General features: G+C 40.7%; 2 protein-coding genes across 6 annotated transcripts; both read left to right on the top strand.

Annotated features, from left to right (window-relative positions):
• The first annotated feature begins 7,948 nt into the window (after window positions 1-7,948).
• On the top strand, window positions 7,949-22,137 carry zfand2a (zinc finger, AN1-type domain 2A). Of its 4 annotated transcripts, none has more exons than XR_009770734.1 (11): window positions 7,949-8,121; window positions 8,617-8,708; window positions 10,348-10,442; window positions 12,264-12,395; window positions 12,476-12,639; window positions 12,735-12,860; window positions 12,953-13,028; window positions 13,118-13,194; window positions 13,913-13,997; window positions 14,240-14,406; window positions 21,753-22,137. XR_009770734.1 is itself a non-coding variant. In XM_061712326.1 (10 exons), exons 2-10 carry the CDS (start codon window positions 8,654-8,656, stop codon window positions 14,270-14,272), a joined length of 843 nt encoding a protein of 280 aa, XP_061568310.1. In that variant the 5' UTR covers window positions 7,949-8,121; window positions 8,617-8,653; the 3' UTR covers window positions 14,273-14,541. The 4 variants fall into 4 exon arrangements, 2 of the variants coding, with proteins under 2 accessions (XP_061568310.1, XP_061568311.1); XR_009770735.1 differs by lacking the exon at window positions 21,753-22,137 and adding an exon at window positions 21,545-21,725; XM_061712326.1 differs by lacking the exon at window positions 21,753-22,137 and having other exon boundaries at window positions 14,240-14,541.
• Window positions 22,138-36,775: 14,638 nt separating this feature from the next.
• Window positions 36,776-55,021, top strand: galr2b (galanin receptor 2b). 2 transcript variants are annotated; one of them, XM_061711603.1, is made up of 4 exons: window positions 36,776-36,904; window positions 41,624-41,747; window positions 41,844-42,226; window positions 52,312-55,021. In XM_061711603.1, the coding sequence occupies exons 2-4, from the start codon at window positions 41,715-41,717 to the stop codon at window positions 53,075-53,077; spliced, it is 1,182 nt and encodes a 393-aa protein (XP_061567587.1). In that variant the 5' UTR covers window positions 36,776-36,904; window positions 41,624-41,714; the 3' UTR covers window positions 53,078-55,021. The 2 variants fall into 2 exon arrangements, with proteins under 2 accessions (XP_061567587.1, XP_061567589.1); XM_061711605.1 differs by lacking the exon at window positions 41,624-41,747 and having other exon boundaries at window positions 36,778-36,904.
• Window positions 55,022-55,501: the final 480 nt, after the last annotated feature.

Genomic DNA, 55,501 nt, shown 5'->3' with positions numbered 1-55,501 from the left:
CAGTTCATTTCTGATAGAAGAGAAAGTAATTCCCTTCAAATTACCTCATTCAATCCTGACACCCTAATGCCCTTCAAAATCTTTTTTTTTTACTCCCCAGCATTTATATATTAAAAATGAAGCTAGAATGACTAGTGCCTCCTAATAATAATAACCAAACTTCCATTAGAATAATAATTTCATTTCAATTAAAACTGACTTATCACCTTTACTAAAACGTGCTTAATATGCCGAAAATTATCAATGCTTGAAGGAGCCCAAACTGGGGAGTCTAATTGTAATCAGCAAATCAGAGGTGCTTGTCGCTGCTGCGCCTTTGCAGAGAGGCAGTCTCGGAAATAGAACTAATTTACTCAACTCCCCCGGGAAATCCGCTCAACAGATTAACATTTTCAAAATATAGTAATGATATAATTTGAGAAATGGTGACGCCAATTTGTGAGGAGCCTTTGTGCAGAATAATTTGCATTTTTTTTTCTTTCCTCCCTTTGCCACCGCCTGCGTTTTGCCCCCGTTAATTACAGCTCCGCAGATGAAGGGTGTGCTGTTTGACTCGGTGCTTATTATTCAACTTCAATCTAATAATTCGACTCTACAGGAATATGAAAAAAAAAGTAGCCTATCCAAATTTTAAACCACTCTGCGCATAATCCCAAATGGCTGTGGATTGGTGGGAATGTGAATAGGTGCATTTGAACATGCAGCTTTTCTGTCACTATTTCAGCTTCTGTGCATTAATCTGTCTGTGAGACTTGTGGTGCAGCATGAGACATCTGCAAACTTCCCCTCTATGATGCACGTGCAAGAAGTGCACTCACCTGCCCTTCAGGTCACCATCTACCTGTTTATTTCTGTGAAACAGCCCCATTTTTACACAGTACTTAATACCTGCAATCTGCTTGTGCATCCTGTGACACAAATAAATATTTTGAACCTTAATGTAAAGTCTGCAGATATTGGTATCTGGCAAAGTATGCAATATGCTTCTCCTCATCTTACTGTTACTTTATGAAAGAATATAACTCCTCCATTAAAAGCCGTCATCCCCTTTTTGGTTACAGGCCACCAAACACGACCTTTATATGCAACACTTAACCTTGACCCCACCGGGGCTTCGCCAAACCCTTTGTCAAGACACGTGTGCATAAAAAGACCCGCTGCGCCCTCTAGTGGCTGTTTGCTTTGGATTGCAAGCAAGAAAGTTCCCAGATACATTATAATAAGCGTCCAGGGTCTTCATGTTATGTGGCAGGAGGAAATATCCAGTTTAGCTTGAGCAAGAGCTAAACTCTCTCCTCTGACCTCTTGATATACCTCAAAATAATTGCCTAAATAAATGCATTTCAAGATGTAAAGGGATGTAAAGGGCAACACATATAGGATGAATGCAAAAGACCGGTTTTATTATAAACGAAGGGAGGTTTTTACATTGTATTGAGACGAATGGAGGCACATGAAGACGACACGAGTCAAAGATGCCAGATTGATGAGTTAAACATGTTAGAAAAGAAAAGTTGGAGGAGGGGAATGAAGTTTTTGAACTTAAAAGTATGGATACAAATACAGGAGTGGTAAACTAATTTTCATTTTTTGTTTAAACAAAATGTGCTGCGTGACAGTACATATGAAATAAAACATCAAATAAAGAGTAAGCATTTCCTGCATTCTGCATAAATCTATGTATTTTCTTTATTAATCTGTCTGCTAAGATACATCAACTCCTTCGTTTTATTGAACGCACCTTGTCTGCGTCTGTTTGGATATCTGCAGAGTGATGTGAATGACACAGGAAACAACAAGTCCCCTATGTTCTGTCACTGTCCAATATACTTATAAAATACATTACAAAATAAATATTTGGAAGAAAGAAAGACAACATATAGGAAACCTGAACACAGCAGCACAAGTGGGGGGTATCAGGAGGAAAGAGGAAAAACAGACAATATTTAGAGACTGATTAGACACAGGTTGGAACCATCAGAGAAGGGAATGTGATGTGGAGGCAAACAGAGAAGTACAGAAGAAAAACTGAACAGAAATCTAAATGGAACAAAGCATAACCTCTGAAATCACAAGACAATCAACAACACACATACCAGAAGTAACACAGGAAAATTAAACTAAACAAAAACAGATGAGAAATATATTTGGTTTGTAGAGGGGAGCTAGGGGTTATCATGTTTATAAAATGTCTTGTCTTTATCATCCGTGCATGTAACTCCTGAACTCAAAAGAACTCAAAATACATTTTATTTTCTATCTGAATTCTACATTTCTCCAGTAAAACTCAAAAGTCCTGTCAAAGTAAAGCCAAATTACTGCATCCCAGCAGCTTATACGGCATGTGCTGCAGAACAGAAGCAACATTCACACTCACCTGCTTGTAGAGCATCTCTTCCTGGTGATGCATCTCGTTATCACCTTGAAGTCACTCAAGTTGTGTCATTTCAAATCAACCAAATGGATCCATTCTTGGTCATTCTGATGCTTCTCTGAGCAAAACTCTCCTGGAGCGTAAATAAAACCCTGAGCATTAGCTGTTAGTCTGCAGATGTCGGGACTGCTATTCTGGGAGTGGCATAGTCAGATCAGGCATCAGGCTGGACATTTGCAGGAACCATGAGAGACTGCTGGGACAGACAGACTCTGAGAGGAAGGTTGGCCTCCTGACTCCAGGGCAGGACCAGACGAGATGCCCTGCAGACTCTTGTGCAGACTCCAAGGCAGCTAAGTCTGCTGACTTTAGAACAAGGCCCAGAGCCACAGCGATGTGCAGGAACGAAGAATGTGTATCAAGAACCTCCAAACTGGAGCTCCTTTCAGCATGGAGACAAAAGAGCAAAGCAGAAGCATTTACAGGAGCCATGGACTTCTCCTATGGTAGGATGGAAAACTGCCTCCAGGGCAGAAATTTACTAGGCACTTTACCGGCTAAAGGGGGGCAATCTGAGGGCAAGCACGCTTCATATCATCTCTAATTTTTCCGTCACAGCAAGCAGCAGGAGAACAAGAAGAACCTTGCAAAAGCCTATCCGGAATAACACATTTCATTAATGATAATGTCATTAAAGTGTCCCCAGAGAGTCCGAGGAGTTCTTGAAAAAAAAAGCATACCTCTCCAGCTTTGGTGTGGTTGTACCAGATGTAATTCCTTGTGTGGGATCTGCAAGGGTCAGACTTGCTGTTATGAGGGAGTCCAGGCAGAGGAACTAAATCAAGAGCACCGGAGGAGCTTCGTGCAAATAACACTGAAACACACTGAAATAACTGTGGAAGTTGTTGGAGCAACAACTTTCGAATTCTTGACGGCATAAATGGAACACTAATAATAATGATGTAAATGTACGTCTGCCTGGGACACCAAGTAGAGCCCAGACAAAAGATCCAAGTCAAGAATGGAGCGGTCCGGCGTTTTTTAGATGAAGGAGATGAATCACAACAGGGATGCAGTTGCTAGCGAGGAACTGCAGACAAACTCAACCGTTACACAAGGAAACGCAAAAGGTAAAAACCAGAACAAACCAGACTATGGCCTCAATTTTTAATTTAATCCTGATCAGTTGTAGCTGATTTGAGATCATTCCCGTATTATTATGAAGTTAAACATCTTTAGATAGAGTAAATATTGAGTTTTGTCAAGCACTAGTTATTTTATAACTGGTTGTCATGAGCCTTGTGTCTAAAATGAAGACAAAAGGCCATGTTAGGCCGGAGTTTTGTTTCCTGTTGTACATTATACAGACAAATCTGTTGCATCCTGTGTTAAATACTGTAGGGATTTTCTTTGGGGATCCTCTTCCTCGATGTTCCCGCTCTTCTGTGTGAGTTTTAAGGAAGACTCTTACTGCCATCTACTGGTGAAACCTCCACCTCCAAGCCCCCCATTAAACCAATTTGTTCTCTTCTTTGATAATCTTTTTAAAACCATCGATTTGCGTAAGATTTAACTTGTACTTCATCTAAAACAATGTAGAAGTCAATTTCGCTCCATTACCATCTCTCATCTGGAGAACAGCCCAAACTGAAAGTGAAGAATATTCCATTTTAATAAAATGGTGACTGTGTTATTGGAGCTGGGTTTGAATAATTAATGTCATATGGTAATATTGGAATGATAGGGCTCCATTGCACTTTTTAATAAAATTGACTAATGTGGATTTTCATGATTTTTAGTTGTTTCGAAAATTCTTTGGGGGTGGAATAATTAGGAGGCTGATGAATATGTCTCTGGCTGACATGTCAGTGATGAGCTGTTTGTCAGAGTCTTCCACAAATTGTAATTTCAGAACCACAAAATTCCATGTATTTTTAATGTTTTACAGTCTGAATCCATTCTCAGCGTATCTAAGTTCAGACAAAAGTGAAACTGCGACTGGTGTGGTGTAATCTGAATATAGCAAACAAAGAAAATATCCCAGGACGTAGGATACTTACTGTAATGCACTTGCAGTTGGCTATAATGGTTCGGTAAAAACAAATCTGCATCATTATGTCTCTGGAAAGCAGATCCATGCTTTCCACTTAAAACAAAAAATTGGCGTAAGATTGTGAGATTTAATGTGAGCCAAAATTAAATAATTGTTATTGTGGATAACGATTGAATTAGCATTGCTGAAATATTATATCCTTGTGTGGTTCAAGGTTCAGTTAGGATCCCACTTTTCAACTTCATGTTGTGTGCAAACAATGATTCATGTAGCGCACGGGTCCTGACTGTCGTTTGCACTTATGCAACAGCAGTTCAGAGTACCAACCTGTTTGGAGTCCTCGGATGGACGGCTGGAGAGTGCCTGGTTCTGCTGGGGGACTTGTGGACAATGAGACCTGGAAGAGTGTGATTGGGAGGAGCACCCTCGCCCAATCTGAACCCAAGAGCTGTTATTGGACTTTTGTACTTGTCATGGATAATGAACACCATGTTCAAGCATAAGCAGTATTCGAGTTGAGGGGAGATGAGGGGGGATGGCATCCCCTCTGAATTAAAAACAGTCCAAATCATCCCCCCCTGTAGAACTGCCATCCCCCCTTTCCATCCCTTATGTCATTTCATCAATGAATGTGGTTTTACTGCTATTTCAACATTTAGAGTCATCACCAGAAAAATAACACCAGAAAAATAACTTATTTGACAATTTTCACCTGTTTCAAGTAAATTTTCACTTGAAATAAGTAGGAAAATCTGCCAGTGGGACAAGATTTATTTTCTCATTACAAGCAAAAAAATCTTGTTTCACTGGCAGATTTTTCTACTTATTTCAAGTGAAAATCTACTTGAAACAGCTGAAAATTGTTGTTTTTTCCAGTGATGAGTCCTGTTTTAAGTGTAATGAGATTTTTTTTACTAAAATGAGACATTTTAACTAGAAATAAGACAAATATTCTTGTTAAGATTTTGAGTTTTTGCAGTGATCCATTTTACTTATCCTGTGAAGGACAGAGGCATATTGATAAGTTCAGAAAACTGTTTTTTATTTTTGTGTTTTGATGTATTTGATGTAAGCCCAGTGGATATTTAAATCTTACAGAAGGCTGCATTTAACTGCTGCTATGTCATTCCTGCAGTATTTCTGCAGGTGTTTTGGTCAGTGCTATTATTTGTAATATATTATATTATTTGTAATCAGCACAAATTATCTGTCCCCATATGATAAAACCCACCATCCCCCCTGATTTTTTTTTACAACTCGAGTACTGAGCATAAGGGAGTCCAAATGTGTAGTTAGCACCAGGAAACGCCCGCGGTTGACATTGGGTTTGAGTGGAGGATGTTCCATGACTCCATGATTGAGGCAGCTGACCCGAGCTGTGGCTGTAAGGTGGTCAGTGCCTGACGAACACACTGATGGACACCAGTGATGAGGAACGGCATCAAGCTGAAGGAGGGAGTTCTCCAGAGGCAGCTGGTGGTTCCGGCAGTCCGAGCAGAATGGGTCTTTGGGGGTAGCTGAATCTCTGAATGATTCAGGGGCTAAAATACATCTCTGATCTCCCGGTCCATTATGAACAAGCCAGAACCCTCAGGTCGCCAGGGTCACGCCTACTTTCTGCACCTAGAGTTAGAACCAAACACGGTGGGGCAGCGTTCAGCTTTTTTGCTCCTGACCTGCGGAACAAGCACCCTACTGAAACTCTCCGTTGCTTTAAGTCAAGGTTGAAAACCATTTTATTCACTGCTGCATTTCAACGATTCTCCATAATGGACTGCAACCTTTATTTCTTGCATCTCATTTGTTAATTATTTTGAAGTGATGTCTGTTTGTCTTTAATTATTGCTTTTTAAATCTTTTCCACATTGGTACTTTTACACTTAATCAAACTTATTTTTTGACTTATTCACACTTAATTAAAACTTAATCATTTTTTAAATCCTGTAAATTCTGTGTGGGTTAGAATCCTCAGGTTTGAATCCTGTATACCTATTATGTTTTATTTTATTAATTAATTGATTAATTGATAAATTAATTAATTACTTTATTTATTTATGTTGTTGCTGTTGTTGTTATTATTATTGTTTTGTTTTGCTTAAACTTTAAATCATGATTTTTATGCCACGTTTTCTTTGTAAAGCATTCGGAATCACCCTGCTGTTGAATGGGCTATATAAATAATCTTGCCTTGCCTTGCCTTGGGGTCTTGTTCACCAGTGATAGAAGAATGGAGCAGGAGATTTATAAATATATTATAGGTGGATTGGTGCATCAATATTCCGTGGTGAAGAGGGAGCCGAGCCATCTCAGTCAACTATTTTACACAGTTTGTTTTGTTGTTTTACCATTTCTCCAAGTTTCAAAATAAAACGCGCATTAACACATCTGTTTACTCCTAGGTATGATGACAAACCATATACAATTTATATCAGTTAAACCAGAGTTTTTTTAGGAGGGTGTTTATTGTTTTGATTTGCCTTTTTTTTGTTTGTTTGTTTACATAGTTCTGAGTAGGCCTCACACCTCATGTCTTATCAAATATTGTCATTGTGTAAGCCTGAGAAAAAAAACTATGGAGGTAGATTTGTGTCTTAATTATTCAATTAAAAAAAAGATTGCTTCAATCAAAAAATATATTTTCAATTAAAAATAATTCACTTTAATAAAAAAAATGCTTTCAATAAAGAAAAAAAGTGTTTGAATGCAAAGAAATATTTGAGACTCAAAAAAATGCATTTGAACACTTTTTGGGGATTTAAAATATTTTTTTTGTTTGAAGCAACTTTTTTGATTGAAGTAGTATTTTGTGTGTTTGGGCCATATTATGGGTAGGACATTTGTGTCTTCATCATTTAATCAAAAAAGAAGTTGCTTCAAAAATAAAAAAATATTTTCAATAAAAGAAAATCACTTCAATAAAAATGTTTTTTCTCAATCAAAGAAAAAAAGTGTTTGAATACAAAAAAATATTTGAGACCCCAAAAATTGCATTTGAACACTTTTTGGGGATTTAAAATATTTTTTTTTCGATGTGAAGTGATTTTTTTTTTGATTGAAGTGAAAAAAGTTTTGAAGTCTTTTTTTTTTTGTTGATTGAATCATTTTGACACAACTTCACTTCTATCAAAGAAAACATTTCCAATCAAAGAAAAACAGTGTTCAATTGGATTTTTTTGAGTCTCAAATATTTGTTTGCATTCAAACCCTTTTTTCTTTGATTGATTTTTTTTTTGATTGAAGTTTTTTTTTAATTAAAATATATTTTTTGATTGAAGCAATCTTTTTTTTGATTAAATGATTTAGACACAAATCTACCTCCATAAAAATTAGCAAGTTAAGTCACATTCTATCCTAAAAATGTTCACACTGTCAATTAAATGGCCATTATACGGTTGTTTACATCCAAAAATCTCGGGTTTTCTAGAGTTTGACAGAAAGTTCCAGTGAAAACTTTTCCAACCACAGTAACCGTGACGACGGTTCCCTCGTGACGTCATAGCGCGTCACGCTGTGGGCGGGGCTACACATCTAAATAGACAGCAGTCCTGCGGCTAACAGGCGGTAGCAGCGCTCAGGGATTTACAACACTACACCTTTAGGGAACGGAAAACAAGATCACTTCCACAAAGTTTATTTTAAGAATACTTGTTTCATAGTTTTAGAACGCCACGGACGAACAGGGAGATCAGCTTTGGTGAGTAGAAACGTGAGAATAGAAGAGGTTAGCTGATTCATCTCGTTAGCTTAGCTAAGAAAACAACTTGAGTAACTCGAGCAGCAAAACTATCTTTAATTACAAACGTGTTCTGGGTTTATTCTGTAGCTTTTAAGAGGGGTGGTGTTGAGTGTGTAATGTCTGTTCCTCGAGTAAAAATAGAATTAGTCCTTTCGCCCACCAGATAAGCAGTTTCAGTCTCGTTAGTTTATTATGTCAAGAATGAACACCTTTAAATGAATTTACCAAAGGCTTTTTCTGTCTTCCTGATATACGATCGTGTTCAACTTGAGCTGTTTATGTTTATGGTTACATAAGCTGTAACTAATCGTGTTAGCTTAGCTTAGCTGGCAATTAAGCAAACTCATTGTAGGTGTTGGTTGTCATGACTCAGCTCATTCTAGTGTCAACAATGACACAGCTATCTAGTCTCAGTCATCTGGGCTCAAAGCTTTTCCTCTCATTCTGTTTCAGGTTACGTAAAACGCATCGTCAGCTGTAGGTGATAAACATGGAGTTTCCAGGACTGGGAGAGCACTGCTCTGAGAAGACCTGCAAACGTTTAGGTGAGAGTTTCACACACCTGTTTGTTTTTTTCTTTTTTTTTATTGTATTTTTATATTTTCGATCACAACAAGAGGGGTATACTGTACATACGAGTATGTGAAAATAAATTCTTGGGCGTGATAATTGATGATAAACTTGATTGGAAAACACATATAAACAATATTAAATCTAAATTGTCCAAAACCATTGCAATCCTATACAAGACAAAATAACTTTTAAATCAGAAATCCACTTACATACTGTACTGTTCACTCATTGTTCCATACATTACTTACTGTGTGGAGGTATGGGGAAATACTTGCATAACAAACATTGATCCAATAATTAAATTACAAAAGAGAGCCATAAGAATTGTAAATAATTCAAAATACTGCGACCCAACGAACCAACTCTTCATTAAACTAAATACCTTAAAATTTGTAGATCTAGTTGAGTTAAGGACTTCTCTTATAATGTATAAGGCACGCAACAACCTACTTCCTTACTGCATTCAGGAAATGTTTTCACCCAGAGAAAGTCGGTATGAACTCAAGGGAACTTGTATGTTTAAAAAAATAAAGGTAAGGACAAACTTTAGAAGTAGATGTGTTTCTGTTAAAGGGGTAAACTTGTGGAATAGTCTCTGTGATGAGCTAAAAATGTGTAGTTCTATTTGAAAATTCAAAAAAATGTTTAAACTTAGGGCAATTGATAAATATAAACTATGACCAAGAGCAGCTTCTCCTGTAAATCATCTATATCACATGCTTTTGTTGTAATTGATCTCTGTAATACTTTTTATTTTGATTTGTTGTGATGTATTGTAAAAAAGGGTAGGCATTATATAAGCTACGGCTTCAGTCTACACCTTTTTTGGTTCATTTATTTTTATATTTAGCTTTACTGTGGTGCATGTTTTGATTGACTAATGGACCAAAATAAAACTAACTAAAAAAAACAAAAAAAAAAACATACATAGAACACAAAACGCCCACATCTCAACTTCCAATAAAAAATTAAGTCAAAGTCCACACACACCAAGACATATTTCATAGTGCTATAATCATGCCAAATATTCTAACCAAAAATTCTACTCATTGCACTTATTGAAAATAGCAGATAGTACTACCATATCAATGACTCTGAAATAATAATTAAATGGTTAAATAGTCTTCCTACCATACTTCATGATGAAGGGGACTTATCAAAAAAAAAGTAGGAAACACTTTGTGTCATAATTTTCCTATCCTAAGTTGGGGCTGGTCCATTAAAGAACCAAAATGATATCCAAACATATGCCCTCAAAACAAAACGGAAACAAAACCTAACAAAACAAACAGACATAAATGGTGGGAAAACCCCACTTAAAACAAACAAGACAACAAAACAACACAAACCATTGCACTCAGATCGTATCATTGTCACTGTGCCTTACATTGACCTACGAAATTCTTAAAGTCAAATTCTATATGGGATAGCCATATTTTTAAAAAGTCTGAGGATCTGCCTTTACTCTTGTAATAAATATCGTCAAGTGTAAGGTAGCTTGAGAGTTCATTCATGACCTACATGACAGTGTTTGTTCTTTTCTTTTTTAATTTAGAAATAAATAAGTTTGACTTTATTTTTTTTATTTTTTTTAAATCTCTTACGATGTAGATTTTCTTCCAATGAGATGTGACGCCTGTCAAGACATTTTCTGCAAGGATCATATAACCTATGTTACTCACAAGTGCACATCTGCCTACAAAAAGGTAAGTGATTATTTATGCCAGTTAATCTATAGCTTACAAAATTGTTATGCCTTATCTTCAGTGCTTATGTCGCAATCGTCCAGAGCAGATGTTAAACTCGAGGCCCCTGAGCCACATCTGGCCTTCCACCTCATTTATCTTTCCCGCGAGAACACAAGGTCATAATGTACTTACAATAAATGTCAATATTGTACGTCATGTTCCAAAACAGATCTTGATTTCATTATCTGTGCCAGGATGGGATTATATCAAATTAAGATATTACCTGCAGCAGTTTTGTGGTTAAGTCATGGATTTGCAACAAAAATATCACCAAATAGAAACATCTTACCAAGAAGGAAGACAGTTTTAAAGATGAATGGAAACCAAAAACATGCTCCTTTTCTTTTAAGTGGCCTGATTTTTCAGATTTGTGTGTCAAATGTTTACTGCAACTTTTACAATAACAGTAAGATCGATACTTTATTGATCCTGAGGGAAATTCAAGGTATTCAGCAGCTACATAGATGCCCAAAAAGTAGGTTAGTATCAACGATAAACAGAAAAACTTGGTTAGTGACATATAATAACATAATAGTGCAGCGCATCAATGAAAGTGTCAAGTGTAGATTTAAAAGAAACAATAATAGTTAAATGTAGAGGTAGTTATGTAATATAAGTGTATATGCATTTAAGTGGTCTTACACCTTTTGGTCTGGAGCAAAGTTGAATAAGACCAATTAATTGGTAATAATATGCCTTCTTAAAAAAAAAAGTGCACTGGTCAGTCTCTGAGAAGGAGACAATTAACGAGCGACAAATCAGTGGTCAGCTGTCTTTTGTTTAACATGTACAACTGTTGCTTGCTTCATTTAATACAGTTAATCCTAAGACACAGTTCACAAATGGTTATTTTAGTTCAGCAATATAAGCTTCCTTTGTTCAGTTTTAATGGATATATCTAAAAATCACCATTGGTCGCTGAAAACTCGTACTGGACTGTCTCTAGATGTGCATCTATTCAAGGTTCTTAGATTTACCATGACCTGGATGACAATCTAAAGCTGTTTTCTATTCCAAAATATCCATATTCCCCTATCTTTTTTGTTTCCTTCATTGCAAGTATTTTTCAGGTCAGTGTTATTCCTATTCCTCTCACTGCACTGTTGTTAAGAGAGACGAGTCGTGTTACCCCCGCCCCCCCCAGGTTTAAGCAAAACCCAAATATTGAAAAAGAACCTGTTATGGAAACTAGTAATTTGGAAAAACTCCCAAATGTAATTTTTCTTTTTTTCTTCCCGTTTTCACATGGAGGTTTTTCAGGCGATTCGATAATCCAGTTTATCGCAAAAGTGTAATGGAAATGCTATTTTGTGCATTTCCACATCTCTAGCAGCGCTGGATGTGACGTAGCTGGTGAGACTAAAGTCGTCAAAATCTAGTTGCCAGCTGTTTTTGGTCCCATTAATACCATGGAGTCGTACTGTGACACTGCTTGGACCTTGCCTCGGAATAATCATTTCAATGATTATCCGCTGCCTTCATCAACAGACTGTTTCCTCAACAGTGGTAACAATAATTTGTCAGAGTAAAGCATTTTTTTGTCCATCTTCTTTAAAGTAGAGACTTTCTTTTTCATTGTTTTGAAGAGAAGTCTCACTGGACAAGATACCGAAAGAGTTATGCAGATACCCTTCAATGGTACTTTCTTATTACAGTTCTGCTTTTCTTTTGGTGAAAAAGTGTAAAGGAAAAGTCATAATTGTAAAAAAAAATAAGATAAAAAAAATCTTTTTCCAGCTCAAGCAAAATTGTGATCTGATGATTTTTATTTTTTTCTAGGATGTCCAGGTCCCAGTATGCCCATTATGTAACATCCCGATTCCCATCAAGAGAGGGGAGATGCCCGACATTAAAGTCGGTGAACACATTGACCGGGACTGCAAATCGGACCCTGCGCAAAGAAAGAGAAAGGTTCATGTCACACCTTGTTTTTACCAGATCCTACCTGAATCTAAATAAAACAGACACTAAAACGCTTTTCTTTCGTTCAGATTTTCACAAATAAATGTTCTAAAGGAGGGTGTAAACAGAAGGAAATGATGCGAGTGACCTGCGACCAGTGTCATCTAAATTACTGTCTAAAGCATCGGCACCCACTAGACCACGATTGTAAGACTGATGGAAAACCTGATGGAAAACCTATTTCCAAATCTGGGTGAGTAGAGCCGCGATACCTTTTCTGATGCTGCTTTTCATCCACCTGAGTGATAACAGTAAGTGTGTGACTTATTTCACCTCTGTTTACTGTAGACATGCTGCAGCGATGAGGGCTCAGACTGCTTCCTCCACTTCTGCCTCTGGGTCCAGCTTCTCTGCTTCAGGAAACTCCAGACCTGTTTCTAACGGCGTGACTGATCATAGACCTCAGAGAACCGCGTGAGTATTGTGTTTAAAATGTGTCAGAGAGACAGTAAACACTTCTCACTATAATTTATTTATTTATACCTTGTGTCCCCGTTTTCTTTCAGCTCTACCCAGCGGATTCCTACTTCTGTTTCAGCACAGAATGTAATACCACCATCAGCATCTTTTCAGGCCGGCCTGGTAAACTGACAACACACCTTCATAAGAATTCACCCATTTGTGGAAAAGAAAATGAATATAAACATGCTGCTCTGATGGTTTGGTTACAGACGGAGGAGCAGGCTTTGCAAAGAGCTCTGGAGATGTCTTTGGCTGATTCGAGGCCGGCGGTTCAGCCAGCCCTTACGTGAGTTAACGTCGTTATAATCAGGGATATATTCAGTTATCAGCCTTGTTTAAACCAATCACTTCAGTTAGACGCTGTTGGCAGCAGAGGAGGGTTTTTCTCACTGTGGCTCTTTCAACCCGATTAGGTCACCATGGAGATGTTAACCTCTAACCTGCTCTGTAGGAGGTTTTGTCTGGTTCTACTGGTGATATTTTCGTGTGCGATATATGTTCCTGGCTGAGGGAGTTTGTATTGGCGAAGGAGTTAAGCCATAATCTGGAAGGGTTGACGCCTATCCCTGTTGTCCTTGGATACGAGACTTAGACCTAGCACCAGTTTTTTGCTTTTCCACTGCGAGCAAACCACCGACTGGGTGCCAAGAAGACTGTGCAAGAAGCGTTACAAATCGTGGCGGAGGCTGTGATTATTCTAACCAACCAAAACTAGGAACCAACATATTTAAACAACCCCTGCAAGTTTAAAATGTTTATCATACCGAACAATTCTGGATCCATTCTTACTGATTTAATCATGCAATCAAAAAACATAAAAGCCGTCGCTGTAGATGGTGGAAACTTTCATGCACTCCAAGTCAATTGCGAACAAGATTTTTAGGTCCAGGATCAGCATCTGCATTCTTCTGCCTCCAAAGACTTGATTTCTTTCCATCAAAGATGGCCCTTATTTCCCCTGGTCCTTGAGGATTTATTTATATTTGTATGTTTTTGTGTCTCAGCCCTCAGGAGCAGGAGGATCTGGCTCTCGCTCAGGCTCTCGCTGCCAGCGAAGAAGAGTACAGACGCCAGCAGCAGAGACAACAGGTACCCGGAACGCTTAGGCGTCAGTAGCATGCTAACAGGAACACATGTAGGTGGACACACAGTTGTCATGGCAACCCATCCTTTTTATTATTATTATTATTATTATTATTTATTATTATTATTATCTGTTTATGGCAGAAGATGAAGGGCTTATTGCATACATTATTTTTCTATATTAAAAAAAAAAAAAACACACGGTTGAAGGTACTTATTGTTTCTGATTGTGGTTTCTCTCTGTTCAGGCGTCCAAACAGTCCACCTGCAGCCTTTCCTAATCTCGGAGGACCATTTATGCTTCAAGCTATGTACTAGAAACTGCACATCCGAGATGTCGATACCCAGGATCAGTGATTGTTCCATGAAGAAATGCTCAGCTGCAAGTTGCTGAGATCTTATCGCCTTTCTACCTGTAAGCACATACACTTTCCAGCAGGATCTGTCATTTTTACTTATGATGTTATCTGTAAATATTTTATATATAAACATGATGAATGCATTATATTGCCGCCTATAAATAGTAAATAAATGAAAAGATTCACTCAAATTTTGAGTTTGTCTTTTGGTTGGGATTCGATGACGCACTTCCTCCGACATGAGTGGTGAGGGCGACGAGACCTTTTAGGATAAACTGGGATGTTCATCAGAGAATTCAAGTGGAATAATCTTCAGTTTACTCAGCCTTTTGTCAGCAAATGTCGGAGTTTGATCAAAGTTTGATGCATGGAAGAGTTGGAATAATCCCCTATTTGTACACACTGATTTTTAAAGCTTACCCTTCAGACCGCAGTCAAGGTTTGACTGAAGAGCAGAAACTGTGAAATGATCAAACCTCTGATTTGTCCCATGCATACGTTTTACACATTTGTCTTAAAGAAAATGTTTTAAAAAAGAGCAGTTTTGACACCTAATGATACCCAAGAAGAAGGCATTATTTAATTAATCTGGAGAAAGGTAGGGGTATGTGTGTGTTTACACTGAGTAAGCTGCAAAGAATGTGACTAAAACCATGTTGACAGTCACTGAACAGTCACTTTTGTTACATGTGCAAATATGTTTCCACTCATGCATTTTCTTGGCGCTGGCGACACTGACCTTCAAAAGGGAAGCAGAGCCGGAGGTAGCGGATTAGAGCTGTTTTTAAGATTTTCTTTGGTAGTAAAGAAGGTGGATGAGAAGAACGAGCGCACCAGAAGAAGAGCCAGGGCTGACCTCTCAGACTAGGAGGGGCTAGATTGAGATGGTTTGGACACATTAAGAGGAGGGATGTGGCGGGAAAACAGTGAAGACTGACGCGGTGAAAGAGGATGTTTGCGTGGACAGTGTGACGGAGGATGCAGTGATGTAGAGAAGAAGAAGAAAAAAAAACTCTTCAAGCAGTTGAGCCAGTGGAAAAAAAACCAGACACAGGAAAACAGCAACATTTGACCTTCAGACGGTTTACTTTGTGGTATTACAGCCAAGTGTTAACCATCTACTGATCTTGCATGTGATCACCTGCTCTTTTAAGCACAGAGAAGAAAATACAATGAAACATCTGGTTAGACATTAGACTTCAATCAGACCAAGTCCAACTAACCTCGCTGACACGAGAGGACGAGACCCACTCAAGTGAAATAAGCAAAATTAAAAGAAAACGAAGAGTTTAGTCTCACTTTGTAAACATTAGCATTTTCATCAGAGTCAGAACTACTTGAAAGGTTCATCTCTCAACCAGGCTTATGGAAAATAATAGGCGGTGGGTGTGGAGATGAAAGGATCAGCCAGAAGGAGGATGAAAACGGGTCATTAATGTCATTCATCAGTGTTTTCTTTTTTATTTATTTTATTTTTTTAAGAGTAAATAAATGGCTCTGATTCCAGTTTCTCAGGTAAGATTTTTAATTTTTTTTTTAAAAGGATAACTATAAGAATGATGATTTATACATGAAGAAAATGCTCTAAGCGTTAAGCTGTGTTGCTGCCTAGCAGACGGTGTACAGCAGAGGGCAGTGGGCAACCACCGTTTCCACATCAGCCTGGATGTGTGTCTGTTTTATTCCCACAGATAGTGAAGATTATTATTGTGTATATGTTGACTAAACCTCTGCAGAGCTGTCTACAGTGGTGTGTCGGAAAGGACGCTGTGGTGACGTTAACCCACCAAAACCATTTGCATTATGGTATTTACAGTTGCTTTTCGAGACCCATCCAACCTGCAGCAGCTTCACATGTCCCCACGAAAAGTTTAATTACCCCTATTAGATGCTCATCTGTGATGCCCCACCGTATCTGGTGGACTGTGAATGCAACATGGATCACTGGTACTGAATAAGGACTTAAGTCTCATGGAAGTTAATAAATGCAGTGATGTACAACATGATGTGATAAATTGCACATCTTGCTGAATAATGTTACATATTCCTAACGTAATTATTTTTTCATTGCTCCAAGTAAGCTTTGGCTTGGCTTAGGGCTCATGTCTAACTCGGCTTTTACTTTTACACAGTGTAGAGATATAATACTGTAACTGAAATTACATACGGTGCTAATCTAAATAGGCGATTTTAGAAGATTTTACCCGACATTAATCACCTTTTTCCTGTGTTGTTGCAGCAACTTTGAAGTTTTCCGTTATTGCCAGTAGATGTTTCCCTTATTAGAGTCCTAAATAGACCAGAAATCAATTTGTGGCTCTAATTATTTGACACCGCTGGCGACTACAGAGACATCTAAAGATTGCCGTAGTCGAGTTCAGAAGAGCACCCATTCCTTGAAGTTCAGAGCGGCTAAATTGGACGGTTGCGTAACACTGTTGCACATAATTGCGCTTCCCTGATAAGATGCATCATTCTTTTGTCGACTTTGTGGGAGAAGGGAGAAATCTGCAATTTTTAGCAAGCAGAGATGCAGTTTCAACTGAAAATGGACAAGTTATGAAAGTAATTAATGTGATATCTAAAGGATCACTCAGAAGTTCCACAACGGTGTCAGCAGTTGATCGTTACAAACAATCACCAAACACAAAATTACACAGAGCTATTCTGCAGTTATTCTTTCATTTTAGATGAGAACAGAAATCAGACTTACTTTCTGAGATAGAAGGCTTCCTTGTGATTGTTTCAAAGGTCACTCTGCAGGTGAAGAGAAACATTCAGACTCCGACACGTTGAAGTCGGATGCTTTTCCGCCTCCGGTGCCTCTTGTCTCTGCAGATCTCAGTCTTGTGATGAGGTGTGATGGGGACGTGCACGTCTGATGCACCTGCTCCCTCGTGACACAGCAGCTCCCACTCAGAGAGCCAAACAAGTACGATGTTGAGAGGGGACACGATCTCCTTGGTGCCCTTTGAATTCACACCCTTCCACCAATTCAACAGCTGCCTGTTGTTTTGTCAAGGTCTTGACCAGCTTTTCTTTATAACATAATCAAATAACACAAATGTTAACTTAAGGCAGGTTTATTCACAACATACACTTCATAAATGGGGATTAGTGCTTAACATCAGGGTTAAGAATATTGGCATGATAAAAAAGGTAACAGTGAGGATGAAAATCCATCCATACCCACATCTGCCAGTCCCAGCTGTATCCTGGGAAAAAAGTGGGGATGCACCCTGGACAGGTCGCCTGATTACAATTTCAAAAAGATTGCAATGAACCCATAAAACAAAAACTTTTGCCGGAAGCAGAAGATGGTTCCAATGGTGTGGTGGACATCAGGTCTTGTTCCAGTGTCTAATAATCTCATTCATCTGACCTCCATGACGACACACTAATTGCATCCCACGTTAGGAAAGTCTTGCAGACACTGTTACTGGTGCTCCTAAATATGCAAACAAGTCTCTTTCAGGGCCATCATGGGGTTGGGGGTTGGATCATGGGGGTGAAGCTGCCATCATTTTCATGCTTCAGACATCTCTCTGCTCTATGAGGAAAAATAAGGAAAACGCGGGTCATTTCAACCACCGCTTGGATGGATTTTTGACTTCCTGACAAACTGGAGGGTTGTATGTCTGAGCAAGAGGTCGGCAGTTCTGGAGCACCACAGGGGGCCGTACTCTCACCACTCATCTTCACTCTGTTCACCTCAGACTTCCAGTAAATCTCAATCATTTTCAGAAAAATAGTCTGAGTCTGGTGTGTCAGCGTGTGTCACTTTGTGATCACCTCATCTCGAACATGAACAAATCAAAGGTAGAAGAAGGAAACAAAACAACAGTTTCTGTCCTGGAAGACAAGGTAGCAGTGGAGGAGGAATATTGACCTGGACAACAGACTGGACCGGAGATGTAACACGGAGACTGTCTAAAGGTTCTAGCTCCTGAAGAAGCTCAGACGATGGACTTTGCAGCAAGACGCTGCAGATCTTTATTAGTCTGTGATGCATTTTTCATCTGTTGGAACAGCAGCATCAGATCTAATGACTCAAAGACCCTTTCAAAATGAATGCATCTCTTTATTTGTACAAATCACACACTGCAACAACTGAATAATTTATGAAGTCATTAAAATTTAGTAAATTCAGTGAGATCTAATCAGTCTTCAACCCGTTAATGACTCAACTCTAATCCAAAGAAATCTCTATTTTGCTCTGAAAAAAGGGCGAAAAGAGGCACCCAAATGTGACATCCATCATGAGTTGGTGTCACAGGTGGAGTCCTGTTTCCCACAGCTGGAGATTCATAGCCTGAAAGTTGACTGGGAAAACACAGTGAGCTAACACGGCTGCGATTTTCTGGAATCACAAATTCAATTTGACGGCACAGCTGGAACACCAGAACAGTGGACCGGAGCCTGTGTCAGAATACGCCCTTGTTGTGTCAAGTGTTAATGGAGAAAGTGGGCTGACGGCGGCACAAACGCTCCTGCTAGAAAACATCGAGCGATCAGAAGTGTGTCCATGTTTTCTGGAGAGGTTTCGTGAAGCTGCTGCACTATTACATGTTATTGCAGCTCTGTGGCATTTGTCGCCTCCGTTGGTGAGTGTACGGGAGTGCTCTTGAGGATTTTGCATCAGCGAACTAGATGGATGGTGCTCTCTGAATATTGACTAAATCAGCTGCTCAAACATGAATCCTCCACAACTGGGATGTCCAAATGGTTTACCTGCAGAACCCACACAAGCATCACCACCATGTCTGCTCAGAACAAGCTCCGTGCTTTGTGCCACAAGTTCATCCCTTTCTTTTTCTTTTTTTTTTTTTACTTTTCAGAAAGAAGCCAAAAAATAACTTATTAATCATCATAATTCTCTTATGTTTCTAAATAACGTCATGGATTCAAGCCTGAGCAGACAACTACGTCAATTGCATCGTAAACTGGAGGCTCAGTGGAAGCTCTCTGAAGCTCAGTAGGTACGATGAGTGTACTTGACGAATGGGAGAAGTTCTGGAGTGTTTTCATTTTTGCTCAATAACAAATGAAGAGGTTATCGATGTTGAAGCGTTGAGAGGTTCTGGCAGATGGCAGAGTATTGTAAATGAGTCTTGACCCTAATGACACTGAAGTAGCCGACTGAATGGCTCACCTTTATTAAAAATGCACTATGGACCAGGAGCCAATGAGCGGAAACAAATAACCAACTTGAGAATTTACATATGAAAAAAGATTCAGCTGCTTTTTTTTTCTGGATGATTGAAAACCAACATCCTGTCTTTAATATATTCATGATGGCTACATATGATAGAAGAGTCTGCTGCATACTACTAGATTAGTATAAACTAAAAAGTGTTTTTTTCCCTCCCACTTGGAAGATGTCCTGGCACTGACGGTACAAAGTGACGAGCGGTCTCAGTCGCGGTATCCCATTCTTGTGCAAACGTCTCGAGGTATGGACAATGGCAATGTCATATCTTCAGTCTGAAAATTCTCCATACGTTCTGTCTTGGGGACAAGTATTGTGTCCAGAAATATCGAGCACGTTGACTCAGTAAAGCGAGAGGGCAGCTCCATCTAATCTCCACCGACGGTCGTGTTAAAATATCCGACTACATCGTTCAATAAAAATGGATTTTGGTCTCCATAGCTAGATTACACATTCACGACAAGTATACACTCAATTTAAACTTTTATACCACATCAGGTAAAACTATATAATGCAACTAATTTCTGTTAACTATGAGTGTGCATCTTTGATTGGCGGGCAGCAGAGCTGTCATCACGTCTGTTAATTAGCAGTTAGCATGGTCTCGACTTCTGAGCGGTGAATAAAGACCTATAAGAGTACCGTATTTTCCGCACTATAAGGCGCCCCTAAAAGCCTTCAATTTTTTCAAAAGCTGACCATGCGCCTTATAATCCGGAGCGCCTTATATATGGATCAATATTGAGCCGCAACAGGTCTCGCAACCATAGACATATATACGTATTTTGAGCGACGGAAAACAATAAAATATATTTATTCTAATATGTCAAGATCACAATAATCATCCAATTTAGAACTAAAATATTAAAGAAATAACACAAATAAAATACACTTCAATTAAATACTTAGTCTGTTTTTTTTGTAATTTATTTTCCCAAGCCACTCGGAGCCGCAGTATAAGGATGAAAGGGTTGCCGACCCTTGGTCTAATAGATGCATAACGTAACCCCAGCCTCTACTGTAGCGTCTTATAATGCGGTGCGCCTTATACATGGAAAAGGTTTTTACATACGTCATTCATTGAAGGTGCGCCTTATAGTGAAAAAAATACGGTATGTTCATTCAAAGACAGTACTTTTCCTCACGGTATTAATTGTAACAACAGAGAGCTGTGACTTGGGGCAGGTCGGCCTGGAAGGGTCTGAGGACAAGGATTCTAACTGTGCTAACTGTTCATTGGTTTAAAGCCACCAACACAACATTTGAATTGTACATCCTTTTCCTCTGCACACTAAAATTCCTCCAGATTCCTTTACTATTTTGATGGAAAACACTACAGAAGGAGAAATATGCAAATCCTTTCAAATATTTTGCTGAGCGATATTGTTTTAAACATTTGAGTTTTTCTTCAAGGAGCAATCCATTTATGGACGCTTTTGTACAAAACTATCATGACAATCAATTTCTTTTCGTTTTTTTTTAATGTGTTCAAGGCCTCAAATATGACCCGGATTAATACTATTTGCATCTAAATAAATGTCAAAGTAAATTAAAGATTGTACTGTATATTAGATGTTGTTGGAGCATATTATCATTTTAATGAGCATTTTACATACTCCCCTAGCTTTTTTCATGTGTTGTGTATAGGAGTTATTGTCAAAATGTACTACTTGGGTCAAATTAATTACACCAGACATCATAACAGTGAATCTAACATTTACTGCATTTACTGCAGCCTCAAAAAAACCTCCCTTTGACCTTGTGGTTGATGCAGATGACTTGACCACACAGCCGGGTTCCACTTGGCCAAATTGGAGTGCAGACTGTGATGCAGGCCGTGTTTGGAGGGATGTTTCTAAAATGTCATTATATTTTCATAATAGCCGACAGAATTCTTGCGTTCATCTTCCGTCAGTTGATTTGTCGCGTCTTGTTCCGTGCCGCTACGGTCCTGCTGGTAATTATCCCTGCCTCTCATTCAACAGCTCTACATTTCCTTCTCAAGGAGCCCAAGGACACAGGGGAGTCTGCTTTGATCAATGAGAGCACATCGGCATGACAAGCTCCTTTGTGTCTTTCCTCAATCTTGTTTTTTTTTCTCAGAAAGATTAATTTTCATGTAGAAAAATAAAAAAAATGTGGTTTTATTGTCTTTAACTACCATGGTATACTTTCTGTCCTTTGCTTTTTCAGCCTCGGTGCTCTTCGTCACCGTGGGATTGTTCGACGTGCAGCCTGAAGCCCAGAGGTGACATCTGACAAAGACTGTTCAGTCGAGCGGAAGATTTCTATCCATCCACAAAAACCGCTTGGTAAAAGGTATAAAAGACTAGAAAGACTTTGTCAAATGCTACGCGGTCAGGGCGCAGGAGATGGGCTTTGATGATTGCGGATTGATAAATGGACAAATGGACTACATCATGAAATAGTATTGTAATCTTGTCAACCGCTCAAAGCACTTCTACACCAAAAGCCACATTTACCCATTCTCCATCTATACAGCTCTGTTTCTCCATCACAGACGCTCTCACAAACCAAAGAATACATATGCTGTAATGAGGGGTTCCATATCTTGGGGGGGGGGGGGGGGGGGGGGGGTTTAAATATGTGTGGACTGTGAAGGCCAAGGATCAAACGATCACATCGTGCATGCTTCAAGACGTAATGTCTGTTTAATGATGAGAGCTTTTTGGTGGTTACATATAGTTTTCTAACCAAAGAAGGCAAAACAATTTAAAACATACTGTATAATGTTCCCATTTGCCATAAATGTTGCTAAACCTTAAAGTTGTACAGAGGCGGCCATCCGACAGCACTGTCAGAGAAGTCCGTCTGTTCTTTGACAAATGTTTTTGTGTGATGCTTTTGATGCTTTTCAACGACAGAATGTCAGACACCTAGGAGGTTTATAGAAAAATTGGGCCCCGAGCATCCTTTGTTCAGCAGCACAGGCAGAAGTAAAAAAGAAAATCATTCATCGTTCATACCTGTGCTGACAGGCTTGTGCAGCCCACCACGGCCCGCTCTCAGACAACGGTGCTCCTGTTGTTCTCCCACTTCCATGGGTGCATGGCTCCAGTGTGCTAACATTAGATACAAAGCTGAATTGTTTACAAGAATGTATTAATTGTGTTAAGATATAATGAAAAAAGTGCCAGCTACATCAGAAAGATGTAGAAAAGGATTATTTTGTTGCTTTTGTTGGTTTTCACAATCAGTGTGGATATGATGCACATCATTGATTCGTGTTTTCTCTAAACTGTCCATTTTTAGTTAGGAGGACTGAAGAATCTTAATTAAAAATAAATCCCTCAAAAGATTGAAAACTGTTATTTTATGTGAGTTTGGACACAAATAAAAGAAATGACAGCAGTCACACACTCAGGAATGTTGAAAAAAAGCATATTTTATGCTTTAAAGAGAGCAATGTTGGTAGCAGTGTAAATATTTGAAGAAAACCTGCTCCAAGGTCTTTGAGCAGCAACAGCGAAAGCTTTTATCTGGGCCTGGGTACATCTCAAATATGCTGGTTGGATGACCGTAATGACCTGCTGTGTTGACAGTTTAAAAATCTCAGCCAGGTGGCTGGCCTTGAAAACAAACAAATTGAAATTTTAAATCAATTCTAAAATGAGATGGGGGGGGGGGTCAATGGGGATAGTGATGAATAGTGTGCAAATGTCTTGAGGGTATTCTTCAAAAAGCAGGCAGCTGTCAGTAACTCATCTGCAGGCAGAGAATATACTGGAGCTATATGACTTGTAAAATGTAAAAAGGACTTTGTCTTTTTTTAAAGATCGTGTCAGTGGCACCAATTTCAAGACATCTTTCAATTCTATAGATTCATCAAAATTTGTTGGTGAAGAAACTTTAGGTTCTTAATACTACTGGAAGAGAGATAAATGGGCTGCAAAAAGAGCCCTGTTTTAATTCACTGGCTCAATCCTGGCCCCACTTTGGTTTACTTATATTAGGGATGGGCAACTTGTACCATGATTATGTAAAAACTAAAAAGTAATTAATTTACCAAAACACTTGGAAGATGTTCTGGCTTTGAGGATACAAAGTGATAAACTTGTCATCAACATCTGCACAACTCTGTTAATGACACAGCCACAAGTACCAGGCCCAGTGGCCCTCCTGGACCGGCATTGCACATCCCTGACTTTTGATGATGGAAAGGAACTTCCATGCTTATGCATTTGAGCACAACCAGAGTGGGTCCTACTTCTGATGCTTCTCTAGCTCAGGTGGATCCCACATAAAAAACATTGGATGGATAAATTCCCTAACTTGCTTTATTTCTTCCCATTCTCATACTTCTTCATTTCAATTGTAATAGATGCTATATAAATATATTAGATTTAATTGATTCAAAGATCTTTACAGAGACATTAAAACATCATCACATAGTAGCAATAGTTTCAACTTTAAACAAAATGAAAGAATGAACAAACAACAATAGATACAATAAATCTGTGATCAGCAGTTAAAATATGATCACATTTTGAAACTTTAGGTAAAACAGTGCAGAATTGGATCTGTTTGGAGTGTTTCAGCTGCTGATTTTTGGGAGTTTGTTCCAGACATGTGGAGCATAGAAGCTGAACGCAGTTCTGGTTCTGACTCTGGGAACTGATAAAGGGGTCTGGAAGGTTCATACCGGGTCAGGAGGGCACTGATGTATTTTGGTCCTAGAACATTCAGAGCTTTATAGACCAGTATCAGAACTTTAAAGTTTATCTTCTGGACAGGCAGCCAGTGTAAAGACCTCAGAGCTGGACTGATGTGGTCCACATCTTTGGTCTTAGTGAGGACTGGAGCAGCAGAGTTCTGAGTGAGCTGCAGTTATCTAACTGATTTCTTTGTATAAACTGTAAAGATGCTGTTACAATGGTCAAGCTACTAAAGATGAATCCATGAACTAGTTTTTGCATCAAAACAGTCCAAATCAAAACAGTCCAACTGCAGTCCAAATTTAATTTGTTTTGCTTCTTCCTAAAAGTAATAATTAAATATTCCTTTAAATTAAACTGAAATTTTAAAATGGACTTAAACTTTCTGCACTGCTTTAACTGATAACAACTGTACTGTGCATGTTTCTTATACAGGAATATTTTTTACAATTGTCTATCATATTGTTATAATCTTATCCATCACCATGTGTCGACACTAACCTTTTTATCTTAGCCACTGTGCGCCGAGCCGGATCCAGCTAATGTAAATACTCCGGTGATCATGACGCGAGGTGAGGACAAGAGTTTAACACTTCACCTTAGATACACCTTTCATTTCCTGTGAGGGCATCGTGCTGATTGATCCTCTGCAGTGGGAGAGAACTAATAAAGCACGCTCAAATATAAACCTTGTTCTCGCCATGTAATTGATTTGTGCTGGCAAACATCGATCTTTAAGTCCTGCTTTGGCTCTGCAGCACAACACTAATGAATGAGGTGGTCTGCTTCAAATAATTGCATTGAGAGCATGCTTTTTTTTTTTATTTGTATTGCCTCTCAAAGATAATGATTCTATCAGTATTTTTGTCGCACTTCATTTTTTTATACGAGTAATTTGACTGCTTGTCAACACTGGAGCTGTTATTCCCGTGGGCCGCACATACAATGGCTGAACCCCACTCAGCTTTTATCAGCTCAGAAAATATCACCTGTGTGTCACAGGTACACCGAAGTACACATTGCATTTTCTGGAGAAAACCTCTTATTAGTGCTAAAACACCTCTTAACACGAGTCTGAAGGAGTTGCTAAAATGTGGTATGCATCATGTACTAATAGAAAAAGCTGTTAAACTCATAAGTGTTGCAGGACTCTTGTGATTTGAGTTACTTTTTGAAGGTGAACGGTAAAGGCTATCCATAGTGTTTGGTTCACTCACACACAAAAAAAAATAGTTTTAAATAAGCAAAAGAAATACCACTGACATTGTTGCGTAAATCTTCCTTTTAATAATCTACTAATTCACAACGTCGCGATGTGGGCGACTGAGAAATGTCACATGACTTCTTGTACTCTTTGTGGAAATCAATCCTGGGCTTTCACCATCCTTTCACAGTGATCCATCAGTTGTTGCCATGGAAACGTTCATATGAAACAACACCCCGAGGTATTTGTGAATGTTAATTTGCCTTACGCTGAGGCCAGAATCTATCATTGTCCAAACTACGCTGCGTGTGCAGCCATCATCCCCGGTTTTAATCAGAGCTGCTCCCGTTCCACCAGGAAGCAGGAGGAAGATGTGTCTGACTTGGAAACAGCCTGTTTGTACTCTGATGTCAGTCAGTGCAGCACATGAGGTCAGAGATTTGCCCTCACACTGCTAACAATTACAGAAGCTTGACGAAAATTTAAAGGAAAAACACCTTAAGTGGTGGACAATCAGACGAGGAAGCACTCGTGTCCATCAGAGTTCTCTCTGTGTGGACGCTTGTTTCGTCCGAGCCAGCGTCGTGACGGTTGCTGACGGATGACGGCTGACAGCAGCGCAGTCAGGCCGTCAGTAATCACCAGAAGCGTGACAGACTAAAGGTTCTGGGACAGCATCCTAATTTTGTTTGATTTAGGATCCAGAGCCAAATCATTCCTAATGTTTTTCCTCTCCTCTGCAGTGACGATGGCCACGATGCCAAGAGCTTGAGTGAGTATTATGCAGATAAGCAGAGTGGACATGAAAATGAAATGAAATGAGCCGCTCCCTTCTCTGAATCCTTTTTGTGACATCCTTAATTAGAGGCAAATGGAGCCAGTAGTGGGGGATGTTGTGTAGTTTGACTGATGGCTGGGTGTTTAGAGGCACAGCTGTCCGGTTAAAAGGGACAGGAGTCCTGGTCCACGCGTGAAAATGACTTCCTGCCTACTCATAATAAAGTACGTGACTAATACGTCAGAAGTAAATATTAAAACTATAAATTCTGCTGTTAACAACAACAAACACACCCTTTGTTTCACGCCCTGGTTCCACTGATACAGTTCACACTTAAAGGGGACATATTCATATTATGGCATTTAATGTATATTTTAAACAGGCCTTGAATGTCTTAAAAACAATCTAAAGCTTGTTTTTTTCTACATAAATCAGAAATTCAGTCTCTGGGCCATGTTTTTATTTTTTCCACTTCTAAAGCCTTTTTCTGTGCTTCATTTTAAGGGCGGGGGGGGGCTATGATAATGAGGCTCTGCGCTGATTGGCTGCTTGAATGACGTGTAGCAGGGGAGGGAACAAAGCGTCGCTCCGTGGAGAAGAGCAGCGCGCTCGTAGCAAAGCGTGTACATGGTTCTGCGTTAAATCGACACGTACCCTACGCCGTAGGCTCTGCGTTGGTGTAACGCGGAACCATAAATCAGCCTTTAGTCACCTCGTCTTCAAACAGGAAGATTGAATTTAATTCTAAACAGTTACACCACGGTTATTTACTCCAATTCCTCATTTCATTTATGTTACAAGACAAATGAATCATGTTAACTGTAAAGAAATCACAACACTGATTTTTCACAAATGGCAACTTTATTGTTAAAATATATAAATACAATTTATGCACTATTGCTGGCTCAAGGAAGGACCGCGCGTCTTCTGAATGTGAACAGCTCCAGGTGCTTGAAAGATCTGAAACCACAGAAGAAAAATGTATTACGGTACTAATAGAGCCCCGAGCCCGGAGCCCCCGGGTTCGGAGCTCCGAACCCGGGGGCTCCTCGACGGTCCGGTCCGTGAGCAGCTCCGGCAGCTCCGTATGCGGCGCCGGTGCTCCGGAGCTAAGCTAAATACTTAGCCCATGCACAGATCATACAAATATATATAACATAAAAAAAGGAACTTACCGCTGACTCGTGTGCAGTTGCCGGGTCCGTGCTGTGGGAACTGATCCATTTATGAGGGTAAATGTCGATGCAAAATCTCATTTCTACTCTCCCTCGCTGTTCAAACAGCCACCGCTTCTAAACAATGGCGGATGCTCAAGCCGGCGGAGAGAGCTGGTTGTGGGCGTGGTTTCAGCAGCGGAGGCCGAACCTCTGCTCCTCGGGTGACGTCACCCGAGGCGCAGATTCTAATCGGCTCAAAAAAAATCACGTGACACTGGGGGATTCTGTAAGGCGGGGGTCACAGACCTTGCAGAAATTCATGGGATTTTGTCTCCCCTGTGCTGGCAGGGTGAGGGGAGACCACTTTATATATGTTAAAACAAGAAAAAAACGTGTTTTTCATAATATGTCCCCTTTAAGGAGATTCATCAGTCAGCTGAGGAAACTGGTTAAAGTTACATCAGGATTTGTCACCTGTGGTTTCAGATCAAGACAAGGTCTGGTCTCTGGCGGCAGCCTTCTCCTCTGAATGTTAAAAGGATTAAACCAAGCAATAGTTTGTAAAAATTCAAAAAAAATTCTGCATGAACGTCCATCCTTCCAAACAAATATTTCAGTATGAACAACCGACGTTGTTTAACTTTAAGATAGCTGGAAGCTGACATTTGTGTATAGTTTCAGAGCAACTGAAGCCACATAAACTAGCTGAATAATTCACTTTAATCTGATTCAGGCCTAGCTTTAACAAAAATATTGCTTGTGTATATTTTATGACTTTATAATTTCAATTAGTTACTTCTCAATGCTAATGTTAAAAATGGACTATCCATGAGCCGCTTGGTGGCGCAGTGGGTTAAGCTAGCGGCTCATATACTGAGCATACAGTCCTCCTGCAGCGGTCGCAGGTTTGAATCCCGGCCTGCTCACCTTTGCTGCATGTCATCCCCATTCTCTCTCTCCCCCTTCCTGTCAGCAACTTGAATAAAGGGCCACTAGAGCCCAAAACAAAAAGGACTAGCCATACATTTTATTGCTATATTCTCTTCTCCTTGAGAGAAAACCTGTGTCTACTTTTAACTACTAACTATAAAATAGCACTGGCTGACCCCTGTAAGTAAACAACACTCTATACCGGCTACTCCCGGCGTGCCTCCGTATTCTAACACAAGGAGGATGATGTTGCAGATTTCCCAGTTTGTCAGGTGAGGTAAGTTCAAAGCCAGCACACAGACGATGAAAAATACATAACTGCAGCCTCCAGTGAGGTAAGTTCTGGCTCTGATTCAATAAAACTTTCCAAACCACGTGCAACATCACTAGAGAACACCGAAGCTGCAGACAATTCACATGCAGGTTATGAACAAAATGCACATCTTGCAGTCTGTAAGAAATATCCAGATGCTGCACTGCTTCCAGAACGAAATGTGCAGTTTTTTCAACTGAGCCGTATTCTCTCCCATAATGCAATGAGCCACTGAAGCCGAACCCGGTCACAGCTATGCCAGTTATGATTGTAGCATACATGTTTTTGCAGTGGTTTAATACATACTAACAACAACAACTGCAGTACTGCACACTGCAGCACATAGTAAATAATTACAAAAATGCTCATAAACTGTGGTGGGATACTAGCTGGAAAGGTTAATGATAAAAGCTGTGGTTTAGCAGACTGTTTCCTGCAAAGCTCGGCTGTTTCTGCTCGTGGGCGACTGCTGGTCCAACCCTGTGAGAACAAAGGCTGAGAGCTCCCGGTGGAGCTCTGTGATGGTTCTTACCACTGCGGGGCTGGGCAGATACCTGAGAAAGGTTGGTGTCATAGAGGGTTCGCCCAGATCTTTTTATACAGTCTCGGTCCGGTAATATGTACCTCAGCTGCATCATCACTCTCAGTATGCGCCTTTAAACCTGACACTTCTGGGGTTACTCTGAGGGTTATGGGTAATTGGGAGCTTTCTGAAGGGAAAATACCTCCAAGGGCTTTTTTCCCCTCCCTCTCTCTCTCGGGTGGCGTTTGTGCAGCAGATGAGAATGTTAAAGTAATCTAATGGCCAGCAGGTAAGTGGCAGATGAATCAAAATCAATATGCAGTTTTTTCTGTCAGATACCGAGCAGGCTAAATTAACTCCACACTTTACTGCCAGGGCTTTCTTTTGTGTTTTGTTTTGAGTTTTATAGACTTAAGATGGTAAACCGTCCCTATGTGTAGACGTTTCACTAATGTATGCAGTGCTTGTGCAGTGCGTTTGTTTGTATTATCAATATCATCTCCACCAATCACTGAACAGCGTTTCCCTGGAGTCGCAAAGTCCCTGTTCCAAGATCTGTGAACTAAGATTAGCCCCAGATCCTGCAAAGAGTTCACCGAGGAAAGTTATGAAAACAGATCAAAATAGATTTAATAGATTTGCATATGTTAGATATATACAGATAAAGGATTTATAAATACTAAACCGCTAATGAGGAAAGATGAACAACAAGAGCAACAACTAGAGAATGAATTTAAGAAAATAAACTTTAAGTACATCCTTCGGATATTACAAAATGCCGTTTATTCTGGAAGCAGTGGCTTCAGGTATGATTTCTTCTGTTTTGCTGACACCTGTCATCTCTATCAACATGTCGGGGGAGCGGATAGTTTAGATTTATTATTTTCCAAGTTGCCAAAAATTTTAGTCCATCCTCCAACAGGTGTAGTGCGACGGTTTGACTTCATCATTTGACCCGTCCACTCAATCCCATCAAATTAAGTTATTTACATTTACTGCTTTTTTTTTAACTTTTAAATGAGTGGACATGTTAGTCTGTGTGTGTAAACAGAGATATTGTGTACAGGTTCATCACTTACGGTGGATATGGCTGGTCCGTCGTTCACAAAGGTCCAAGAACATGTACGGTAAATATGACTTCTGGAAGCATGGTGGCATTTCTGGTGAAAGCTTTCAACTACCAAAGTGGATTTAATGATTGAACAGGACTCTGGATGCTGATCTTTTAAAAATGATCCTGAATGGATGAACTTAAGCTGGGGTTGCGAGACGTGGTGTTCGTTTTTCCCTGTTCTATTGGTGCCCCTACAGGTTAATTACCTGTTTGCTCCTGTTCATATGACATTTTGAGAAGAATGGAAACATGTATTTAAGACCAAATCATTTGTGTAACCGAACCCAGCTGTTTCATCTCAAGTGCTTTTGGATCATAAAAATTGCAAGAAAAAAAAACTACTGTAATGATCAAATGTATCTGAGAAGAGGAGAGCAGGAGTTTTCTGGACCCAAACTTGGTCCTCCCAGGTGGAGGCCAAAGTGTCATGGGAAGATATTGATGCATTGGTCATTGCAACAGCGAACTTTGAAGTCAGCACAGCAGGATTTTCATTTATATCATCACTGAAGGGGAGCTCGATTCATGGGAGTCTTCATCCAAAGACCAGAAAGAGATGAAGCTGCGGGAAAAGCACAAGTTGTACAAGAGGATCATTCAAACACAAATGTAACAGTGAAAGCTTATCTTATCTAATTTGATACACAAAATTCATGAACATCTCTTCACCACTCCCATAATACACATTCTGTGTATGATTTCATAAGTCAGGCACTAAGCATCTGTAAAATTGGCAGCAAGTGTCTTGGGGTCCTTGTGGGTCTTACAAAAGTAATCCAATTGAAGCAGACACAATTTACATAATGGTGCTCTATTAAAGCATGACTTATTGGAGAAATATCTTGTGGACCTGAGATCAGGATGGAATTTGAGCGTAGGTGCGCTGAAACTGAGCCCTGAACAGCCGCGGGTGAATGTACAAGTCATGAATCACAGGTCACATTGAGCTCTCATTGACGACCATCATATCCGTTTATTCTTCGCTTCTGCATCCGAGCCATTTCTGCCCTCGTCTGAATTTTTCAAGAGGTCAGTTTTTTCTTTTTCTTTTTTTATTCTTTTTTCATCCCCGATTTTTAACCCATGTTATCACCCAGTGCTCCTACCTAAGTCAGTCCTGGACATTGCCAAATGCTACAATCCTCTCCACCCCATCTGGTGCCCCGGCTGGCCAGAGGGGGCATGTATAGCCCAGGACTGTTGCATGTTTTTGTGAGGGTAGCTCACATTAGCTACCCAAGGGAACACGGGGAGAACATGCAAACTCCACACAGAAAGGCCCTTTCGCCAACCCCACCCGGGGTAAGGAAGCTGAAGTCATGGGGGAAAATAACACGGACCTTCTTGCTGTGAGACGGCTGCACTACCAGCTGCGCCACCGTGCCCCTATCAAGAGGTCAGTTACACTGGCTCCTATTCCTCAAATGTATTAATTTTACAGTAGAGATCCATTTTGTAGCTTTTATTTTTGTTTTGGACCCCTCTCACATTAGTAACACTGCAGCTATTTTTGCATTGTTGACATCCAAAATATCCATAGTGACAAGCACAATTTGACCACACAAATTAATGAGGGAAAATAGATAAATGAAAGAACACGATAGATTCAGAGGCTGTGTTTGTGTTCCAGGTCAACAAACTTTCTTTTTTGTTGCCACCTCAAGGAAAAAAATTTATTTTTCTGTCCTTGTGGAGTACGCAACAACCATTAACAGCCATTAGTAGAGAAGAAACCTTCAAATAGGGAATCAACTACAAAAGGACACCGACATCAAGCAACAGTGGTCTGTGTGGACCAGACTGCCCGGGTTTTTTTTATACTAAGTGAAAAACACATTTTTGACTGAAAAAAATTGTAAATTTGGTAAATGGTAAATTTAACACATTTAAAAAAGCAAAACCATTTAGTTTGCTTGATTCAACATGAGAGTGAAAAGGACACAGCGGAAGAACGTGTTTCAAATTGTCAGTATTTGTGAAAGTTCTCCGATGTGCTGCATAAAACAGCATTTTCAGGCTGTTTCAAACTGAATTCAAAAACAGCAAGCCATGAAAAATTGATTAAGGGAGTTTTTGTCACTCTGACTGTGGAGGTCAGAACCCAAATGCAAGAGATTTCCAGACAGGAGAACCTGCAAACAAACGTTCCTCCCTCACACACACAAAAGAAAACACTATTTGGGCAAGAACACAGACAAAACCCACATAAAAAGCCTCCAACAAAAGACAACTGGGTAGACAGACTGTGAAACAAAAGAGGGGGGATAGACAAGCAGGGACAAAATGAAAGACAAGGCAGTTTATGGAGACATTGCTGACAAGATGCAGGTGCAAACAATCAGGAGGGACTGGGAAGGGGAATTTAAATAAAAAGTAAAACACAAGGAACCAGATTTTCAAAATAAAACAGGAAACAAGTCAAACATGAGAACAAACCAGAAGAACCATGAAAACGCAAGAATAGAAAAAACATTTATGACTAGATTCACCTCCTTCACGAAAGAAAAAGTAAAACTCCAAACTCACAAGTGCCGTGTAGGGATCAGATTTGTTCATAATAATGTGTGCACGTTCCTGAATATGGATTGATTCGAGGTCAGTAATTAGCATAAACCCCCACACAGGAGGTGTAAACCAAAGACTGTAGGCTATAAAACGATGGATGAAGCATTCGGTCACGTGACCCATTGCTATCTGAGTCCGGTTTTGAAGCCTGTTGCTCAGCAAACCCACAGGAACACACCCAACACGTGTCAATCAAAGTTAGCTTTGCTTCAAGTGCTTTCAGCCGAACACCGCCGAAATATCTACAGAGCTGCCGTCAGATATTTACAGCAGGAAATACTTAACATGTGGACTCGATGGCCAAATCCTAAATTACCATTGCGTTTACACAAACAGCTGGTTGCTTTACTAAGCATGGTAGCATGATGATTACGGACAAGTGTTGAGGAATAATACAAACTCTAGTTCGGGAGTCCGCTGTGGGATGAGAGATTTTATTCAGCCGGCGGTGAGCACGTCTACACAGACCAGGGTCTGGTTGAAATGCTGACCCAGATTGATTTGGCCACAGGGTTTTTATACCAAAGCTCAACGAACAAAAGGCAGGAATAAACAAGCCAAGTGAGAGACACAAGTAATTAACAGTCACATGTGATCTGTGGCCAAATGTCATTATCAGACATTTGGCATGACTGTCACTAACTTCTAAATTACCCCATAGGGTGTTCTCGTGATTCAAGTCTGTTTGAACCAACTTCCAGGTGTCGTCTGCAGGGGGGGTGGGTAGGGAGCTGGGTAGGAAGCTGAAGCTAACAGCTAACACGACTTACGATTTTATCATTTAACTGGTTCTCTAATTTCATTTTTGTCTGCGTTGTGTTTTTAAATCCTTCTAGTAGAGCCATCAGCTTTTTTATTTTGATCAGTAAGAGAAGCTATTTGGGATTCTGCATTACGGCGTCTACTTTCATCCCTCCAAAGATCCGAGGGAGTTTGAAGTGCTTTTAGTTATTTTAACCATATTTAATACTAACTAAGTAACAAATAAAACTAACAAATAAAACTATCGGTACCGTGATTACCATACATGTATTTAAAAGGACTAGTCAACTCTTTCTCTGACTCTCTTACTGAGAAACTTCCCAAAAACTTTCCATTTTCTTTCTGTAAGATCCCTCCAAAAAACTTTCAATTACACTTACTTTTACCCACAAATCACTTGCTAATTCTTCCAAACATCAGTCTACTTCAGAGCATACAAATCATTCCTGTTGATGCAAGGAGAGCGCGTCAGATCCTTGCAGAAATGAAATATACCTCAAGTATTTGGGAGAGCGAGTCATCCCCGTTTATAAAATAAAAAAAAGTTCCTCTACATATATGTCAGTTTCCCACAAATATCTCAGTGTTCCAACACTTCTTTATGGACCTCAAGTCCTGCATATGCTTATAAGTCCCACTGGACTATTCTTTTGGTACTCAGACCAACCATGGCATTCTGGCCATTTCTCTCTTTAATGTTACCCAAGATATTAAACCTTTTTAGAAGAGCGAGTCAAATTCTAAGGCAGGATAAGCAAAGCATTCTCACAACACAATCAAATTCAAGTGTTATGAAATTGTCAGCATTCCTAAACATCTCTACAATAATTTTTCCCAATAACCCCTTGCTCACAACCACACAGCGGATTTACCTAAAGTTTCAGGATGACGTCAACCTTTTCTCTGGTACTCCAGTCCACAGACTTTCGACAACAACTCAGCAACAATAATTTGGGATTTTGCAAGTGGATCCCTTACCTCTAAAATTTTAGATAGAGTCGCTGATTGTGCCGTTGTTCTGGAAAAGGAGTTCCCATCGAAAGTCTATTGTCAATCCGGGTCACGGCACCAAATTGTTGAGGAATAATACAAACTCTAGTTCAGGAGTCCGCTGTGGGATGAGAGATTTTATTCAGCCGGCGGTGAGCATGTCTACACAGACCAGGGTCTGGTTGAAATGCTGACCCAGATTGATTTGGCCACAGGGTTTTTATACCAAAGCTCAATGAACAAAAGGCTGGAATAAACAAGCCAAGTGAGAGACACAAGTAATTAACAGTCAGATGTGATCTGTGGCCAAATGTCATTATCAGACATTTGGCATGACTGTCACTAACTTCTAAATTACCCCATAGGGTGTTCTCGTGATTCAAGTCTGTTTGAACCAACTTCCAGGTGTCGTCTGCAGGAGGGTTGGGTAGGGAGCTGGGTAGGAAGCTGAAGCTAACACAAAGGTGTTGGGTCCTAGTTCAAAGCCCTGCAGGGGGCCACGTGCTGTCACAATGCTTCATCACAAGTAAGTGATAACAGCAAGCCATTGGCTGAGCCAACTGTCAATCAATCATATTAAAAATACATTTATTGCTTGGTATAAACTCTCCTGGCGTGGTACAAAAAAATTCACCTCCCTCAGAGATTAAATCAAACGATTGAGTCCAAAATAGGTTTTTGAACCAGGCTGTAAATATGTTTATTTCTGCTCTTAAGTTGGAGATTATAACATGAAATTAAAGCTGATGCTAATGGCCAACTTCCTGTTCGGTTTCGGCCATGGCGCCAAGAGACTTTTCTTTAAGTTGCAACATAATAGAGGTGTGTACCGATTTTTGTGCATATACGTCAGACCGTATTGTCAGGCTTGAGGCACGAAGTTTCCTAGGGGGTGCTGTTGAGCTATTAGGCCACGCCCATTAATGCAAACCATTAAATATCAAATTTTTTCAGCTGTCCTGGCTTGCGTGCAAAATTTGGTGACTTTTGTGGCACGTTTAGGGGGGCAAAAACGCCCCCCTTTCGTTGGAAGAAGGAGGAAAAAAAAAAGGAGGGAAAAAAATTATTCCTACAGATACAATAGGGCCTTCGCACTGTCAGTGCTCGGGCCCTAATTAACTCGAGTTTGCAGTCTGCCTCTAGTGGTCAATCGAGGAACTGCAACAAATCTAAATTTCCCATGACCCTCATAACTTTGTAAAGTCAGATGTAGATTTTGTTTGTACCTTTAAAAAGTTTGTAACTTGCTTTTAATGAGCACTGAGGCATTTATTTCTATCTATTTCACTGTGCAAACAGTTTACACACAGATTTGTCCTGCTCGTGTTTCATAAATGAGGTGCAGCGTTTAGAGAAGCAAACATTGTCGGGTTCAGTATCACCCAGTGGCGTTGACTCCCCAGAAGCATTTGTGTTCGGCTCACTGGTGACTCTAAATTAACCGCCGTGAGCTGTGTAATTACTTTTTCTAATTTCTGTTTTGCACCCCGACAGCCTGTCCGACGTGTAAACTGGTTCTCGCCCGGTGACAGCTGGAATCGGCTGCAGCATCCTGATGACCCTGAACAACATGGAGCCGGAACAGAAAATCGATTGATTTGCTTTGTTTTCCTTTTTGTTTTGTGGAGAAACTAAAGAGCATGTTTCGAATGATCATATGAGGCATTCACTGAACTGAAATTGTTGGCCAGAGTCTTCGTCTGAAGGTATTTCCACTTGGGGACTGCAGGGACCATCAACAGTATCGGTGTGTGACATGTTTCCACAGTGACATCAACCACATCCTGTGTCTTAAAATAATATTAGCCACTGATTAAAGCCCCAGTTGCATGCACAAGGTTGCTCAATGTTAATGTCTCCATGTCTCCGGTGACCAACTTGCAAAGCAGAATTGGCACTCGTTTGTAGCTTCCTTCACTTCTCAAACTGTGTTAAGACGAAGCCAACTGGAAAGGTGATCCGTCATGTGATGGCAGCCGATTAGGACGCAGTCTCTTCAGAGGGACAATCAGCGGCGCCTCACAGCTGATCCTCAGATCACCTCCTAATTACAGAGAGATTGTGAAGAGACTCCCGGACCCTGCAGCCCCCCCTCCCCTCCTCCAGTCTGTCATCCTTCTCTGCAGTGAACTGTGAACATTAAAGTGAGGAGGAGGAGTCCGGATTTGGGGGGGGGGCAGAGAAAGAGTAAGACACAAGCAGCACAGTCAGACAGCGATGTGCGCCTGAGGAGCAGAGGCTTCTGTGCAGAGAGAATGAGCATCTTCACAGAGCAGCTCTGCTGGGAGTGTCGATCCTGATCTGAGAGGAGACCTGAATCCGTCATCGCTCCGGTAGGTTTCCTCACGCTGCATCAGCCTTATCTGCATGCTGATCTTGCCGCTCATGCAGATAAATAAATGTATCTCTAGAGCCAAATCACATTTCTCACTCATGGCGTCCAGCAGTTACAGTACCTTTGAATCAGAAATGTTGCAGCTTAAGCTGATGGGGAAAGTTTAGAGATCATGGACGCCGTTGAAGCTCTGCTGCTTTTTGATGGAGAGGTAATGTGCCCATTATTTTAATGAAACCTCTGTGGATGCATTCCCACAGTTTAGTTTAAAGCTCTGCTACACCCCCGTCCTCTTTTCTTCTCTGTAGCTCCACTGCTTTCCCCACTCTTTGTTTGTTTCTTTTCCCAAATTTCCAATCACGCCCTCACATCCGCTCCAGCAGACACATTTCACAACCTGCCTGTTTGCCGGATTGTAAAGCTCCCTGTTGGCCTATTTCCGATTCCTCTGATCTCGATGAGACTCAAACGTGTTTTTTATGCTGACTGGAGTCTTCCCCCTGTTATCTCACTGCAGTTGGACATTTTCTATCAGTCCAGATTGCTGTCTCTGGTGGGAGGAAAGAAAAGCCCACCACACAATCACAGCGTCTCCTTAAGTCCACTGTGAAGAAAATTCCTCCACAGCACCATGATACTGTTTCTGTATATATTTTCTAGACAGCTCCAGCCTCCCTGCAGCCCCAAACTTTGCGCTGTTGCAAGCCTTTTATGATAAATACTAACCATTTGATTTGGGTAATTAACAGCCTTTATTCATGCATTTTCAATTCAGACCTTCTTGCCTCAGGGGGGCTCTATGAAAGATCATTTCTCCTTCCCGTCTCTCCCCTTTATTATACACCGTCATGCTTGTAGCTCCAGCTTGGTTTCCAGTGGTGTCTAATGCGTGGGCAGCTTATTTTCCTCTGATCCCTTTGAATGGGTGAAAACTGCAAACCCAGCGTGATCTCTGTAAAGATGAAAACAGCTGCGGAAGAAAACACCTTATTTAGACGTAAACTTTTCTCATTGAGCTCAGATTTAGCGGCTTGACAGTGTGGCTTTCCCTGCAGCTCAGTTCCACTCAGGGAGCAATCACCCACCCTTGTGTGAATCCTTGTTAATGCTGCTAAGTGGAAGTGGAAGAATGCTGTCATTTTCTCCGAGAGTGTACTCCTAGAGCTAATTCAAGCTTCTTCTGGATGCTGGTCACTGCCTCCAGGACTGAGGTGGATCTAGCTTCTTAATCACAACCTTATGCTGGCCAATAGAGAGATTAACACTCCGGAAATGAATGTAAAACATTAACTCCATTCAAGTTAACACTGCAGTGCATTGTTTTTACTTGCTTTATTTACATGCTTATTTGGTCATAGTGTTAAGAAATCAACAACCACAAACCACAAGCTTACTGTCATCAGTCAGCTCTCTGACTCTTCCACTCATCAAAAGCGCCGCTTCCGTGTCAATTGTAAGCCAATTGCAGTGGTTCAGTTTGGTCCACATAAATGAATAAAATAAAATAGGAGTGCAGATTGACGTCATCGGAGACACCACGATACCCAACGCTGCATCTTTGATACTGGTGTGGGTCAGAAGATGACAGCGACAAGTGTCTGCTCACTATTCCTCGTGAACGATCAGTTCTTCCATAATCTCGGCTGGAAGGGGAGAGTGAGCTTCTGCTTCTACTTCTGCTGTTTTTGTTTTTGCCGAGTGAATTTCACCAGGGGGGCCGCGCTCCGGCACCACTCAATTACAGAGGAGTGGAGCTGAGCTTCATGAGTGGCTTATTGGTCCACTTACTCGAAACCTTCCAGGTCGTATTTTTAGCAAACAGCGATGGTGACGCACTACGTAATTAAATAGCAGGGAAGCATTAGAGATGACCCTCGCTCATTCTGCCCGACGCTGATGACAAACGTTTAAAAAGCAAAAATGCTACATTCCTGCTGAAGTGGTTTCAGTATCTCTCCCATTCAGAGGGACGTTTAAATCCACTGTTCCTACTCTGATCCTGCACTATTTACGGTTAGATATTGAACATACATCTGGCAAGACATTACCATGTCATTTAAATACGGCCTTTCATCCTTAAAGGTGGGGTAGGAGATATTTTTCTATATTACCTCAAACTCTCTTTACAGACTGATAGCAAACAAGTAATCAAATGCATTCATGTCCGAACAAAAGTAACTAATCATCTGGGTGACTTTTTTTCGCCCCTTATCAAGTAAGATTATATTAAGCCACAAATGTATGCACGGTTAGGGGCGTGGTCTCTTAAGTCACAGTCTACCTGTCACTTTAGCTGCTTTGCAGCTTTGATGAACTTGACTTCTGAGCGATAAACAAAGACCTACTAGAGCATAATCATTCTTATTTTATATTATCTGGCTTTTCAAGTGTTAATTGTGGCTTGTTGTGACCGGATCTGGGTTAGTCTTGAAAGATTTTTGTTGTGAAGGATAGCATGGCAGCCTGAAGCAGCTAGCTTCACCCCCGGTTGGCCATTAACCAGAGGGAATCAAGAGGTAATCAATCACCTACAGTATTTCAGGACCCTTCCAGGTAGGGTTGCCAACCATCCCTTGAAAAACGGAATCGTCCCGTATTTATAAACAAAAGTACGCGTCCTGTATGGAGGTGAAAAGGGAAGCACTTTGTCCTGTATTACTGTGAGAGTCAAAAAATAGTTATAAAATGTCAATGGAAAATGGCATTGAGCTGTTGAGTTCATAAGTTGTTTTTTTTCTTTTTTTTACAACTGTAGCCTCCAGTCATGGCCTTTGAGGCACAAATATGTTTACAAGTTTTCTACAGACTTTCTGTTTGCACTTTTGTTATTGCACTAAAAATGTGCACTATTACAGAATGGATGTTCTGCTTTCTTTCTATTGTTTTATATAAATTTATACAATTTTAAGTTAAAGCAGCACAATGTAACTTTCAGCTTTTGTTGAGTTTGGCGGCTCCTTTGGACAAAAGCGGTAGTGCTTTACCAGAAAGAACACTACGTTTCCCATGAGCACCAGCGCGTACTGCCGGAAAGATCCTGTCCCCGTCACGTGCATTTGTTTTGATAGTGAATGAAGACGGGACGCTTTTCTGTTTCACCAAGTGAACAGACGGAACGCAAAAAAAAAGATGTTAAACTGCTGGAAAGGAACTGGAATTTACTGGGATACCTTAAACAAGGAAGCCAGGGAGCGGTATATGGAGAAAATAATGATTATTAACGGTTTGGGTCCATATGAAATCCCTATCAAAGAGTGGAGCTCCGATGAGGATTTACTGCCGCAGTTCTGCACAACCCACGTCTTAGGCTACCTTGTTTAGGAGTGTTTGGCAGCTGCTTTGGTAAATGTTTGACTCGCCATGTGTTTCAATAAATTAGTATAATAGTACAACATACATTACATGTTTTATATTACTCTTACATTTCTTTTCTTTTTTTTGACCACTATATTATGCTGAAGAGGCTCCGAGGCGTGAGCAATATTTTTGTTTTCCTCGCAAGATAATTTTTTTCCTCTGCAGCTACAAATAGAGGTAATATTTTTTTCCTCAACAAACTAGTTTTATCTGAAGATTGGGGTTAATCGCATCGCAGAGAGCTGGCCAGCAACTGCGTTTAGCTGGAGAAGAATCTGGAATAAAACCCGTGTGAATGATCCGACTCCGGTCTGTGTGAGTGTTTGTTTGTGCTATACTGTTGTGGAAGGTTATGTTTGGTCGTTACAGCCGCGATCCAAGCGAGCCGACGACTCTTTGTTATCTCAGATACTCGGTCTCCGTGGTTCTGCCTCCGAGCAGGAAAGCGGTGAAAAGTTAAACCATTAGCGATCTTTTCCCCACGTCTGTTGTGTGTGGAGCTGCTGCAGCTACAACGCAGCAACGGGTTACCAGCTCCTCCTGAGCTCTGCGCTCCACGCCCCGCCCATTTTGTAGTTTTTTAGTGTGGCAGGGTTCCTACCATGCTACTCAAAGTTACATAGTGCCAGTGAAGGCGATACAGACCCCTCAGACCATGACAGAGGTGTCATTAAACCTGTTGGAAGTTGTACCATCACAATGACTCTGGAAAAATTATATTAAGGTGGAAAAGTTACATAGTGCTGCTTTAAGCAGGACAGGTTTCTGTTTAAGAAAGATACTTATTTTATTCAGTTCATTTTTGTTTAGTCTTGTTGCTGGATGATAATTTGTTTTCCATGTGTTCATGGCATTCAAAAATATGCATCTAATTCAATTCAGGTTCAAGTCCAAAAGTAAAAAAATCGTTTCACTCACAAAAAAAGGGGCTAAAAAAATTCACTACGCCAGGAAAGCTGAAGGCGATCGGGTTGTCCGGCCCTGCCGATGAAGTGTCCCTTATTTATTTTTCAGGGAGTTGGCAACCCTACTTCCTGGTTGCCCGGGGCCACAGTTACCTGCAGCCTAGCCTGCTCAGAGACTGAGCAATAAGGAATCACATGGAATTTCATAAATCCTTGTTTCTCCTGAACTTGTGGTGGCTAACGCGGGTGTAATCCAGTCAATTTCCAGACCTGGTCGTCCTGCCATATTTCCCAATCTGGATTAAATTAAAAAACCTGTGGGTGATGTCATGTGGGGGTTGTCCAGTTCTTTTTATACAGTCGATATTATTGCTTTGGGAGGTCTGTCTTCAGAAGCAGCTCTGAAGAAGTGGGTTGAAGTGGGTGGGCTTTCTAACTCTCACTGGTTTTTCCAGCATCTCCTATCCAACCGTTTATATGAGCGGTTCAACGTTTTGAATTATTTGGAGAAAACAATCTTCCCTTTGAAGGAGCGGCTTTGTCATCATGTCAACACCAGACCAGACCAGTTTGCTCCTGGTAAAGTTGTTTGAAACCCCCGATTTCAGTTTTTTTCACAGATCCAAGATGTGGATTTGCTTTGATGTGGATATCTCTTTCCTTCTGTGATTGCAGTGGTGCAACATGACTGATTACGAGGATTTCCTCCAGCCAGGAGGGCAGTCCAACGTATCTGACAGCCACCAGCTGAACCTCACCAGCGTGATCGTGTCGGTGGTCTTCTCCCTCATCTTCCTGCTGGGCACCGTGGGGAACAGCCTGGTGCTGGCCGTGCTGCTGCGGAGCGGACAGGTCGGATACAACACCACCAATCTGTTCATTCTCAACCTGAGCGTGGCCGACTTCTTCTTCATCATCTTCTGCGTCCCTTTCCAAGCCACCATCTACTCTCTGGAAGGCTGGGTGTTTGGCTCCTTCATGTGCAAGGTGGTCCATTTCTTCATCAACCTCACCATGTACGCCAGCAGCTTCACGCTGGCTGCCGTGTCCGTCGATAGGTAGGTCATCGCTGCTTATTCAAGTTATTTGTGCACATGCTTTTACGTCATGTATTTTCATCTTTCCTTTCACAAAATGGGCTTTTTCCTCAGAAATGTATTTTAAATCTGTTCATCAATTTTTCTTTTGATTTCTTTTTTTTTTATCACAGAATCTCAGGTTTTATGTTAGAGGACATTTTTGATATGATAGACTTCTGACTTCTCTTAGTGGGGGAGTTTTGATCCGTTAGCTTTGAGATTAAAATTCTGAGGCTCCTCTATGGCAGTGATTCTTAACCATAGGGCCGCGGCCCACACTTGGGCCGCGAGCGCCACCTAGTGGGCCGCAAAAAGAATTCTGTTTTGTACATGTGGGCCGCGGGGGCCGCGGGACTGCATAGCAACTCCCAACCAAATGAGGAAAAGACACTCAGCTAGCTGTACGTGTAATAGTAAGAGAAATGGTGTGTATTTACAGAGTAAATCCTTAATTTTGCACAGAGTAGGTTTAGATCCGCCAGGATCTAAACCTACTCTGATAGCATTAGCATTTGAAAAATAGCATTTGATAGCATTTGAAAAATAAAATAAAATGTATTTTATTTTTAAGATAAAAAAATATGTGTAATTCAAGTTACACATGTTAAAGGAGCTTGAGGCCGGATTGTGGCAGGATTTATGAAAAAAATCCATATACATTTTAAGTTTTCTAGTAATAATGTCAGATGAAGCGTTCCAAACCCAAAAGAATGAGCCCTCTAGTGTATCTCTCCTTTGCCTTGAATAGGCTGTGTGCTGCAAAATGTGCTGCAATTCGGTACCGAATTTCCCGCGCTGGGCTGCGGATGTGACGTCACATGACGCTGCATGCACGTTCTCCCCGTTCTCCCGTGCCGGCTTCACTGTTGGCTGCAGTACCCCCAATGGCCGTCGTGGTGAAGGGTGGCGCTAGAGAGTCTCATTTCTTAACACCTCAAGCCTCAAGCTCCTTTAAGTGGCAAATATGTACTTTTTTTAATATAACAGTCAGATGCAGATGTTGATACAACTATGAGGCTACTTGAATATATATATATAAATATATATATAAAAATCCATCCATTATCTATACCCGCTTTAGCCCTTGCGGGGTCACGGGGGTCTGCTGGAGCCTATCCCAGGTGAGAGGCGGGGGTTACACCCTGGACAGGTCACCAGTCCATCACAGGGCCACATATAAACACACAAACCATGCTCACAACCACACTCACGCTCACACCTACGGGCAATTTAGAATCACCAATTAACCTAATATGCATGTTTTTGGACTGTGGGAGGAAGCCGGAGTACCCGGAGAGAACCCGCGCAAGCACGGGGAGAACATGCAAACTCCACACAGAAAGGCCCCTGCTGGGCCTGGGAGTCGAACCGGGGACCTTCTTGCTGTGAGGCAACAGTGCTAACCACTAAGCCACCGTGCTGCCTATATATATATATATATATATTCTCTAAATGGACCTCTTAAAGTTTTAGTTGAATACCCCTGCTATAAAGTGTTAGGTGTTAAGTTAAGTGTTAATTTAATGGGCCTCGGGTCACTCTGTACTGAAAAACTTGGGCCCCAAGGTCAGAAAGGTTAAGAACCCCTGCTCTATGGGATTAGTGAATTCACCGACAACTGTTGCTCATCCTCCTGTATCCCTGCTTTATTGAAATCAAAAGTTTACAGGGCGTGATGGCTGTCAGAAGACAGAAGGAAACACTTTCCTTTCTTGCTCAAGATCCAAAATCAGATATCACCCTCTCCACCAGCCGGTTCAGCACTTGGAACCTTTATCATTTAATGTTTTGTTATGCTAAATATGTGTAGCAATACTCAAAGCTGAGTGACTCATTCTCCTGAATTAAGACGTCATGCATATAAATGACTATCTGCAGCCTGAAACTATATGATTCACTCTCAGAGCCAGCGTGATGCGGCTGTGAGAGCCATTGCCTTTGTCCTCTAACTCTCTCACGTTGCATGCTTTATTTAAAAGTCTGACTTATATGAGTCCGTAGAATATAACAGATGATACACAATAAGCGAAGAAGGCAGAAATTATAAATTTATAATTTGAGGATATGAATTAACATGTTTGACAGTATGAATTACTGAAGGGAGGAAATAGGAAGCATGAGGACACAAAGAGTCATTTGGTGATAAAACTTTCTGTTTCAAGGGAGAACTGGATTTACTGTGCCATAAAGGCAAATTCTTAGCAAATTCAATTCAATTCAAATCAAATTCAAAATACTTTATTAATCCCCATAAGGAAATTAATTAAATGAGGTACAAAGTATGTTTGTAATTATGTCATTTATCACGAGTTCAAGGAATAAAAATAAAGTAGCTGGATTTATTTTATTTATAAAAATGGATTTCTTATATTGTGGTAAGAAAATAAAGAAGGGTATCTTTTTTTTTTTTTTTTTTTTTTTTTACAAATGACTATAATGATAAGAGTTTTTTGAAAAAGAACTTCACAATTTGGTTACAAATATATGTTATTTTTTGCTCAAAATGTTGTGCTCTGACAATAGTACGAGAGACAGATGATTCAACTGCTTCCAATGCACTTGACCAAAATCTTCTGTGTCTGAGTGAAAGTCATCATTAAGAGCCAGGAGAAGTCTTTGACTGGTCCAGCACTTCTGCAGTTGCCGTGGTTACTAGTGTGTGCATACATGACAAGCTGCAGGAAAGGGCATTGGAAGCAGAGTTGAGACAGAGAGGGAGAGAACAGTCCACTTCCTGGTGGCCGACTCAGTGACTGCAAGTTACCCTGCCATCTTGGTCCCGTGGCTTTAAAACAAGCCCGAATGATCATCCTTCCAACATCGTTGGGAGGATGACAGTCAGTCTGAGCCAACGCTGGCACTTGGCAGACTAGCTAAACATTTCCATTTTGGTCTTGTCTGTCCAGACAGACATTGAGTGCATTTACATGGGAAGTTTAATTCCTCTTTAATTCAGAATTAAAATTAAATCCGATTTAAAATGAGTAAAAATAACCATGTAAACACCTAATTCCAATTGAAAATGGCTATTCTGAATCAAACTTAATTCTGAAGTAAGTGGCTGGTTTATTCTGATTTTATTTTATCCGAAAAGCATACTTCCGCTCGTTCCCTTGCTCGTCTGTCGCCATGACGCTTATATTCCGCGCTTGTGAGACGATTTATTTAATAATAGCTTGGAGGACCTGGAAATAATTAAAAGAACAGATGGCAGGAAACATAAAAATTGTGAGATTTTCAAAGTTGTAGCGGCTAAGCGGCTAAGTTTGGTTTTCTTCTGGTAGACGTAATTTCCGGCCCCCTATCCAATCAGAACCCTTCCCAACCCCCAGACCTTAAGCGGAATTGGATAAAGCCGATCATGTTTTCCATGTAAACCTCAATTCGAATTACTATTTCCATGTAAACTCAAAGGAAAATAATTGAATTCGCTCACTCACTCACTCACTCACTCACTCACTCACTCACTCACTCACTCACTCACTCACTCACTCACTCACTCACTCACTCACTCATCCTCTTCCGCTTTATCCGTTCCCGGGTCGCGGGGGCAGCAGCCTCAGCAGGGATGCCCAGACTTCCTTCACCCCAGACACTTCCTCCAGCTCTTCCGAGGGGAGTCCGAGGCGTTCCCAGGCCAGCCGAGAGACAAAGGCCGCGTTCAGACTGCTGGCAAATCTGATTCATATCTGATTCCTTCTCATATCCGATTTTCAGGGCTGACTGTCCACACTGTTTTTAGCAAGTGTCCATATCGGATCTGGCTCTGTTCAGACTGCGCCACATCATTGACTGATCTGACAGGTTGCCGTAGCAACGACGTCGGAGCGGAGGCGTCACCCAGCGCGTGTATTGTGTGAAGTCATGTAATTGCGACATCAAAAACAATAACAATGATTTTTTATATATATTACAAAAATCCCAAAATATCTGTACCGTTTCTGATTGAGTCGGTACTGCGCATCATTTTTAGACACAACAATGAACGCATACCGCAAAAGTTGTGTCTCGGCGGAGGGACCCGACGTCCCAGCAAAATGAGAAACAGAGAAAAGTGTTCAGAACAAAACCACCAGCAAACTAACAAACCAACCAACAAAGCTCAGAGTTAACAAAACGAACCAGCAATGAAACTGGCAGCTGATGAGCTGACGGGCTGCAGGTTCAGGCTCACGACTGAAGGCGGATTTATGGTTCCGCGTTACACCGACGCAGAGCCTACGGCGTAGGGTACGCGGCGACCCACACCATACGTGGAAATGCGGTCTTTTTTTCTGCTATTACATGATTTGTAATGTGAATTTGCAACACTTAAACTACAAATAATAGTTTTTGACGTGACATCAGAGATTGTACATGCTCTCTGTGAAAGGATGAGTAGCTCCACAACTGGAAATGGGCGGGTGGTTTGGAGCATGGGTCTGCGACAGTCATATCCGATCTGAGTGTTTGGAGCTGTTCAGACTGAGACGCATCTGCCCAAATGCGATAATGATCGGATATGAAACCACCTCCCGGAGGTGGTTTCGATTTGGTTTGCAAAAATCGGATCTCATGTGGTTTGGGACTGTTCAGACTTCAAAAGAGTCATCCAGTTTCAATCTGGATGGGCTAAAAATCGGATATTGGCTGGCAGTCTGAACGCGGCCATAGTCTCTCCAGCGTGTCCTGGGTCTTCCTCGGGGTCTCCTCCCGGTGGGACATGCCTGGAACACCTCCCTAGGGAGGTGTCCAGGAGGATCCGATACAGATACCCAAGCCACCTCAGCTGACTCCTCTCAATGTGAAGGAGCAGCGGCTCGACTCCCAGCTCCTCCCGGGTGACCGAACTCCTCACCCTATCTCTAAGGGAGCGTCCAGCCACCCTGCGGAGGAAACTCATCTCGGCCGCTTGTATCCGCGATCTTGTCCTTTCGGTCACTACCCAAAGTTCATGACCATAGGTGAGGGTAGGGGCGTAGATTGACCGGTAAATCGAGAGCTTCGCCTTTCGACTCAGCTCCCTCTTCACCACGACGGTCCGGTACATCGACCGCAAAACTGCGGACGCTGCACCGATCCGTCTGTCAATCTCACGCTCCATTGTTCCCTCACTCGTGAACAAGATCCCGAGATACTTGAACTCCTCCACCTGAGGCAGGACTTCTCCACCCACCCGGAGAAGGCATGCCACCCTTTCCCGGTGGAGAACCGTGGCCTCGGTCTTGGAGGTGCTGATTCTCATCCCCTGCCGCGTCGCACTCGGCCTTAAACTGCCCCAGCACATGCTGAAGGTCCCGGTCTGATGAAGCCAACAGGACAACGTCATCTGCAAAAAGCAGAGATGAAATCCTGAGGTTCCCAAACCGGATCCCCTCCGGCCCCTGGCTACGCCTAGAAATCCTGTCCATAAAAATTATGAACAGGACCGGTGACAAAGGGCAGCCCTGCCGGAGTCCAACATGCACTGAGAACAAGTCTGACTTACTGCCGGCAATGCAAACCAGACAGATAATTTAATTCGGAATAATTTAATTCGGAATAATTCATTCTGAATTAAAAAACATCATGTAACCGCGGCCATTGATCCTGAAGTTGTGTGGCTTGTAAAGCAAAGCTGATCTGAAGAGGCCTTCTACTAAAAAGTCTCGTAAATTAGCCACACTGTCCAAAATGTCTTTAATGCCCACTTGCAAATAATATTTGTCATTGCATTGTTTAGGAATTAAACATTTCAATCTCTTTCAGATTAAAGGCAGCAACAACTGGATTTCTAAAATCATAGCTGATGTCTTTCCTGCCTGGCATTATGTTAACACTCCTCAATGCTACAGGCCAGCACGTTTACCAAATCTCAAACTTGAAAGAGGGTATTCTTTCTTTATTTCATGTTACTGTATAATTTAACTAAAGAAAATCGAAAAGTGCTGCATCAGCACTTTGTTTACAGTCATAAAAGCCAAATAAGAAATCCAATTTCAAACATTTCCTTGATTTTTCTTTTTCTAGCCAGAATTTGAAAAATCCAAGGTTCCCTTTTTTAGATGAATGCAGGATTAGTATCACACCAAATGAACCGATCTGAAAACACTTGTGAAAAGAATTAGAAAAAAATTAGGAAAAAAACTGTTAAGACTGAGGTATCTAGGAAATAAAAAGTGTCCCTCAAGCACATTCCATTACATTTTTGTGTGTGCTTGTGGGAATTCTGTGCTTGCTATAACATTTCTCATAAGACATAACATCGTTCAAGTGTTGTTGGCTGTAATTTGCAGCCAACGAGTGAAGCGGTTGACTCCAGGCTCCAAAATCAGCTGAGCGAATGTGTGACGACACGGTTAGTGAAAGGAGCAGTGGAACTGTACCCTTCCTCGCGACCTCAGGATTCAGAGGTCAAACCACCTGTTACATTTGAAAACACGACAGGATTTGTATTTGAAACAAGTTTGATTAATCAAGGATAGCATGAAGGAACCTCCTTTTTTGCCCAGTTTTACATAATCTGTTTACTTCCCTGCATAAATTAATCATACCAAATTAACTCATAACGAATGTTTTATTTCATTTGAAGATGGAAAATAGTAGAACAGTGAAATCCCAGAGGTGCCTATTAATGCAATCAGTCAAAGACTGAAAAATACTCTGAAGATGCGAGAGCTATAATTGAATATTTTATGACTCGATCATGCGTTATCCAGGGCTGAAAATTATACCCCTTTAAGCCATCATTATTGCTGTCGGGCAACATAATCAGCTCGGTCAATATGGACAATCAGTGATCAGTCAGCCTGCGCTGAAAACTCTCTCTGCTCATGGTGAAAGCTGTGCTTTCACTTTATAGCTGCTTCTATCTCTGTCTGGGAAAGAGCAGGTACATGTGGCTCAGGAGGTTAATAAAGATCTCTCTGTTTAAACACACACACACATACACACACACACACACTCACCAACTCCTCTACCAGTTGCACTTTAAACCAGAAATCCCCAGAAGGAATTATAGATCAGGCCTCCGTCTGTCAGAGAAAGAGCAATAAACACATGCTCACACTAATCGCTTCAAAGCACAGCCTTTACTGCTGCAGTGAGATAAAACTGGTGTGGTAGAGAAAAAGTTGTATTACATAGCAAGTATTTGGGATGTGGTGCATGAGCGATCAAGAATACAAAGGCAAGCAGAGGACACACACTTACTGTATATGTGCACTGTATCTATACGATGATGTTTGGGGGGGGTTGTGCTTTGGGACGCAGCAACAGATGTTTCTCAGTGAGTCGGCCTATAATTTAGCTGCTTTTTGATTCAGGAAAAACACAATTTGAATCATGTTAATTTTCCCTCATGATATATCCCACAGCACCTGGAGCAGAGAGTGCTCTTAAGAGCATGGCAAGATGTTCAAACCACTGAGACGCCATACAAGTAGGCTCAAATGAATGTTTTTTGCCTTTCATGTGAAACGTGCCTCTGTCCCCATTTGAGAGAGATTTCAAAGACCAGCGAGGCGGCTCTCCGTTTCTAGAGGCCTCTTCAAGTGGCCTGGACATGTGAAAGACAAGGACGTGTGTTTCTGGTTTGTTTTCTTGGAGTAAATCGACTGAAATAACCCAAATTTTCATAAGAGATCATTAGATCGTAAATAAGATTTGAAATAAATAGCATCTTCTTTTTTTACGTCATTAAATGTAAGTTTTACATTTATCGCCCCCCACACTCACCGAAACATTGCAGCTTTCGATTTAAGAGGGAAAACACAAACATTTCACACACACACAAAGAATTCAGACTAAATAACCTTTGCTTAGTCCCGCCCTCAGCTCTCAGAGGCTAACCCTTAGTGCCTTGCAAGGGTTAATGTTGGATGGTTTTCTTTTCTATTGTTTTCATTTTTTTCTGGATGTTCTTCTCTCAAACATATTTTTTGCATTCTGAATATTGCATCTTTTGAAATATTCCTTTTGTTTTGGTTTTGCACCTTAAGCCCAGCGCATTTAATCACTCAAAGCATTCACAATCAGATACAGAAAAGATTAAACTCCCCCCTGTTCATTCTCTACACAGCCTGAGCCATGCTAAGTATGTGTGGTTATGGAGACCGGAATGCTTCAAATTAACTTAATATGTGGTTGACTTCAGAGGAAAAATTGAGAGAAATTCTGTATCTACTAGATTTTTTTCTCAGTTTTAGATGCTGGCAGGTAAACATACGTAACCAAATTGCAGTTAAAGGTAGAGTAAGAGATTTTTCATTGATGAACCATCTGTTTCTATTTGAAGAAAACAGGGAAAACCAGTTACCAGTGTTTCAATTCCTTGGAATTGTTTGCAAATTTTGCAAACGATTCCCTTTTCGATTCCAGTGGGCACGAATAACATCTTCAGTTCAGTTCAGTTCATATTTATTTCGAGCGGTACAATATTTTTACAAAATAAGTGACCTGCGTGCAACAGAAAAGCAAATACCTTTAACAGTAGACGTGCAGGTTCAATATTCAAATTAACACTTGAAAGGGAGTGGGAAGAAGAAAAGATTTTTAAGGCTTCCTCCTGTCTTAACATTTAAACCAGAACAATGAACAAAAGACCTGTTGAGGATATGACATCTTCACACAAGTTGCGTAAACCAGCAGTCAATAGTAAACATGGCGCCCAAGCGATACAAACGCTCAAAAGTCTGATTCCATTTCAGTAAAAAAGACAACAGGGCAACTTGTAATACTTGCCAAGTGGATATTTTGTCAAAGTTTTAGGGTTGCAGATTTGCAAAATGCACAGTTTGATTGTATTTGACTTGATTGTATTTGTCACTGGCTGACAGTTTTATTTTTGAGTGCTCAGTTCATAGTTCAGTTCAGTTCCTTTTAAAAAGGAGAATTTGAATTTCTATTAGAAAAATGTTGAACATTCTCGTGGAATTGCCACTGAATAATTTATGTTGTATTTTGTTCATTTCTATGGAAGAATATTTATTTTATTATTATAAAAATGTTATATTGGTGATGCTTATCGACCTTTTATTCCAAATGAGAATCGATAAGGGAATTGATAAAGAACCGAATCATTAAGCAGAATCGAAAATGGAATTGGAATCGTAAAATCTTATCAATTCCCATCCCTAGTCTCTATTTAACGAATTAAAATTACACCACTGTAAAACACACTATAATAGAATACAATTAAACTCCTTGTCCAAAAGAAATTCAAATCATTTAAATTTGCTCATGGACGAGACGATATGTTGCTGTATGTCCTTTCAGCTTTGATGTTTCTTTTCCAGATGTGCAAGCTGCATGCTTAGGAACTAATGTTACAGTTTTTTGCTTTTGATTTAGCATTGGTGATAAGCCAGCTGGTCCCTGTCCTCCTCAGTACGGAGGAAGTGGCTCACTCGCTTTTAAATGAGTTTAAAGACCGATGTGTCTCTGAGACCTCGCAGGGATTTGTATCCAAGACTCATGCCAGTTTTTAACGTGGCGCCGTCTGACGGTCCGAAGATGATTGAAATCTCCTACCAATTTATGTCTTTTGGAATTATTTTCTGTAGATGATGAAATATGTCTTCACAATTATATACCGAGTAACATCATTGTGCAACTGTTTCATAGCTCGTAGACATAGTTTGGTTTTTGTTTTACTCTGTTTATCCATGATGCTCTCATGTCGTATCACAGCAGTTACTTTCATTAGCCGCAAAATGTCCATCCAGGTGTTTCTTACTTTGCCAGCTGGCTATTTCCCATAGTCCTTTTACCTTCACCTGCCTGAGTTAATATTTCTCATAAAATGATAAAATGCCTCAGTATCAAAATTGAACATGCTTTCTGTGTTCTAGTCTGAATAAAATATGGCTTTACAAAATCAATGCACTCTGCTTTTAATCTTTTAGAATTATGGTTGTAGCTGAAACACGGTATTTAGAGCTGTAGAATACTGTAGCACAGTTTACATTGTTCTGGTTATGTATAATGATCACAACTGGAAAATGAATCACAAGAATCTTGATGCACATCATGTCCAGTGATTATCAGGATTCTCGATGCCTGGATTACACCTCAGGTTAAATGTCGTTTTTTTTTTCTCTTTGCAGGTATCTGGCCATTCGCTATCCGCTCCGCTCCAGAGAACTTAGAACCCCTTGTAATGCAGTGGTGGCCATGGTGGTCATTTGGGGTCTTTCGCTGGTGTTTGCAGGTCCGTATCTCAGCTACTATGACCTGATCGATTACGCCAACAGTACTGTCTGCATTCCCGGCTGGGAGGAGCAAAACCGCAAGGTGCTGGACACATGCACTTTCCTGTTCGGCTACGTCATCCCCGTCTTGATCGTGAGTCTGTCTTACACTCGGACCATCAAGTATCTGTGGACCGCCGTCGACCCTCTGGACGGCATGTCGGAATCCAAGAGGGCCAAGCGCAAGGTCACCAAAATGATCATCATCGTCACCGTGCTCTTCTGCATCTGCTGGCTGCCGTACCACGTGGTGATCCTGTGCTATCTGTACGGAGACTTCCCGTTCAACGAGACCACGTACGCCTTCAGGCTCCTCTCTCACTGCATGGCCTACGCCAACTCCTGCGTCAACCCCATCGTTTACGCCCTGGTGTCCAAGCACTTTCGCAAAGGCTTCAAGAAGGTCTTCAGCTGCATCCTCATCAAAAACGGGAGAAATAAGGTTCACGTGGTTCACGTCGCCAACACCGGGCGTGGGTTCGAAGCCGGCTCCACGGAGGTGTCGCAGATGAACGAGGAGAACGTGCGACAAAATGAATGTGAAATGATCAACAGGCCGAGGCCGGTGGAGCCGAGAGAAGCGACGGTGACGCTCAATTTGCCCTTCCAGCACCAGACTTGATCAGCAATCCCGTTTGGCTGACGGGTTAAGTGAAAAACTCTGTAGTTACTATTATTTTATTTTTTTAAAGTGAGTTCCCTTCATAATATTTACCTGTTTGGGGGCAAACTCGAATGCCAGCAGAAATGATGTGTTTTTTGCAGAGATGGAGCACTCTGGCCAACAACACAGATTCACTCCACAAAAACTCTGTGTGGAGGAGCACGAGTGTCCAAGAGTGTCCAAGAGTCACTATTCAAAACAATCAAGATGGCTGCAGATGTGCTAATAACACCTTGGATTAAGTGTTTAGTGATAACATTCACTGGCGCTCCTACTCCACCGCACGCCGCTCAGGATGTCTGGTGCCGATGCAAGTCAGTTGTCGCTGGTTCCATGTCTGTCCAACAGCATCCAGATGAAGTTTCCTCTGTGTCCATTTGCACTGCTCCCTGAAAGTCAACGTCTAATCCAGCCAGACCAACCCGACTAATTCCTCCGATCAAAGAGGGAAAGAACTAGGCTGGCGCCCCGGGCTAGAGACAGACTGATAAAGAGGATGTCGACAGCCAAACCATTTTGATTTCTTGATTCATATCAACATTTTATCCCATTTTAATCATCCTATTTTTGAATGTTGCAAAGACGAGTTTACATATTTGCCTTAACTTTGGCTTGTACTTTCATTAAAGTTTACTCCACTGCTTTCACAAGGACCACATGGATGTGTTACTGCATATTTCAAGCTTGTATTCGTTTGAAAAGGCCCCAAAGGGGTTCCTGTGGAGCATTTGTTGTTCTGTCGGGGTTCTGTTTAACAAACGCATGCAGCACAGCGCAGGGCATGCACATAGCACAAGGGCTATGCTATTCTCCAGTTATCTCCAATCTGCACCGTTTTAGGATTTCCTACAATATCTTTGAGTGTAGCTTCGATGTTCATCAACTTTAACCTCTCATGTGGTCGGCACAGGAAAACAGCAGCAGCTGTAATCAGTCTTATTTAACCTCTCTGACTCGTTCTGAAACCGCTCATTGATTACCGCGGTCGTAGCTTTTGTGGAGCAGGGTGTTTGCTTTGTATCTTGCATGCAGATGCTGTTCTGTCGCGTCAGGGTTTGTTTGTATAATTAAAATGGTGTACTTGATGTAAACAATGCAAAAACAGTGATATATACAATTCAGTTTTTTACCTGCATTAAGGAGCTATAAAATCACTCTGGAATACTTTATTGTGTGTAAACTGTCAGTTTTAAAAAGGAACATAAAGACCAAACAGAAAACTGATCCATTTTATACACTGTAAAAACAACCTTGCTAGAAATAAGCCCAATATTCCATGAATCTTGTCAAAATGATTTTGTTTTAAGCAAAAATATGTTTGCCAATGGGGTAAGAAAAATGTTCTTGACTAGAATTTGTAAAAAGTTTTCTTGAAACAAGACTCACTTTTTGCAGTGTAAGTCAAAGAGTTTCTGGTGTGTGACTTGCAGAAGTACTTCACAAATGTTCTTGCTGAACTTGTATTTTTGCAATGATTGTATTAACGGCATGTTTCTCTTTGATGTAATTTATTAGATATTTAACATGTTTATCAATGAGTGCACTTATACGTCTAATAGTTATATATTTGAAATGTGTGTGTTGAATAACTTAAAAGCTGTGAAACGGTAATCATGCTTTTGCAGATTTTTTTTAACCAAACGCAAGACATCTCAGTTTCTCATTTGCTTGGCTGTGATCTTGTGTCCTACCTCAGAGCTGTAAAAAGCCTCTCGTCTGTGGCATGTTCACTATTTTCAGTAAAATGCAATTTTTCTCTTGAAGATTATTTTCCAGCCAGAAACATTTTCCTTTGTGCTTTTTTTTTCCCTCCTGTGTTTCGACCACTGCACATGTGCTAAATATTTAAATATGTTTCTCTTCATGTTTTGTCAATGAGACCTTTCAGTGACTCTGCAGATCAAATGAATATATGTATATATATATATATGTATATATACATACCGGTATGTGTATGTGTATATATATATATATATATATATATATATATATTCATATATCAATGCGGAACAAAAATTTGAATGAATAAATAAAACACCTTCTGCAGTGAGATTTTATTCATTTTTAAAATGTTCAGTAAAAATATAAACTCTGTACTGATTTCTTCTCTTTTGGCTTTTATGACACGCTATCAAACAATATCAGATGAATATAACCTGAGTAAATATAGAATGCAGTTTTTAAATGTCTGTTTTGACAGAGTGGTGCCTTCAAGTGTCAGAGGAGACGTTAGTTAGTAAACAAAGAGAAAAGGAATCAAAAAGTAACGTCCTTAAAAGAATTGAGCTTAAGCCGATGTGAGGCCAATTCCAAAGGTTTGGCTGTGGACGTGAGTTGGACGACCTTGGAGATGTGGCGGGTTCATTAATGAAATATGTTGGA

This window comes from Cololabis saira, chromosome 21 (assembly GCF_033807715.1).
Source record: "Cololabis saira isolate AMF1-May2022 chromosome 21, fColSai1.1, whole genome shotgun sequence".
Lineage (NCBI taxonomy): Eukaryota > Metazoa > Chordata > Actinopteri > Beloniformes > Belonidae > Cololabis > Cololabis saira.
This window is presented reverse-complemented; position numbering and strand designations above follow the sequence as displayed.

What these genes read in the sequence shown, in the direction of transcription:
- zfand2a (XM_061712326.1), top strand. Translation starts at nt 8,654, where the DNA reads ATGGAGTTTCCAGGACTGGGAGAGCACTGCTCTGAGAAGACCTGCAAA. An exon ending in AAACCTATTTCCAAATCTGG is followed by an intron (nt 12,640 to 12,734) that starts GTGAGTAGAGCC and finishes TGTTTACTGTAG; the next exon opens with ACATGCTGCAGCGATGAGGG. An exon ending in GCCAGCAGCAGAGACAACAG is followed by an intron (nt 13,998 to 14,239) that starts GTACCCGGAACG and finishes CTCTCTGTTCAG; the next exon opens with GCGTCCAAACAGTCCACCTG.
- galr2b (XM_061711603.1), top strand. Translation starts at nt 41,715, where the DNA reads ATGTCAACACCAGACCAGACCAGTTTGCTCCTG. An exon ending in ACCAGACCAGTTTGCTCCTG is followed by an intron (nt 41,748 to 41,843) that starts GTAAAGTTGTTT and finishes CTGTGATTGCAG; the next exon opens with TGGTGCAACATGACTGATTA. An exon ending in GCTGCCGTGTCCGTCGATAG is followed by an intron (nt 42,227 to 52,311) that starts GTAGGTCATCGC and finishes TTCTCTTTGCAG; the next exon opens with GTATCTGGCCATTCGCTATC.